This window comes from Castanea sativa, chromosome 8, assembly GCF_040712315.1.
Source record: "Castanea sativa cultivar Marrone di Chiusa Pesio chromosome 8, ASM4071231v1".
NCBI lineage: Eukaryota > Viridiplantae > Streptophyta > Magnoliopsida > Fagales > Fagaceae > Castanea > Castanea sativa.
The window spans coordinates 3,941,314-4,013,402 of NC_134020.1; the positions used below are offsets into that span (position 1 = coordinate 3,941,314).

Consider the following 72,089-nt stretch of genomic DNA (forward strand, 5'->3'; position numbering starts at 1 on the left):
GGAGAAAAAGTTTCATCATAATCAATACCTTCCTTTTGTGTATACCCTTTCGCCACTAGTCTTGCTTTAAAGGTTTCAACCTTTCCATCTATCCCTCTCTTTCTCTTGTAAACCCATTTGCAATCAACAGGTTTAATGTCGTTAGGCACCTTTACAAGATCCCATACATGATTGGAATCCATAGAATCCAATTCAGATTTCATAGCTTGGACCCAATGATGTGCATCTATATCATTCATTGCTTCATCATAAGTGTAAGGATCCGATTCAGCCTCTTCTGAGATAGCCTCATAAGTTTCTCCCAAACCTATGAATCTTATAGGAGGCCGAACAATTCTCCCACTACGACGAGGCACCTGTGTACTAGACATCTCATGAGTAGTATCTTGTGGTGTATCTAATACAACCACATCATCCCTAGTTTCATTCATTGGTTGTTTAACTACAGGTTCATTCATTTCAGCCAAGACAACTCTACTTCTCAGAGTAAAATTATTCATATAGTCATTTTCCAAGAATTTGGCATTTGTGCTAACAAATACTTTATTATCCTTATGACTATAGAATAAACCTCCAACTGTTCCTTTTGGATACCCTACAAAAAATACCACTTCTATTTTAGACTGTAACTTGTCAGACTTTCCTTTCAACACATGTGCTGGACAACCCCAAATGTGGAGATGTCTCATACTAGGCTTACGCCCATTCCACAACTCTACAGGTGTTTAAGGAATAGACTTCGAAGGTACTAAATGCAGAAGATACATTGCAGTATTTAAGGCATATCCCCAAAAAGAAATTGGTAGAGTCGAATAACTCAACATGGACCTAACCATATCTAAAAGAGTCTTATTCCTTCTTTCTGCTACACCATTTTGTTGTGGAGTTCCAGGTGCAGTCAACTGGGATATAATCCCATTTTCAGTCAAGTAATCCTAAAAATCACCAAGAAGGTATTCGCCACCTCGATCAGATCGAATGACCTTTATGTGTTTACCCAATTGATTTTCAACTTCACCCCTAAACTCTTTGAACTTTTCAAAGGCTTCGGACTTCCGCTTCATTAGGTACACATAACCAAATCTAGAGTAATCATCAGTGAAAGTAATGAAATACTCATAGCCACCTCTTACTTGGATTGACATAGGACCACATACATCTGAATGTACTAGTTTTAGCAAATCTTGGGCTCTTCTACCCTTTGCATTAAAAGGTCGTTTGGTCATCTTACCTTCCAAACAAGATTCGCAAAATGGAAAACCATCAAAGTCCATGGGCTGTAAAAGTCCATCTTTGATTAGTCTTTGAATCCTACTTGAATTGATATGACCTAAACGCAAGTGCCATAGATATGCATCACTAGTAGAAGGAAACTTTCTCTTTAATGATTTCCCATGAGAGTTACTATCTAATTCAGAATTGTATAATTCATGCTTATCAGGAGTTAAAATATAAAGACCATCTACAATATTGGCAGAATAGATAAACACTTTATCCTTCTTTATTACAACATTGTCTTTCAGGATAACACTATATCCATGTTTACCTAAGTAAGTTACAGCAATTAAATTCCTACGAACATTAGGTACATACAAACAGTCTTCCAATATTAAAACTCTAGAGTTAAAACACAAATTAAACACTCCAACAGCTTCAACCGGAATCTTGCTCCCATCAGCCAAAGTAAGAAATAGTTCTCTCATTCAACTTCCTGGTCTCCTGGAACCCCTGCAAAGAATTGCAGATATGATTAGTACAACCTGAATCCACACACCAGGAATCTGTTGGATTCTGTACCAAACATATTTCAAGAAGAAATGAACTTTTCATACCTTTATTCTTGGCAGCCTTGTATGTTGGACAATTCCTCTTCCAATGTCCTTTCTCACCACAATGGAAACACTTTCCTTTGGTTTTCTTTCCTTTGTTGGCAACCCCTAAGGCAATTTGTTTACCATCTTTCTTAGTGAAGTCCTTCTTCTTCTTCTTCTTACCCTTGCCTTTCGACTTAGGTTGAGAAGTAGAAGCTTCACCCACATTGGCTTCAACACTAGAAGTACCAAGGATGCCTTCCGCCGCCACTAACTCCTTCATCAATTCAGACAAAGAATAAATCTTTTTGTTCATATTATAATTGAGTCTGAATTCCTTGAATGATTCTGGTAGTGACTGGAGTATCATATCCACTTGGGATTCTCCATCAATGTCGGCACCTAAAACTTCTAATGTGTTCAGATTAGCAATCATCCTAAGACAATGCTCCCTCACCTGAACTTCCTCAGCCATTTTGGTATTATAAATTTGCCTCATGGTTTCTTGCCTTGCAGAACGGCCTTGCTCACCAAACATCTCCTTCAGACTATGCATTATGTCCGAAGCAAGTTCTACATCCTGCATTTGATGCTGTAGAACATTTGAGATAGATGCTAGGCTGTAGCCCTTGGCCATCTCATTAGATTTCTGCCAACGATCATATCGTTGTTTTTCCTTAAGAGGAGCATCTAATGAAGGAAATTTAGGACATGGTTGAGTAAGCACATACTTGTGCTCTTCAGCAGTAAGAACAATGTCCAAATTTCTTTTCCAGTCAACATAGTTGGATCCAGTCAGTTTATTTTTGTTAAGAATAGAAACAAGTGGGCTAAATGTTGCCATGACAAAATCTGAAAATAATAAACATGAATATAATAAGTAAATTGGACATTATCAATTTAGCATAAAAGCATATAATGTGGAACCTTAATAAAACCATAAAATAACATATGCAACGACAACCCAATCTCATATTCAATATCCCTCAGCATAGAGTGAACATAAAATACTATGATTGATTGAGAAGTATTCTCATTATTAGTGCTATCATGATAACTCTTATCAAACACTAATAATATGCCGTTTGATATTTAACCTCTAAGTAATAATAGTAAGAACTCAGCATAGAGGATACTAAAATACTTAGTCTAGTGTATACCATTGTCTAGAATCATGTGTAACCACATCTCATCCCTTTAACAGGCTTATTTTGTAGTACCATGATAAAACACCCTTCGCATGGAATGCAAAGCTCGAAGCTAAGACAAAGTGTTTATCAAACCACTATAAACCAAGAAATTCAATCTTGTAGGACCATGAAATAAATACTCTCCGCATGGAATGTTAAGCTCGAGGCAAAGACAAAGTATATATTTCACACTACTATGAACCAACAATTTAGGCCGTGAGATCCAACCCTTGAATCTCTCTCCCACTAGATATTTTAAAATAAAGGTTTTTAAGATTAAGTCCCATAATAATGCTAGACACGTTGAAAAAATAATCCTGATCTAATTAGGAATAAATTTCTTAACCCTAACATTAACGTATCTAAATATATATATATAAATATATATAACGTAATAAAAACCCTTATTATATATAAAAATTTATATTATATTATATATAATATAATATACAAATTAATATATATAATATATAAATATTATTTTATATGTATATGTGTATATATTATAATATATATATATATAATATATGATTATAATATTATATTATATATATATATATATATATACACAATTGTCAGAGAAGAAAAGAATCCTTACGGATTCACCTTTTTTCCAAAGCAATAGAATGGTCACGGATTCACCTTTTTTCAAAGCAATAGAATGGTCATGGATTCACCTTTTTTCCAAAGCAATAGAATGGTCACGGATTCACCTTTTTTCAAAGCAATAGAATGGTCAAACCATGCATTAGTCCAAAAGGTTTTGAAAAAAAAAATCCGTGTGAAAATTGTAACTAACTCAAGACAGTTTTCATGAAATGAAAGTCCAAGCGGTTTTCATAACTTGGTGCATCCAATCCGTGTTAACCATGAAATGAATTCAAAGTCAAACGGAGCAATAACGATTCAAAGTTTTTGACAACTGCATAACTGCCAATCAAAAACTGCCAATCATATATTCTACATGCAGTCCGTACATGACAATTACACAAATTCTACCGGCAATCCGTTAACTTCCATTAATAGTTATTGAATCAATGTTCAATCCGTGCACATGTAGAACAATATATCACATATATTTATCAATGCACACACGATTTATGCAACAATATCTTTATGCAGAAATTTAAAAAAAAAACACAAAGATAACGGTTTTCTTAAATTCCAAAATTCAATCACACGCTATACAATCATGATATGAAAATCTGGCTCTGATACCAATTGAAGGAAAAATTCTGGTTTTGTATCTCATGCAAAACCCACAGCGGAAGCAACGAACAAGGATCTATTTCATTCATGATTGATAACGTGCACAATGTAAATTTCAGAATTTAAGAACAAGATTGCGTACCTTGGTGTAGAGAAATTCAAAACAAAGATTAGAAGCACTTGGGAACACTTTTAATCTTCACTCCAATTCCACTTTACGCCCAAGATGTGTGGTCTCTCAATCAGTTCTTCAAAGGGAGAATGAAAGTATGTCTCACACTCTCTCATACACCGTTTCTTTTCTTTTCTAATCTCTTCTAAATAAAAATTCTGTATGTTTCTCCCTTTATAACTAACTGATTATCTAATTGGGCTGGCCTATTGGGCCTTTTCAATTGGGTTTTAATGTGTGGCTTGGAGTGGGACCAAAAGGGACTAATAAGACACTAGCTCCAATGGGCCTTGGGCTTTTCCGTCAACTCTTGACAAGTCTAAAGTTACCATTAATTATATTTAATACCACTATATAAATATAATTGCACTCTAGGCCTTATTAATAAATTATATCCCAAGACTTTATTATACACGTAACCCCTTCATAAAATATTCGTAGTAACACAAAGTCATAAATGTAGACTGCCACTTTGTAAATTACTACATCTTATCCTTGAGTACCCGGTTTAATTCTTTAAAGTTATTCATTATATATTTATATAATCCAATTTCATAAATATATACTTTAGTAATTTCTAACTAAAGTGGTTAGGCCTAACTCTCTGAATAACTGAACCCATTAAACTTATCTCAAGGGAATATTTTATATCTCTATCAAGAGACTATGAATTCCATCTTGAGAATATATGTTCCATCAACACTAAATGTGGCTGCCCAACATACTGAGGTTTTGACCGTTATTTCAGATCTCACTCCTGATATATCAAAACAACCTACACTTCATGATCAGGTCCATTATTCTCTCAGGATTAAGAGTTCATGCAAATAGAAGTCGTGAGATTTATTATTCATTTGACAGTCATTAGGAAAATAATAAATCTCACAGCGGTCCAGTTCAATATGTTTCAACTCTTAAAACATATCAACTAGAAGTTTCTACTTCCATGATCAAGACAAATCATCTTAGTTGACATGTTATAGTCTTCGCAGATGAAAAGCTCAATTTCATCACCGACTACGAACTATAAATTCTGAGTTTACAAAGAACTTGTGATTTACATCTTCTGTGACTTTTCACATAAATCACATACAATGCATCTCATGGACTATATGATAATGTCCCATATTCACGTTACCACTATTTTAGATAATAATAAAATAACTTTATCAATCATAATATTAAGTCATACATCATGTCATACATAATGTCATAAATAATATCATACATAGCATCATACAATAGGATTTAAGGGCACTAATCCTAACAGAAGGAAGATGGAACAGTCCTGACAGAACCCATAAATGGGAAGTGGCTGAAATAGTACTATGCATAGGAGAGCGAACTCTCAGTACATCGGGGTCCTTGTCTAAACTTAGGCATGGGCATTGTTCGAAGAAGGGACTCTCACTCCGCCAAGTATTTTTTCTTTTTGTTCTCATCTTTTTTTTTCTTTTTTTTTCTACTTTATCATGAATTTTGATTAAATAGCATTACCCATGAACCCTAAAAAAAAAAACACTCTGGGTTGCTTACTATGTTAACAACTATTTTGTGTTCTTTAAAATGGGCAAACCATGTCTTGAATTCAATGAAGCCTTTTGTCTATCTCCTTAAACTATGGCCAGACTAAATACTGTAAAAAATCCAAACATGGGCAAACTTAGGGGAGGATACCTGGACCGATGCAAAGACTCTGGCATATGATCCAGGACCCATGCCACAATTAATCCAAAAGTACATGGCCTAGGACCGTGGGTAAAAAAAAAAAACATATAATAAGCACCCCGAGGTACCTAGCCCAGTATTTGGTGAAAAACAACCTGCTTGGCCCATGATTTGGGACTTCCTGAAAGAATTTTGTTAGGAGGAACCCAATTCAGCACCAGAGCAATAAAGTAACCATCAAGGTACTTGGTCCAGCCCCTACGGTAAGACCCGCAGAGACCATGGTCCAGGACTCAATACATATGTATGTAAAAAAAAAAAAAAAAAAAAAAAAAGTAGCAAAACAATGTACAAAAAAGGAAAAGAAACAAGCCCATATGCTATCAAGAAACGGAAGCAGTCCAAAAGAAGCAATACAAGTGCAGAATCCATACAAAAGAAAGGAGGGGGGGAAGAAAAGCCAGAAACAGTGTCCAAGAAAAGCAAGCGCTATACAAAAAAACAGAGATGTATTTGAACTAGCTGAAAGGAGTAAAGAGCTAAGGGAGGAGGCCAGTCAGCAAGGAAACATCTGGGGAAATGGCGGGGACAGTTGAAGGAGGCAGAACCCTTTGCCTTTTAGCCTTCAAATCCTGTAGAACCTTGTGAGCACGGGCTAGAGCCTCCTCGGCAGCAACAATCTCAGCATCTATACTCCGGGAAACCCGCCTCTGATATAACATATGGGCCAGCGAATACAAGTGAACCAGCAGGAAAGAGAGGTTGAATTTGGCTTCTAGAAGATCCTACACCACCCCTCTCCACTTAAAGAGCTTCTCTTTAGATAAAGAGTTAAGGGAGGAATTCCTCAGGGAGATCAGCACAGCATACAGCAGCTCCATTAGGATGTTGCCCAAAAACATGCCTCCCCTAAAGCCACTGGTGAAGTCTCCATGGACCTTGAGCAGCCCTTCTAGCAATGGCAGACCCTCCACAAGCACGGAGAAGCGCAAGAAGTTGCCATAGGAAGCCTCGAAGCGATGAAAGTGGCTCGCAGGAAGATTGTTGAACTCTAGAAGATCAAAACGGGCCAGGAAAGTAGGAAGCCCCGAGGCAGAATCCGAAGCAACAGCCTCCGAAGCTTCCCCCATCGAAACATCTCCACTTACGGGTGCTGGAGAACTCCCAATCTTCTGGACAGTTTGAGAAGTCCTTGCCTGAGAGCCAGTGACTTGAGTAGATCCCGTAGCCGCCTCGGGAACTGTGAATTGAGGATCCCTAGCACCTATGTCAATACCTGCAAGAACAATCATAATTCAAAAAAAAAATGGAGCCAAGAAAGAAAGAGATATAAAAAAAGGGGGGGGGGGGAGGAGAAAGGAGAGCACCTATGTCGGCTTCCTGTGGAGGAACTTCCCCCTCTTGCTCTCTTGATTTTTTTGAGGACTCCGTAAAAGAGCACGCAGCACGTTCAAGAAAGGGTGAAGAAACCTTGGCAAAATGGCTAAAAGAAGGGAAGGATGTTGGGGGCTTTGCCATAAGAAAAAGGCAAAGGAAGAGCACAAAAGGAGAAACGAGAAGATAGCAAAGTAAAAGGATCAACACACACCTTTAGAACCTTCTGATTCTAAAGAAGGAACAGCCTCAGAGGCAGATCGAGCACTAATTTGACCTAACAAAGAAAAGAAAAGAAGGGAGGTTAGAAAAAAAAATCTAGATGTAACAGGGTCAAACTTTTTATAAGAGGAGAGTGGGGGCTTACCTATTGGAATAGATGGAGATGCACCCCCCAAGGGTTCTTTTCTCAGCGAAGTATTAGGCAACGCAGTTTTGTCAGGACTAGAAGTCTACCTAGGCTGGGGGTTTTGGGAAACAAGAGGCTGTGGGGCCTTAGGATCCCGGATAGCCGAGGGAACGATAGAAGGAGTGAAGGGGACATCCTGCATCGACTACCCAATTTCCTCAACTACACCACCCCCAGGTGCTTCCCTTTCCACACCTGAAAGACCAACAGCAGAAGCAGTAGCCATGACTTCATCCAAGGTCCTACCCGCCACAGGGGGAGGCACTTCCACCTACAAAAATGAGTATAAGTATACAACATGAAAAAGAGGGAGAAATAGAGAAAAGCATGAGGAGGGGCGCACCACATCATCGCCGGATGATTGACTCTTGCCCTTCTTAGGGTCTGATTTGTGCTTGGACTGCAAGAAGGAAAATGGTCAAGTATCAATTAAAAGAAAAAGATAGGTACTTAACAAACAATGACAACAAAAATGGGGAGAGAAGAAGGAAAGAGGCCTTGCCCTTCTCTTTCTCTCTACAGATCCTCTAATGGTCTTTTGTCTACTACGGGTATGCCCAGAGGGTCCTAGAGGAGATTGGGACACAAGATCAAAAGGACCCAAAGAACCTTGGACTAGAGAACTCACAGGAACCGGAGAGAGAGAGGACTCTACCTTAGTCTTCACACGAGACTTGGGGGCTACAGAATGTCCCACTTCTATTCTCGTTGCAAGGGAACTCGCTCTCTCGGGTTCCTCAAAAATTACCAATTTTTTTCTAGGACCTCGCGGTTTTTCTCTTCTTGGTTGCATGGCCCGCCTCGACACCTTCAACACCTTCTTCAAGTTCAGCCCGTCTAACATTCTCCTGCATAATCTTTTTGTCTTTGCCCTTACTTACGGGAGTAGCAGCTCCAATCGCCTATACTGCCCCTCTTTTAATTGGCACTCTAGAGGAAGCACCAACCACAAGGTCACGTCCAGGCCACTCGTCCGAAAAATCCTGAGCATAACACACTCAACCACCTCTGTGGACATGCCACTCTGCAAACCCCGTCTTGCTGCTCACGGCGGCAGACACAATACCAGCAGTAGGGAGGGACAGGCGCCTATTGGATGTCGGAGCAGAAAGAATAGTGGGGCTAGGCACTCTCCCAATCTTGCCAGAACCCATATAATCAGCAAAGGACTCATGCATTCTTCTCCAATATCTAGTAAAACCACCAGAGGCAAAGAATCCCTTCTGAGAGTTAGGCACCACGAACTGAGGACTTCTGCGCGACCAATGTAAGAAGGCCTGAAGTCTTAGGTACGGATCCAGAGAGGGGAGGGAAGGTACCACATCCTTGAACACAGGAGGGATATCTTGATCAAAGTCAAATTGTCGGAGCACCCGGTGTGCTGAATAATGGGTATACTTGGGGCCACTCGAGGAGGGCACCGGAAGCCATAAAGGACTAATATAGGCCAAGTAAGCTAGATTGCTCTCATCACCCGGATGCAAATCGAAAGTATTCCCTGAAGAATTAAGAAAAGAAGCTAACACAGAATCACAAGCAACCCGTGGTCATACTCCCGGGGAGATCGCCACTTCAAGTGCCCTGTCTGATCAAATAGTTCAACCAAGTTAAGACCACCACCTTTCAAACTAGCCCAGCGAAAGACAATGGGGTGACTATCAGTGGAACTGCCACATAAACCTTTCACTACATCAGGGGATCCTTCGAATTTATTCTTCACAAATTTCAAATTCCTACATTTAGCTAAAGTAACTGAAGAACAATCCCACATAAATACCTAGAGGATGGCATAGTGGAGGGACGAGGTGATCACGTAACAAGAGTCACCTTCAACCTCGTCTCCATGGAGCATATCCAGTTGAGTATAAACATGACCCAAAAACATGGGAGCTAGAGGATATCGAACACCCTGGGCCATCCTGATCGCCAAAGGGAAGAAAGCAGCTTTGACCCTGTATCCAGGGAACTCACTAAACAGGAACTTACTGAGCCAGAGCGTCAGGAACCCAGCTCGCCTAATTTCTTTGTCTTTCTCCCGCAAAAGATTCATCACCCATTTACCCATTCTGGTCGGTTTCCCGCTAGGAGAGGCACCACACCCACCAAAATGAGCATATTAACCATCTTCCACCTTGAGATCCTCGTTAGAAAGATTGATGGTAAAAGGATTCTCATCCCCAAACACTGGAAGAAGGAAGTTGTTGACCACATCCTCCAAAGTAATCGTAAGCTCACCAACAGAAAAAGAAGAAGGTATAAAGGGAAGGACACCAACGGTGTACCAGGTGCCTGAGACCCTTCGCATCTCTGAAACCCTCGAGGTTCTTGGAAATGGCCATGGCCTTCAGGATCCCAGCACGCTCTAGGCAATCCATGAACTCACCATCAGAAAGCTCTTTATCTACCTAGATGGGCCAACTAGAGATCCTCCCAGGGACAAAATTAAAGAAGATAGGGATTGCCTTGTGAGATCCCTGCCTGATCTGAAGATCTAAAATCTCTCTTGGGTCTGGTACCTGAGTGGAACTAGCAAAACTAGCCTCACCGGGGAACACCCAGGCACGAGAAGATGGAGGGTCCTCCTCATGAGACGTCCTAAGGAAGAACAGGCTAGGAGTGTACCATGGGTCCCGTAAAGGGAAGGCCGGACGCTCTGTAACTCCCTGTGATTCGCCCTACGCAGAGCTAGAGGAGCCCTCGCCTTCGAAGGGGCTGGGGTGCGCTCTCTCCTTTTTTGAGATGAAGAGGAAGCCATCGTAACAGGGGGCGTATAGGGAATAGAGAGGTCGAGGAAGGGCAAGCACGGAGATGTAAAAGAAAAAGGAGGAAGAGGAGGAAGGCAACAGTTAGCTAAGATGAAAGAGATAAGCTTGAGAATGAAAAAAAAAAAGTCAAAAAAATATATATGTGTGAAGCAATCGCAATAATGGCACAAAAGGCAGTTAGGGAAGACAATGTATGGAAAGAAGCGCCAGTTGCCAAATTTAATTTCAAGGAAGAAAGTTATTGGCAGTTATAATGGGAAGTTACAGGAAACAAGGAAAGTGGGGGGAAGTTTTTTTTTTTCCCACTCTTTTGAAAAAAAAAAAAGAGATAAAAAAATATATAAAATAAAAGAGAGAAGAAGGAGAGGTTAACTGCCACGACTCGTATGAAGAGGAAGAGAGTAACAACGTGCAAAGAAGACCAGGGTACTCCAAAGTCAAGGAAGTCAGGATCCTAGAAGAACAAAGAGGGAAACCTCATAGGAACTCAAACTCTACATTACTCATGTGTGTGCCGCAAGCAACCCACAAGCTCGGGGGGCTAAATGTTGAGGTCTAAATTATATATGTATAGGAAAAATGATAAAAGGCCCAAGGAAATGGTACATTGGGCCAAATCCGTGGGAAATAAAAGAATTGGAAAGGAAGAGAAAGATTGAAGCCACGAAGAAAGGGAGGACGATGGACTTGAGGCCCAAAAAGAGGGTAAGGAGTCCATAGAAAAAAAAAACGGAGAAGGGAAGGAAAAGAATTCAGCCCACCAAGACTTGAGGACACCAGGGATTGCCTAGGACCTCTGGATGTATAAAACGGCTAAAGGAGGATTAAGATAGCTCAGAAGGCCCCAAGAAACAAGAAACAGATGAGCCTTCTTCTCGAAGCGACCAGTAATACAGCGCAAGGCCTGAAGATTTGTACAGCAATGACTTAGAGGTAGGGAGTCGGTGTTTTGGGAACCTAGAAAAAAAGAAACCCATAAAAGGAAATGGTGGGAAAACCTTCGGTTTTCCCAGAAGAAGACTTCACTTACTGGGAAGAATGACAAAAGGAAGGGGCGTCTAAAAGGGGTTGAGCCTGAAAAGAGAAGACAGGCAAAAAAAGGGACTTGGAAGGCAAAAGGGTCTCAGAGTAGAAAGTTAGCGAGGCACTTTCAAAGAAAGAAACATCAAAAGAAGGAAGCTATGAAAAAATAAGGAAGGGAGTAGTCAGAAGAGCTGAGATAAACAGAGGGGCTCTGATACCTAGGGGGCCAAAGGGGAAGAATCAATGGTACCCCGAAACCCTAAAGTGACACTATAAAAGGGGGAGAGCAACCAACATTGAGGGACACTTTTTTTTAGGCAAACAAGAGAACAGATAGAATCAGTAACAAGCTCTGTAAAACTAAAAGAAAACAGGGGAATACTTCCCGGTATCCTAGGAACAGCCATTATAGCACATGCTTGGATTCAAAAGGATTCAAACTTTGCAAGTCTTGGAGACCTAAAAGAGTCATCTAAGTCTGTAATTTTTGAGCTTATTTGAACCTTGCATTAATTCTTGGTGAGCTCGTTGTAATCTATAACTAAGAAAATTAATGAAACATTTCCCACAGATTTAAGGATCCTGAGCAAATACTTCGTTATTTCCTTTATTATATTTTGTCTGCCCTGTTGTTTTTCTTGTTGATCAATACATATATTCTCGATTGCAAGTGTATGTGAATTGCAGGAGTCTTGCCCTGTGCATCACTCAGTCTTTAAACAGCCCACTTAGCTGCGGTAGACCAGGCCCAATCCTCTCAAACTATAATCAGGGAGTTCGGGATCCTCGTCTAAACTTGGGCCTGGGTACTGTTCGAAAAAGTGACTCCCACAGACCCCAAATTAATAAATTATGGCTCGGTTGATTTCACTCTAACTTATCTAAGTGCGGAAACAAGAGTAAATGAAGCGCAAATAACCGATACTACTCTAGTGCATAAACATGAACAACAAACAATAAAAGTAAAGCACAAGAGTAAGGGAAGAGAGATGCAAACACAAGATAACACCGCGATGTGTTATTGAAGAGGAAACCGAAGAACTCGGCGAAAAACCTCTCTGCCGCCCTTCAAGCGGTAAATCGATCCATTAGAGAATAAATTTGGAGTACACGAATAACAAAAGACCTTCCAAGCCTAGTCTACCCAATGTACTTGAGCCCTCCAAGCTCCTGCTACCAACGGACTTCACAGAGTTATGTCTTCTATAACTTTCCGGATGCCGCAATACGTCTGATTGCATCCCCCAAGCCTCACCGACTTCTTTTGGCAAAACCCTAAAGCTTCCCAATCTCCAAAACACTCTCTACACTCTAAAAAAGGTGTGGGTTGTGTTTGGGTGCAAATCTCTTCTTAAGGTATGACAATGGGAGAGGGAAGGAGAAGAGGCTACAATAATTTCTCACTAAGGATGGGTAGCTCTCTTTTTAAAAGATGGGTGTGGGTGTTGTAGAAAACATATCTAGAGTTTTTCTCTCTGAATGGTCTCCTTACACATTTGTGGGTAATGAGGGTATATATAGTGTGGGTGAAGGGTAAGAAAGTCACACTTAAAAATCCTCCAGGCAGAGAGTTTCGTTGGTGTCTCGCGAGAAGGCCTTACCCGCGAGATAGTCGCGAAAACCTCAGGCTGGCACGACGCTTCAGCTTCCAGCATGTGCTCCTCATGTGGCTCTTTCGCGGGTTAGCATCTAGCGAGACAGTCGCAAAATCCACTGATCTTCAATTAAGCTTGAGTCTTCACCAACTTAATACTAAACCTAATACAATAAAATCACACAAAGTACAAGGAACAAAATTAAAGCAAATACAACATTTTTTGTCATGGAATAAAACCAATATAAAAACATAGTTGCAAATTACAACCTTACACATAGATTTTAGATTCGTAAAGTAGTCTTTATTGTTGGTAGATTGAAACTAGGACAAAGAGTATTGTAATTTGGACCAAAGCCATGTAAAGTTTCTTTCTATCAATTGTAATTGTTCAAATAACTAAGAACTTGATGTTATTAATGTATTTTTCTAGTTTTTAAAATGTGATTGTAATGAGACCAACCCTTTTGTGTAATTTTTTTACTTTGTCAATAAACCCTTTTATTCAATAATTAATTAATTAATTTTTTTTATAAAAATAGTATGTATGAGAGACATGGATTGAATTAAATTACGGGTCTGTTTCTAGTCCACACGATGTCTTATCCCAGTTCTCTGGCGTCCACACATGCACTGCCTACCTACGCCTTTTCCTCTCTGTCTCTGGGTCAGTGTCATCCTCTATCTATCTAATCTATGTTCCAAACTAATTGCAAACGAAACTGTAACTGCAATGAAAAGCAAAGTCATCTCCTGTACCAATCCACTGGCCCCTTTGCCTTGTTTCAGCTCCGCCTCTTGGTATGTTTTCCTTACCACTCTTCAAATTTCTTAGTTACACCAATACTTCACTTCAGAAAATGAATGCATTGCAAACAACTTGTTTCTTATTATTACATACATTGTCTAGTCTTTGCAACTCATATTGAGTATTCGACTCCTTAAGCGGATAGATATAAGGAAATTTACTGTGTTTTGAGAATGTCTTTCTGGGTCTTCTACTTTATGTGCTGAACAAAAGTTAAAATAGATAAAAATAAAAATAAAAATTTACATTATGTGCTGATGATATTTATATATCTATAGACTGTACTCAGGCCAAATTTGGACTGAAAGAAGTATGGCATTGGTCGCTGCACAATCAATCTGTTTGTACCATGACGAAATTATTGGTAATGCATACTTCAGATCAGGACTTACTAGTCATGCAAGGTTTCACAGGCGAAGGGTCGTAAATTTACGCGGTGTAGCTCTAATGAAAATTAGGTTCACTAGCAGAAAGTCTAAATATTTCCAATTGATCAGACCTTATAGGAACTTTTGTTGTTTCGGATCAGAATTTTCAACATTGCTCTCCAGCATGACTGAAAAGATTTCTTCATCATCTGGTACTAGTACAACTAAACATGAGGTAGTTCCCAACACCAGTACTCATTTAGTCTCTTAATGTACGATTTCCTAAATTAATCATTGCATCCACTGCTTTTTCCTTAGCTAATTTGGTTCCGTTTCAAGAAAAAACAGACATCTGACTTTCTTGTTGACAAAGTAAGAATTGTTCTCAAAGAATGGAGGCATCTACACTTCATGAAAGTTGTTGGTTTTCTGGCGTGCGCTTTCATGGTCATTCCATCAGCCAACGCTGTTGACGCTCTCAAAACTTGTGCCTGCTTGCTTAAGGAATGCAGGTATGATCGCATCCTAATTGGTGCAAGCATTCTGAGGCTCCCAGATGGTATCTTATTCTGTTTTCTTAGCTTAATTAGGTTGATTATAGCGTGACAGCTACTGATACAAGAGTACTGAAATGTGTTGCCCTGCTTCGTTTTAGATATTAAGATGGCTTAGAAAGAAATTTAGCTATATAACCTTCAATTCGCGCTAGTTCAATTTTTAAGAAAATGTCCCCAGGTCAATAAAATTCATTTTTTTTATGGAAAATCGTAAGCAAAGTGCTGTAAATTGCCTCAAAATTTAGTGAATCACGTGTTGAAAAGTGTGAAAACAAAAAGGTACAGTATAGTTCATATTTCTCACGTAAAGATGGAAATCGTACATCACTAAGAGAGTAATGAATTGTAGTTGGATCCTTAAGTGCTTTGATGATGAAATCAACTTGTATCATAGCGTTAAGTGCCCGCAATATGACTGAAAAATAGCATTTAGTTGGAAAATTGCCATTGTAATTTGTACAGTTTGTTGGCATATACCTTGCATAAGGGAAAATTTTCATTGGTTTAATGGAAGATGTTCAAGAATTTCTTACTAGATATTATAGACACTATTTTGTTCCTACCTATAACCAAACCCCCCTAGTCCTAATGACGAGACAATCTTTCCCTACCAAAATGATCATAATCGTGTATTGAGTCCAATGAGGATACAAACCCTAAAAGTGACCCAATATAGTCCAAGCTCAAGCCCAACTATGAGCTAGAAACCAAACCCAAATCCCAAAAAATCATTTTTGACCTACTTAGCTGAGGCTTACAAAATGTGTGTATGTGTGTATAAAATGCGTACGCACCCAATCTATGGCATACGCACCTCCTAGACAAAAAGCCTAAAATCACTCTATTTTCATTTTGGTGAGATTCTAGGGCAACCAACTTGACCAACTGGCTTCCCAAACATCCCATCAAACCCTAGACCCTCATTTCCTCTATAAATACCCCTGCTTTCATCAACCAAAGGGTTAAATACTTTTTGCCTACTGAAACTCTCTCAAAATCTCCCCAGCATATCTAAACTAAGAGTTTTTGGTTAGGAGAGCAGAAAAGGGTGAGGGTTAGGTTAATATTCAGCCATCTTTAGTTAGAAAATAATCTCTTGCTCACTTGTGTTCAAACTTCTAGTTGGTCCAATCTTGCTAGCACACATTTTTTAGGGTTATTCAGCCACCCTAATCGAATCGTTCGACTCATCCTCTCACACAAACAGTTGCGGTAGTTGTTTTGAGCCTAAGGGCCGGTCAAAATAACATCGTTGTAAGTGTTACAAGAAGGTGTGGATATTTCCTATGATCCACACTCTTCTCCTTGATTCTTGTTTCATTTATGTTTTTTTTTTTTTTAGTCTTTCAATATGTTATCTTGTGCACAATAATCTGCACTGTGCCTTTTTTATTTATTTATTTTTCTGTTTTGCTAAAAACATGTTGGAACCCTAATTTGCTTTAGGGTGTGTATGCAATTGGTAAGATTCATTCACATCCATGTTCTTGCATACGCATCCTTTGAACAGCTAGGTTTCATGTTTTGTTCTATTTTCTAGGGATCTAGCTTAAAGCCCAAATGCATACATCGGTAGAAGGATGCGTACGCATTCTTCTTATGGTTACACCAATCTGGGCAGAAACCAGATTTCATTCCTATTTTGTTTTATTTTCCTTAAATGTCATATTTATTATCTTTCCTTATTTGTTTTATTTGCATTAACTATGTATACTTGCTATCTTATTTGCTTCCTCTTATGTCTCATGTAATAGATGCAAAATATTCAAAATAGTCCCTCCGTCCCAGTTTGTTTGTCCTCTATTCCATTCTGGGATGTCCCAAAATATTGTCCTGTTTCTAAAAATAAAAGTTATTGATTTACTAATGTTCATATTATACCCAACCTTTATTTTCAAAAATATTTGAAAAGAAAATTAACAAATATTTAAAAAATCAATCTGATTGAGACACCTTTTTAGTTGCCTCATTAAGAATAATTTTTTTTTTAAATTAAAAAAAATTGATAAATTTATTTAAGGATAGTTTTGTAAATTTATGACAAGATAATAAATGATGTTTCCTTAAAAAATTTAAACCACCGCACACCCTTGGAGTGATGGTCACTCCACAAGTATAAGTGCTTGTGGGGTGTGGAGGGCAAGGGCCGGGGTTCAAGTCTCCAGGAGGGAGTTTCACACACATATACACTTAGATTAAGCTAGAGTAGAATTCTATTTTGTATATAAAAAAAAAAAAGTTTGACTTTTCAAATAGGACAAACAAATTGGGATAGAAGGAGTATTTTTCTTCTTTCCTTTCTCATACCAAAACCTAATTCACTCTCTCTCTCTCTCTCTCTCTCTCATCCACTCTTAAATTCTGATTTGAATCTAATAAGTTAACTAAAAGTGTTAGGGATAAATAAGGAAACCTTTTAAAAGACACATACTTTCTAAAACATAAAATCAATAGTCAATTAATATCCAATCTCTTTTGGAAATTGGTTGACTATTTAAACATAAGAAAGGTATCTAAGTAAGCTTTATTGTAATTGAGATGTTTGAGTTGAACTTAAATGGGAACATGAAAGTTAATTAAATATCTCTTAATTAATCAAATCTCTTGTAATCCATGTATAATCACCAAGCCTAGAAAGATAAGTTTTTTTTGATAGGTAAAATACAAGTACAAAGGTTTGTAAGATAAGTGTAAAGGTTTGTCCGTGAAGATTACATCCTAGCCTTACAAGTGAGTGCCATTGGCCCATCGAGCTACGGAAGCAGCGAGTTTGGGTGAGGCGAGCTATGCCTTTAGCATTTCAGTAGCGTGAACTCCATAGCTGTAAGGATCTGAAAGGAAAGGGGACACGACCTGATACACTATACTGGTCACCAAGGACTAACATGAGAGAGGTACTAATCTTTGCCTAGATTGGTGCTGCACCAGCCTCCTCATGGGTAGAACATTGCTTGGATAGCATAGCAAGACAATTGTAGCTCCCTCTTAGGACAAAGCAAGGGACAAGGCTCACGATCTTCTCTCTCTCTCTCTCTCTCTTCATACCACCCAATGTTGTCCTCCCAGCACACTCTCCATGCAACAGATTTTTCTCACTCCAATAGCAAGAAGATAAGTACTGCAGGCTAGCTGCCATTAGGGTTTGAAAGTACTAATAGGAATTTGCTAGCTATCCTTGTATACCAGAAAACAATCCTCATACTATAAAAGGGAAAAGTATACTGAGCAGCCTAGGTATCACAAAAAATAGAACAATGAGGTAGAAAATGATAGAAAGAGAAAGATGAATACAAAAAACACTAGATGTGCAATAGAAAGAATGTAATTTCCATTTCTAAAATGGAATACAGCATCTTTGCAGGGATAAGGAGATAAAATCCTTAATCCTTACGCCCGATTGCATCCACCAAGCCTTACTGGCTTCTTTTGGCAAATCCCCAAAACTTCCCAAGCTCTAAAACACTCTCTACACTCTGAAAAGTTGTGGGTTGTGTTTGGGTACAAATCTTCTCTCAAGGTATGATAATGGGAGAGGGAATGAGAAGAGGTTAGAATGATTTCTCACTAAGGATGAGTAGCTCTCTCTCTAAAAGATGGGTGTGTATATGTGTTGTAGAAAACCTATCTAGGGTTTTTCTCTCTGAATGGTCTCTTTTCAATTTTTGTGGGTAATGAGAGAATATATAGTATGGGTGAAAGGTAAGAAAGTCACACTTAAAAATCCTCCAAGCATAATGTTTCGGGAGTATTTCGCGGGAAGGCTTACTCGCGAGACACTCGCGAAATCGATAGCCTGGCACGACTCTTCAGCTTTCAGCATGTGCTTCTCACGTGGCTCTTTTGCGGGTTAGCCTCTCGCAAGCTTCTCACGAAATCCACTTGATTTTCAATTAAGCTTGAGTCTTCACCAACTTAATACTAAATCTAATACAATAAAATCCCACAAAATACAAGGAATAAAATTAAAGCAATTACAATACTTTTTGTCATGAAATAAAACCAACATAAACGTAGTTGTAAATCACAATTTTACAGTGTTCGACGGTGGGGCGCAGGTATCAGTTGGAACTACTTGATCATCTTTATAGTTTTTCGGCATTGTCGTGCAAAGTAACGTCAAAAGAGGGGCAACGGTAAACACCCCATTTCATTTTAACTTATACTCGAATCGCCTAGTCCCAACGACGAGACAATCTTTTGCTATCAAAATGATCAGCATCTTGTGGAGTCTAATGAGGATACCAACCTTAAAAGTGGCCTAATAAAGCACAAGCCCAAGCCCAAATATGAAAAAAAACCAAACCCAAAGCCCAAAAGCCCATTTTTGACATAATTTGGTTGAGACTTTCAAAATGTGCATACATCGGGTATATGATGCATATGTGCTCAACCTATGGCGTACACATCTTCTAGATAGAAAGCCAAAAATCACTCTATTTTCATTTTGATGAGATTCTAGGGCAACCAACCTATTCATCTGGCTGCCTAAACGTCCCATCAAACCTTAGACCCTCATTTCCCTTAATACTGCCCTTACTTTTATCAACCAAAGGTTCAAACACTATGTCAAAATCATTTCAGAATAAAAAAGGATAAGAATTAGGTTGATTTTCAGCCATATTTGGTTAGAAGATAATCTCTTGCTCACTTGTGTTCAAACATTTTTAGGGTTATTCAACCACCCTAATAGAATTGTTTGACTCATCCTCCCACACAAAGCTGCAATAGTTGATTTTAGCCGAGGAGCCAGTCAAAATAACATCATTATTAAGTGATACGAGGAGGAGATGTGAATCTTTCCCATGATCCACACTCTTCTACTCGATTCTTGTTTTCTTTATATTCTTTGTTGTTTTTAGTCTTTCAATATGTTATCTTGTGCATAACAATCTGTTCTGTGCCTTTTGTTTTATTTATTTCTTCTGTTTTTTTACTAAAAACATGTTGGAACCCTAATTTGCCTTAGGATGAGTATGCATTTGGTAAGATGTGTATGCATCCTTTAAATGGTTAAGGTCCATCTTTTGGTCTATCTTCTAGTTATTTGGCTTGAAGTCCAGATGGGTACGCCGGTAGAAGGATGCGTACGCACTCTTCTTATTGCTAACGCCAATCTGGGCAGAAATTAGATTTCGTTCCTTATTTTTTTTTTTTTGGCTTTAAATTCCATATTTATTATCTTTCCTTATCATTTCTTATCTTCTTTGACTATGTATATTTGCTATCTTGTTTGTTTCCTTTTGTGTCTCATGTAATAAATGCAAAATATTAAAAGTACTTTCTTTTTTTTCCCTTTCTCATACCAAACCTTAACTCTCTCTCTCTTCTCTCTCATCTACTTTTTAATTTTGATTCGAGTCTATTAATGTAACTAAAAGTTTTAGAGATAAATAATGAAGCCTTTTAATTCTTAAAAGACATATACTTTCTAAAACTTAGATTCAATAGTCAATTGATATCGAATCCCTTTTGGAAATTGGTTGACTATTCAAACATAAGGTAGGTATCTTAATAAGCTTTAACGTAATTAGATGATTGATTTGAACTTAAATGGTAACATGAAAGTCAGTTAAATCTCTCTTAATTAATTAAATCTCTTTTAAGCCTAAAAAATTCAAGATTTGTAATGGTGAATTTAGACAATCTAAGTTTAATAAAGGGAAGACATCTACAAATCAATGAATACTTCACTTCAATTAAGGATCCCCAATTAGGCATACAAATACTAGGGCTGTCCAACCCACCTGGCCACCCGCCCAACCCACCTAACCCGCTCGAGCCCGACCCGCTGCCACCTGATCCGACGTCTCCGGCGGTCGGACGCGAGTCCAAACTCTCTAACATGACCCCACGCGGGTCGGTTGCCGGTTTTACCTTTCAAAACCAGTGACACCCGACCCGAATTGAAACAATCTCCTCTCCGGCGAAATATTACGAATTTTGGACCAACTCCGGCAAGATCCTTCGAGATCCGGTGACATTTTGGTGTTCCTCAGCTCCAATCTAGCCATCCTTGGTCTTCTTTTGCTCAGATCCGGTGTTCCTCAGCTCCTCCTTCGCTCAGATTTGCTCAAATCTGGCGGTATTGGGTTAGATCTGACTTAGATCTACACAAATCCGGCTATTCTTGGTTAGATTGGGCTATGATCTACTCAAATCCGGCGATAATCCGTTAGATCCGATCGGCCTTCAACTCAGATCGACGAAGATAGATCTTCTCCTCCGCTCGCCGTCGCTCATCAACGGACTCAACCGACCCGACCGTTCGCTTCCCTGAGCCCGGCCGACTCGACCCGTGGTGTTCGGTGGTCGGTTGCAGGTCTGTTTTTGCTCCACCTGACCTGAGCGGGTCGGGTCGGGTCCGGGTTGAGGCCAAATCTGACCCGGCCCGACCCGTGGACAGCCCTAACAAATACATACACTTGGATGTTGTTGCTTTGATCTTTATCATGCACATGTTGATGTTGTTGTCTTGATCTTTGCCATGTCTTTATGATGATGCTAGATGCCATGAGTGGTTTGACTCTTTCTGCATGTTTATGCTTCCATGACCACATGTCATACCCGCTTATCCTTCTTTATCTCACATGAGACGTAGACTTACACCTAGGTCATGGATACAAGTGTACACCTTTTGAGCCTTTAAAATAAGCTTACTTTCCATTCAGTTGAGAAACAATGTATGAAGGCCAGTTATGACTGGACAAGTTTGGAGTAACTAACATCGTCCCATCATGTAACCTAACTTCGGACCTAGTCTAGTAGAAAGACCTTTATGGAGTCATATTTTGGTTCCTAGACTTATAACCAGGTGGCGACTTCATCATCTCCTTTTAAGAAGCTTTGCGTAGCCCCAAGCTTCCACTGACTTTGAGTCTAAAACCACTTTTCAAGGAAATTGAGTACCGCACACCCCACCTTCGCAAGAAGAAACCGACATGCCGATGTGTCACAAAAGAGGGTACAAACTACGGAACTTACATGCATAATTCTCACTATGTGATTTTGTATATCGCTTTGTTATAGAGTTTGCTAATGATAGTAAATTCTCTCCCTCTCTCTCTCTTTCTCTCTCTCATCTTAAGGGTAATATTCCTTAAATATTGCATTTTGTTTTCTTTGACTAGTTTATTATCCATCGATGAATATATAAAAATTTATGGACCACTGATTGTTAAGAATTAAGAAGACAATCCCTCTTCTTGACCCAAAATCACCACGTTCTACAATCAATTGACATGAGGATTGTTCATTAAAATATCTGTTGATAGTTTACTCTCCCACAAATCAGATTTAACTGGATACATTTTTTGTTTTATATTTTTTTCCTTTTAAAGAAAAAATTGATCACCACACCTGGCATTCTGTCTCCAAAATTAAGTATCTCCTTTATTTTTAATTTGATTGCTGGTGCTTTTGTTGACATCAGGGTAGAACTTGCCAAGTGCATTGGAAACCCATTATGTGCTGCCAATGTTGCTTGTCTCCAAACTTGCAACAATCGACCAGATGAGATTGAATGTCAGGTTAGTTCTATTTCTTTCTCTCGTACCCGCATGGGCTTAACCAATTTATACCAATCAAGGTAAACTCCTGTTTTATTAATTCTTTCTATTCTTGTCTTGCAGATAAAATGTGGTGACTTATTTGAAAACAGTGTTGTTGATGAATTTAATGAATGTGCAGTATCACGAAAGAAGTGCGTACCTAAAAAATCTGATGTTGGGGAATTCCTTGTCCCTGATCCTGCTGTTCTAGTTAAGACTTTTGACATTACAGATTTTAATGGGAAGTGGTTCATTACTAGTGGTTTAAATCCTACCTTTGATGTTTTTGACTGCCAATTGCATGAATTCCACACAGAGTCCGGAAAACTTGTTGGCCATTTGTCATGGAGAATAGGAACCCCAGATGGCGGTTTTTTCACTCGCTCAGCAGTACAGAGATTTGTGCAAGATCCCACCCAGCCTGGGATACTGTATAATCATGACAATGAATATCTTCACTATCAAGACGACTGGTAATTTCTCTATTTCTTTCTGCAGCCATTTTCATGCTACTCTTCATGTATCGATTTAGGCGTGATTGCATGTATATGTTCTACTTGTTTGGTACCAAATTTTTTTTTGGTAGAACAATTTCACTTGTACTAAATACATCTGGTAATAACTGTTTTGAAAGAATTAATGAGTATACTTAGGTACTTGGTTACACGGGAGAATCATCAATTGGAGGATTTCTATAAAAATTACATTTCAATTGTGCATACATAGTGAGACAACATAAATAGGTCAAATAAAAGGTTTTCCTCTGCTGAAACTTGTTATAACAACAATATATGCTAATTTCATGCGTAAGATACAAATATATAAAATGCCATTCACTTCCACAATAAAAAATAAAATAAAAAACATGTAATTTGTATTTTTTAAATAGTACAAAAATTTGTGTGTTACGTTTAGTACGTATAGTTCTTTATCGTTACCTTAGTGGCTTATATGAGGAAATTTAAATAGAGAACAAAGGATAATTTCTGAATTAATTCGAGGTAATATAGCCTTCTTAAAAGATAAGTTTGATATTCTGGTATCTTTTATTCCAATAGCCACTGAGTTTATACAAGCAGAAAGCAACGTTCCAAAACATAAAATCTGGACCACTAAACTCAACGTGATCCTCTTTTAACTACAACTCCTAAAAATTAGAACAAAATATCAACAGGACTCCCAGAACAATATAACAACAATTCAAACATTAAAATACCACTACTGACGTAACATTTAAATACCATATTAACTTAGCACAAATTAAGGAAAACGCCACAGCTTCCAATCCTCTGTGATCCCATCTGCCATGCAACAAGCCTGTGCACGTAACAACTCCTCCCCTCTTGAAGAGGTCCCTTGTCCCCAAGGGCTTATTCTGGAAACCGATTCTTCATTAATTGCAAATTCTCCCCTGTGGCTTCTGTTGGGGCAAGTCCCTGCCAATGCACGAGTATTTCATCCTTGTTTTGCCTTGTTCGCTTATCCAACATAGCTTGTGGTTGCACCAGCAGCTATTCTCTACCTTCTACACTCAAGGGTAATTGAACTTGAGCTGAGACATGCGCCCCTAATTTTTCTTTTAACAAAGAGACATGAAAAATGGGATGAATACGAGATTCATGTGGTAAGTCAAGCTTCTGAGCTACTGCTCCTATTCGTTGCAAGATTTGAAATGGACCATGGTAACGTGGAGCTAACTTAGCTTTTCATCGCAGCACAATTGAAACTTGTTTATATGGTTGTAGGCGAACATAAACCCATGATCCCACTTCATACGCCTTCTCTCTATGCAGCAAATCATAGTTTTTCTTCAATGCAGCAAATCATAGTTTTTCTTCATCCGCTCTTGAGCTGCCTTGAGGTTCTGTTTTAATTCTTTAAGGACTTTATCCCTTCAAATTAATTTCTCCCCTACCGCAGCCACCTTTGCTGTACCTGGGACATAGACTAATAGAGATAATGGTTCCCTTCCATAAACAATTTCGAAGGGAGTGCATTGTATGTTTGAGTGCCAGCTAGTGTTGTAACGGAATTCCGCCCAAGACAACCACTAAACCCACTGCTTGGGCTTGGTACTAGTGATGCATCACAAGTACATTTCCAAGGTTGATTCATAACCTCACTTTGCCCATCAGCTTGAGGATGATAGGCTGAACTGAGGTTAAAATTAGTGTCGTTTAAGCAAAATAATTCATTCCAAAAAACACGAGTAAATGTAGGGTCTCAATCACAAACAATGGTTTGAAGCATGCCATGAAGTTTGAAGATATTATAAAAAAATTACCTGAGCAATACTTACAGTAGTGTAAGGGTGAGCAACAAGAATGAAATGAGAGTATTTGGAAAACCGATCAACAACCACCACAATAGTTGACTTCCCTTGAGACACTAGTGGCCCATCTATAAAATCTATGGAAACATCTTCCCAAACCTGGTTTGGAATGGGCAAAGGTTGAAGAAGACCTGCTGGTGAGAATTGCTCAACTTTGTGCTATTGAAAAACTTCACACACCCAAATATGAGCCTTGATATTATCTTTCATTTTACTCTAGTAGAAATTTGTTCTTATTCTTCTTAAAGTTTTTTCAAAATCTTTATGGAACTTCTTGTGAAATTGTTGGATGATATCTTGCCTTAGAGTCGAATTTGGCTGGGAGGTAAAGTCATTCCTTAAAGAGAAGCATCCCATCTCTTAATTCCCAAGGACTCATCACATCATCATCATGGATGCGTTGCACTATAGACTAAATTAAGGTGTTTTTCTTTTGATCTTCTCATACTGCGTCCAACCAATGTGGAATGGGTGCTGAAATGGCAACCAAGTGTTCTTTTGGTTTGGCTTCATCATGCCTAGATAGTTCATTCACCACCTAGTTCTCACAACCCCTTTGTGGACGTAAGCATCCGTGACGAGAGGTTTCCTTGTGGGAGGTACACCTCAGCCTAGGGTGGACTAGGTAGAGGGTGAGAATAGAGTTGCCGCCTAAATTAAGTCTAGGTACCATATACATAGCCCTTATGGAAGGACTGGTCTTTACTAGAGCATGTGTCTAGAGTTTAGGTATGGGGATGGGAATGTGTTAGACACCCAACCCCACCTGACCCATAGGTCAGTCTCTACTCATTATGTTCCAAATCCTAATCTTATAAAAGAGTCTTTTAATAGATTACTCTATACACACACTCATACACGCACGCGCGTGCACACACACACTGAGTCTACCTTAACATGCATCTAACACGCAACATGACATATTGTTGTGATTTAAATAATGCTCCCAAGTGCATGATTGTCGCGAAGTAATAATTTTGGTAAGTCTGAGGTCGAATCCACAGGGAAAAGAGAATTAATTAGCAAACCACAAGAGAATAAAAATAAAATAATAAAGTTTAATTAAAGAGATTTTGATGGTTTAGTAAAAGTAATTTATATTGAAAGAAAATAACAATATATTAAGGTGCTAAGGTTTAGGGATCCACACGCAACACATTTATTGGTAGTCTTAACAATATTTATTTTATAACTCAACTAAAATTCATACGAAAGATGATCTTAGTCGGATGATTTAACAATAAGAACTCAAGAATTAATTTTTTAAGGTAGTTTCACGAAATTGATTAATTTTAGACAAAACAAAATTAGTGAATTAGTTCGTAAGGAATACTAAGCATTTAACGTGCCTAGAGTCTACAATAAATAAAAAATTATATAGAACTAAACAGTTTTCTAGATGAGTAAATCAATCAAATACATAAAACCATAAGCATTAAAACTAATAAATAATTGCTAAGAACATACCAATAAATGGTTGGGTTTCATTCCTTACCTTAACAAGGCTTCTAGCAAGCCATAACACAAATAAAACTCTAAAAACTACAAAGAAACTTTAAGAAAACCTAAATTATGTTCTACGCTGGCTCTCCTCTGAATTTTTCCCTAAAGAGCATTTAAATAGGTCAAGAAATCCTTTTACAATTTTCAGAGCCCTCTTGATGCTGCCGCTACTCCATCATCATGTCTTTAATCTGAGACGATAATGTAGTAATTTGGCCTTTAACATAGGTAAATTGATCTAAGGTGTGCTGCACATGGGATTATAGCATACCATACATCTGTTCAACCCATGCAACGAGACAATCGAGACGATTGGGTCCCTGTGCTTGTGCTTGTGCTTGGGAGGATGGTTGTGCAAAGCCCTTTGGGGCTGATGTGAACCTGTCAATCTCTTCTTCCGTGTCCCCACCCTCTTCGTCAACATTATCCCTTGGGATTTGACAAATGCCAATTTTTGATCTAGTGATATGGGCTTTGCTTCGGGTCATTGTTGGAGCACCAATTGGAGAATCCCTTTGCATGATTGTAAGACCACTTAGAAAATTCAGCCTTGTTCTTGCTATAAGAGCCATGATGAGACATGGAAATGGCAAGATGGTTCTCGAATTCCTCTTGGTGATGGCTTTGGTCAAGAGGTAGTATATGTGACTGCATATGTCGATCTTCTTATGTGTGAAGAGATCATACAGAAACATAGTTCTTGATGCGGACAACATGGTCAGACTTCCAATACCTCTTGAATGGAGTCTCTTGTGATGAAAAATTCTCTTTGCCTCACCCAACAATTTATGCGCTCTCCTTCCACAAGGACATTTGCAAAGAATTCTCTTATGATTTTGGCAAAGACATTCTCACTTGGGTTTAGCAACTTTGTCCATGTCCTCTCCTTGAACACTTCAGGAATGAAAGTGTTTTCAAGGGTCTCCATTCTTACATCCATGTCTACCTTAATGCTTCGGAAATTCTCTGAGTCCAAGCATTGACACTTTGATGATTTCTTTGTGGCACAATGCTTAGTAGGAGACATTTGCAAAAACATTTACAAAGCACAAAGAGACAAGCGCAAAAACACAAAACAAGAACGTAAACTTGATTAGTACCAAGTTAGTTCTTAAAACAAACATAAAGTCCTAAAAAGAACATAAACAATGTCACAAAATCATGTAATGAGTGCTAAACATGTAAAAACATATATCTAGCATGAAGGATATGCAAAACATGACAACTGAACAAGTGTGTGCATCAAGTGTGCATGTGGTGTGCATATTTGATGCATGATCAAGGCATGACTAAGCACATTTAGGTCAAAGTGTATAAAACACACAAACAATGATTAAAACCAGGGATGGACCCAGGATTTCAAGCTGGGGGGGCGGAGATAAGCAAAAAAAAAATTTCAAATACACATCCATATAGTATTCATAAACTATCAACAAGACAAATACCCAAAAATCATTATTTCTTAATATATTAAGATACAATCATCGACCAACAAAAACAAAAGACACGAAACACTATTGTTTCTTAATACAATCATCTATGAAAATGGAACTCGACGCTTTTTCAAATCTTCAAAATCATCTACGATTGAGTCCAAACTAAATGTCAAAGTTATATCCTTTTCAATGTATAACATCTACACTAAATGTTGTTACTAACTAAAGACAAATACTAGAATCAAGGTAATATGCATGATGCATTTAATTATAAATTTAGTATTTCTCACTTCTTTTCAATTTATAAATTTATCTAATTTAGCATTATGAGTTAACAATAGGCACAAGTGAATCACTGTTATTTTCTTAAATTTCTGTGACAATTTTCTATATTATATGATTTGTTTTTTCCTTTTGTTTTTGCCTTTATTTATCTCTTTGTCTTTGTCTTGTCTTCATATTTCAGACATTGACCCAATCCCACTACGGACACTATAAATTTATTTTGAACTACTAACAAAATTTGTTCTTAACTTTACTTTTTTTTTTTTTTTTTTTTTTTTTTTTTTTTTTCTGTCACTTGTCCTTATTGTTGCCCAACTACCAGTCTACTAGTCAACAAAGAACAAACAGAAAAACATTACACTAATAATATACTCTCTAATATTTACAAACTCTACTCTCTCTCTATCTCTCTTATCTATATAATAAGAGAGAGTCACAAACACAGAGTCACAAAGCCAAAATGCCAACAAAAAAAAAAAAAAAACCACAAGCAGTCAGGGCTATCAGGCACAGATTCAATTCACATCACAATCATGGAATCACCAACATCAGTTCATCACATCACTCATCAGTAAAAATACAAACACCACTCCACAAGCATAGATTTTTAGATTATGAGATTCACAAACATTATATTAGGTTTTGAAGAAAATGATAGGTTAAATACCTGTGAACTGTGAAGGCCGGAGCAGTGGAGAATTGAAGCTCAAATCGAGCAACCGGCGGCGGTGCCGTGGGTCTTACAAGATCGAGCAACGAAGTTGGGTTTGGGTATGCGACGGCTGATAGCGGCGTCACGGAGTGGGTCTCTCTCGCATGGGCGTGGGCAACGGCGTCACGGCGTGGCGACGGCGTCATGGTCTCGCCTCTCACTTTCTCTGTCTTGCCTCTCCCTTTCTTTTCTTTTCTTTTTTCTTTTTTCCTTCATTTTAGGCTTTTCCATTTGGTTTTGGTTTGGAGTCTTCGGCTCTGGGTTTTATTTCTTCTGTTTATTTTTATTTTTTTCTTTTTTACATCTTTTTTTTAAGGTTTCATGGGCCCTTTGCCTCTTGGGCTGCCGGCTAGATCATAGGGATGGGTGAGCCATTGTCCATTGAGGTGAGGGGGGCCCAAGTTAAAAACCAAGGGGGGGCCCAAGCTAAAAACCAAGGGGGGCTAAGTCTTTTTTTTTGTTGAAAATTTACATGCTAAAATATTTTTTTTTTGGGCCCAGGGGGAGCCCAGGCCCCTTTAGGCCCCCACTTGGGTCCGTCCCTGATTAAAACACGATAAACATGTATAATTAGGATAATCTCCAAAGTTTGATACTCATTGGAGTCTAAAACACACCAAAATGCCATTTCGGCATTTTATCAAACACTTGATATGCACAAACACAACTTACATGTAAGCAATGCAAGAACATATAGAAATCTTGCCTAGATACATGTTAAAATGCCACAAGGGCCCAACACAAACACAACCAAAGCAAATGGGACAGAGCCTAATGAAGAATTTGAAAAAAATTCACAAGCATGAAGTTTTTCCCAAGCCTTTTAAAAAAAATACCCAACTCATGCAAAACCTATAATCTAATGCATAATCTTAAGAAATAAAGAAAAAATATTGATCAAACATATCTTAGAGATGATTTTGTGAGGAGTTCTCTTGAGTTTTGGTTAGGTGTTTGAGAGAAAATAGGTTTAGGGTTGAGAGAGGCTCGAGGGAGGCAAAGGGAGTGATTTTGAAAAAATGTCATCCTCAGCCCTTAAAAACTGAAAACACGCGTTAATCGCGAGTTAGCTTCTCACAAAGTTACTCACGAAAAATGCCACTGAAGCACAAGAATTTTCGCGGGTAAGATTTATTCGTGAGACAGTCGCGAAAGTTTGTCTAAAATTATGGTGTTTTCATTTTTACCTATCTCATTTTTGCGGGAAGAGCTTACTCGCAAGCTTCTCACAAAAATTCTTTTGAAAGAATTTTTGATAAAAAACATTAAAAATGCAATATGACCAAAAACTCAAAATATGAAAGCATAAAAACACTTTAAGAAACATATAAAACACTCAAAAAAATTTTTGGGTTTGATCGACAAGCAATTGAGTATACACATCACATTTGAACATGTACAATCACATAAATGAAATAAGCATTCATTGAACAATAAACTTGTACATTGTGTGTGTGTATCAAATGTGGAATAGTCCTTAGTCTAGAGTGAAGCTTCAATGATCAATTCAATCAAGTCATACACAGCTAGCACTAAGTCAAGTGGTCTATCTTAATAATAGAAATGAACATATATGACCTCCCACAAGAAAATGACTACATATTTTTGAAGCTTTTCTTTCGGCTTCTTTCAAATCATAACATTTGATCATTTTCAAACAATACATCTCATTTTGAGATCAATTTTTGATATATGTTAATTTTATTAGTAAGCCTTTGGTCTTTTGAGGCATCATACATTTCAATATAAGTCGCTTTTCCTTTTTCCTAATCAAATACTAGTATGTAACGACTTTTGCAGCTCATTATCTCTTTTCGAGATATGACATTAGTTGAGCTATAAAGCAAAAACATAAAAGGTGGGAAGATATATAGGCACAAGTCTATGCATATATCAAAACCAATAATATTATTGACTAATCATTCATAATAAGTTTGAAGATCGATTTACAACAGTCACACATAGATGTCAAGATTTTTTCCACAAAGATAGATGTGCATACATAACAAGCAAAGCTCGTAAATGCACTACGCCATTAGTACAAAGGTACTAGGCCAAACTCCCATGTGATAAACACAACACAAGCGATCAAACTTTTTGAAGATTTTTCAATTTTTATTATGGTTTTTGAATTTTTCAACACACTCAAAAACAGAACATGTAGAGTAAGATCAACAAAAACAACAAGTACAAAACACTTGAAAAGAAACATGCTAAAAACCGGAAGCAATGACACAAGAAGATTACATATGTCATGATGCATGAACCTGTGACCCTAAAACAATGGAAGTATTAGTGCATGAGCATAGAGAATGATAATGCATGAGTACCCTTTTTCACCTACACTTTACTAGTGTTTTGGGTGAGATCCTTAGATGGAGGGGTACGACCGACATAATTGTCAAACCTCGGGGGTGAAGCTAGCAAGGCATAGTGAGATGTTCTTCAACATTTTCATAGCATCTTCAATGAGTTGTTCCTCACTTTCTCGCTTAGCTTGTGCTACCTTTGGTATTCTTCTTGAACTTTCTTTGCCATGCATAGAATCAGCCTTCTTGAGTATATGAAGTTTGAAGCAATTTGGCCTTATGTGCCCTTGCACGCCACAGCGATGACAAAAATGCTTCACTTGAGGTCCCCTTTGATTTTTGGGTAATGACTTTCCTTTATCCTTTGGTTTTGCACCAATAGTTTTCTTTGCAACAGCAGGAGTCTCAATCTCAGACTTCACCTCTTTGAGTTTTTCTACATTCTTGGTTGATACAAACCTCACTTCCTTTTTGGGTTCGCTGCTAGAGTTTCCTTCACCGGTGTAGCCTAACCTAGTCTTGTCATGTGACGATTTTTGTGAAGACAGCACGTTGTCAAGTGTCTTGGTGGAGATACACTCAACCTTGACATTAGCTTGGATAATTTCAAGTTCAAGAAATTTGATCTTAGAATAAGCTTTCACCAATTCTCCCTTGAGTCCATCTACTTCACACTTTTCGCTTCCTTAAGTTGCACAAATGTACACCTATGCTCTTCTTCAATCTTCTTCGTCTTTTTTGATAGGTCAAAAATGTATTGACCTCTTGTGATGAATTAACCAATTAATTAGCCAAGTGAATTAATTAGGTTCAATTACATCCATGAAGTTTGAGCTAGCTGTCGAGCCATGGGCTTCAGTAGCTTTTAAATCTCGATAGATACTAACTGTCAAGTTTTAAAATTCAGCACTGCATTACTTGATTCTTGGATAGACTTGCATGGCTTCAATACTTTAACTTGAACTCTTATTCCTTGAAGTATTAAACACATCTTAGATCTACCCAATTACAAGTAAAGTGCGTTTTGTCAAAGGATTAGCTAATACATAAAATGTTGACATATGTTCCTAACACCTAATCACATATGTCCTAACATTTTTCATAGCATGGTTTGCAACCTTGGCTATTTACCACAATCTTCTAACAAAGCATCATAGACTTCTTGAAGGTTTTTCTCACCTTCATTTTGGCATATATTGTCATCTTCCGAGTCTTCAACTTCCTCACCCTCGGAATACTCACCAAGTTCATCAACCAAATTGCTCAAATCATCCTTAGAATCAACGGAGGTAATTGCCATGAAGGCTCTATAATTTCCGTCACTATCACACTCTCCTTCCGTGTCTGAATTTAAGCTTTTGAAGTCGCTAAGGGTAGTGGCAAACACTTTACCTTTCCCTCTCAAATAGTTGGGACATTCCTTCTTGAGATGTCCATGACCGTTGCATTCGTAGCACATGATTCCTTGAGGGGATTGAGAATCCTTTCCATCTTTCTTCTTGAACTCCTTCTTATCACCTTTGGAGGATGAGAACTTTCCTTTGCTGAAAGATTTCCCACTGTTTTTCATCTTTAGAAATTTCTGGAAGTTCTTTGCAAGGAGCGCTACCTCTTTCTCCACATCTTCTTAGGAGGAGTCATCCATTCTCTCATTGATGGTTTTGAGAGCAAGTGATTTGCTTGGCTTGTGGGAAGGCAGTTCGAGCTCATATGTTTAGAGAGATCCAATGAGTTCTTGAATCTTGATCTCATCCAAATCTTTGCTCTCTTTTATAGCTGTGACCTTTGCACGGAAGCTCTCCGGTAAGGACCTCAAAATCTTTCTCACCACCTTAGCATCCTCAATCTTTTCTTCGAGATTAAGCTTAGCAATCACGATCTCATTAAGCTTCTCATAGAATGAATCAAATGACTCATCATTACTCATCTTGAGCTCTTCAAATCGGGTAGAAAGCATTTGGAGGTTTATGTCTTTAACTTTCTTGATACCTTCATAGGTAGTCTCAAGAATTGTCCAAACTTCGTTGGCGGTCTTCACATGAGATATCCAATAAAATTCATCAGTAGACACACCACAAAAAATAGCGTTAATTGCTTTGCTATTGGCATTTGCCAAAGCCAGAGCTGCCTTATCTTATTCGAATTTGGCGATAGTGGGTCTATCATACCCATTCTCGACAGAATCCCATACCATCTCATCTATAACACAAAGGAATGCCCTCAATCGGACTTTCCAAAACGCATAATTTCTCCTATCAGAGAATGGTGGAGCATTAAGCGATTGGGATCGATCCATCACAAAAGGGGTCTAGGATCGCACTTAGGTAATGAAACCACAAGTGCACCTGCTCTGATACCAATTAAAAGCTCGGACTTTTGCTAAAACACGAGCTATTTAGACCCCCAAATTAGAAATTACGGCTTGGTTGATTTTACTTTAACTTAACTAAGTGCGGAATAGAGTAAATGCGAGCGAACAAATAATAGAACTATTCTAAGCCATATTCATCATATAACAACAATAAAATGAAAGCTAAAAGAGTAGGGAAGAAGGATGCAAATGTTATTGAAGAGGAAACCGAAGAACTCAGCGAAAAACCTCTCCGCCGCTCTTCAAGCGGTAAATCAATCTACTAGACAATAAGTTGGGATGCATGAATAGTAAGAGACCTTTCAAGCCTAATCTATCCAATGCACCTAAGCCCTCGAAGCTCCTACTCCAACAAGGCTTCTCGGAACCGTGTCTTGTCTAGCTTTCCGAATCCTGCAATACGCCCGATTGCATCCGCCAAAACTTGGCTTTTTCTAATACTTCTCAGCTGCACCAAAACCCCACTTTACACTCAAAATGGGTGTGGTAAGTATTTGGGATATCAACCTCTCAAGAATATAGATATGGAGAGGTAGGAGTATGAGAAAAACCACAAAGGATTGTGTAGATGATTGTGGAGATGATTGTAGGTACAACAATCTCTAACTTTCAAATGTGTATATTGGGGTTTTCTCTTTGAAAAGCACCCTTCACAATATGTGGCTAATGAGTGTATATATAGTTTGGGTGAAGCTGTAGTGGAGCATATATGCCAAAATAGCAAAACAAAACGTTTTGCAGGTATTTCGCGGGAAGTCCTTACCCGCGAATTACTCGTGAAAACCAGCTGTCATGACTCTTCGCATTCCAGTCACATGTGCTCTGCACATGGCTCACTTCATGGGAAGGCTTCTTGCGAAACTTCTCGCGAAACCCACTTGGTCTTCAATAATGTCTTGAGTCTTCACACTCTCTCTCACACACAACCCATACAATGAAATCTACATAAAATACAAGGTAAACATGATTGAACATAATTACAATCAAATTTGGCATGGAATTAAAGCCAACACAAAGTAGTTGTAAATAACAACTTTACACCACCAAAGAAAATATCTTGCAAAGAATGTCCATCCAATATTCTTGCTATGAACTTTGCAAACAAGAAGTTGAATCCACTGTTAATCTCTTCATATCTTGTCCTATAGCCAAAGCCCTTTGGTAAACTTCTTGTTGGGGCTTCAAGCCTGAAGAACACTAACTAGCTGCCCCTGAAAGTATCATCAAGCTAGTTCTTGAGCCTCACAAAGCCTACTGCCCCGACGAAGGTGTATGACTCATATCCCTTCCAATGGCTTTTGTTCTTGATGAAATCTAGTATGTTATTGAACTGAAATCAGGAAGCTATTGAACAGATCCTTCGCAAGTTTGCTGAATTTAGAAATCTAACGAGCTTAGAACATCCGCAAACAACCCATCCAAATGACTACCCTCCCTCATGCTGGACTAAGATCAATACTGACGCTGCTGTTGCCCATAATGATAAAGGGGAAGTCCTCAAAAGTATGGGCAAAGCTGCTCCCACTAACCGGTTTACTAGGCACTGAGCTAGTCAGTACCATTCATTAAGTTGATTGCTCTGGCTAGTATAAATTGCAAGAATGTACTCTTTTATCGCAACACTATCCGAATGACTCTCATTTGTAAAATTAATTTCTCATAATGTGGAACATGTGCTTGGTTTTAAATGTCACTATGTATATATTTTTTTTTATAGAGCTGAGCTGATGAACAGGACCAACTTTGTATCTTTTCGTATTCAATAGCATTTTATGTTGACAATTACCTAGTTATGTAAATATATTAATATGACGAATATATTATTCAGATTCATTTACCAGCATCAGTAAATGACTTGAACAGGTATATTCTATCATCCAAAATAGAGAACAAACAAGATGACTACATATTCGTATACTATCGAGGCAGGAATGATGCATGGGATGGCTATGGTGGTGCTGTAGTGTACACCAGAAGTGCGGTTTTACCAGAAAGCATTGTTCCTGAACTTGAAAGAGCAGCTAAGAGCATTGGCAGAGACTTTAACGAGTTCATCAAAACGGATAATACTTGTGGTCCTGAGCCTACCATTGTAGAGAGGCTTGAGAAGACAGTAGAGGAAGGGGAGAAAACCATTATAAAGGAAGTGGAACAAATAGAAGGGGAAGTTGAGAAGGTGGGAAAGACTGAAATGACCTTGTTTGAGAGGTTGGCGGAAGGATTCAAAATCCTTCAAGAAGATGAGGAAAATTTCATAAAGGAGCTAAGTAAAGAAGAGATGGATGTATTGAGCGAGCTCAAGATGGAAGCAACTGAGGTCGAAAAGCTCTTTGGAAAAGCATTGCCAATTAGGAAGCTTAGATAAATTTCACTTTGAAATAGATGGGCTAATCGGTTACAGCATACCATACAAATTTACTTTCATTTTTTATTCTTTAAACATTGTAATCTGATTTGGCATCCATCCATACTTTTTCGCTTAAAAATGAAATACATAATTCAATTTTGTATCATGCTTCAAAGAACATTTTAGAGGCAATTCCAAGGAAATTCCTGTTGGAAATAAAACAAAATACTGATGGGTCTTTTCTCACTTACTCTCACACACACACACACTGCTTAGTGTATAGAAGAGACTCATACTCACAAATTAAATAAAGGGAGAGAGAGTGGAGAGGGAAGAGTTAGAACTCTTTAAAGTTTTGTATTTCTTTTCAACTTTTGCATAGAACTTGACGGATGAATGAGTTTATATAGTACACCATCCAAACTTTAACTCCCACTACATTTATTTTTCTGACTCTTACATTAGTAAATCCCAGACATAACTTCAATAAATCTCCCACTACATTAGCTTATGAAACTCACTTATTTATGAAAGATTAATTAAAAACAAGTTTAACTTCTAACAATTCCAGCTTGGTAATCTATTTGAAATCCGTTTGTGTTGCACTGCTCAGTGCAAAAGGGTCACTCCCCACATTCTTGTACTCTGAATTAGCAGTAAAATCATACTGCTAAATTATTGAATTGCACTTAATCATGATCAAAATGAGAGTACAGGGAAAAAAAAAAAAAAACTAAACTTACCAAAATTAAAAAGTTCTTAACTAAACTTAACTTAGATAAATAAAAACTTACAACTAAAAAAATAATACCACTACTCACCCCAACTCATTTATTCAAAGGGATCATGGCTTTTAAGTAGAGTTGTAGTGTGTTTTTGAATTAGAATCTCTTTCCCCCTCCTTCACATGAGATAACTTCAAATACTTAATAGACATTTGTTAGTTTTTATTATGTCACCTTTTAAAGTTTGGAGGCAATTCTTGAGATTTTTTTATTTTTTATTTTTGAAAGATTTTAGTTAGTTGCCATTTTTGCAAAATTATTTAGCAAACTAGTATCTCGAGTCTTGGAGACTCGAGTTCCATCTTAGAACTCGAGTCTCTCAAACTCGAGTTGCATGTGGTGGCAATTTAATAAGAAAATCCATGTGGAACTCAAGTTTTAAATACTCGAGTTTCAGCATTCACTAACTGTTCTTTCTCCTCCTTCGTTCGTCTTCTTCCTCCATGGGGGCCTGGTTGAGTTCTTTCTTCTTCCTCTATTCTTCTCTTCTCGTGGGTTTTTCTTCAGATCTTTCTTTTTCTTCTTCAGATTCTTCTTTTGTTCTTCTTCTTCCTTCATAGGTTCTTCTTCATATTCTTTAGATCTTCTTCTTTCTTCAGATTCTCTATCTTCTTCTATGGAACTCAAGTGTTAGAGACTAGAATTCCTGGTGACAAAAATCTCCATGCCAGCAATGAGAACTCGAGCCTATGAGGCTTGAGTTTTATCAATACTTTCTTATATTGTTTCAAATCCTTGCTTAATAATGATCTATATATGATGTTAGAGGGCAGATATCTCCCAATTCTTGAAGTTTTGAGGCATATCATGGTCATTTTTGTCCATTCAATAGTTATCATTTCGATGGTTTTTGGGATCAAATTGAAAACATATTCAATGACATGGTGCCCTTTGTTCACTAGATGCATTATCTCAAGTAGCATAATACATAAGGAAAATCCCTCCACATCTGTTTTCTTTTTCCATAGTTTCGCTACACATTGCATTAATTCTGAAACATTCCCAAAAATCATTCTTGAATTTTCGGTCAAGTGTTCGACTCCTGTTGCAACCATTATGCTATTTGACACTGTCATGCCCTGAACCAAAGTAAGAGCTACGCACATGACAACAACACATGCTTATAAAATTTACACCCTACAAGTGTGAAAGGCCTTCTAAAATCCAAAAATATCTTCAATAATGAAATTTTCAAAGGATCTCCAAATAATAATCTTCCAACATCACAAAGAAAAATAAACTAAATCTTTTAAGACTAAAAATCTTAATAAAAGACAATTTTAAACATAAAAGTCCAAATCTTATTCCAATTATTCCTAAACTTCACTCATATGCACATCCTAGAGGATGCCTAGACACATGCTACTCTTCCGGATCAGAATCTGAAAGGGAAAGACTCGCCTGGGGGGGGGGGGGGGTGGGTGTTAACTCAATAAGTAACCAAATACTAAACTAGTTAAAACAAGTATATAGATTGACAAAATAATATAGATTTATGAGATCAAAATTTTCACATATGTCAAAAGTTATAATATACTATGGATTTAAAAAAATATACTAAAGATTTTTCATAGACTTAAAATAATTAATAAATCCAAACATTTTCACATTCTTAACAATGTTATACAATTATGACTATGGTTGTGCTATCCCCCTGACTAGGCATCAAATTCAAAAGAAACTTGTTTCGTGCTAATATGTATCTCCCATTAGCTGAGTCTAGAAACATGATAGACTTGTGATGCCCTAGATAGAAGTAGTTTTGGTACCAATAAATAACCCCATTGGCTGAGAATCAGAGTTCAAACATAGTCATATTGTCCAAAATCATATATATCAAATCAAATTTCAAACAACAATATATCTCATTCAAATAAATATAAAATCATATATTTAGTAATCAAATATATTTGTGATAATTCTTTATTCTTTACTTTTAATCATTAATACAATTGACATAAAATTGTAATAATTATAAACAATTTCCAGTAGTTAAAATACAATAGTATAAGCAAAATATAACCAATTAGTATAATGTTACTTACCTCAGCTAGCTCATCACAAAAGAATTTCTCCCTAACACTTCCTCTAAAATCCTTAGATATCATCTAAACATTTTTTTTTTCAGGTACCATTAACTCAGTAATCAAATAATTTAAGAAAAACTTATAACGATATCCAGCCATAAGAAAGCCTACTAAAAAATATCCAATAATTTTCCACTATTATCTCACATCAAAATTCCACATATTCATAATATATATCTTTACTTTCCGCTACTAATAATTCCCTAGGATAAGACCTATAGAATACATAAAGGGTAAAAGTCACTTTGTAAAAGAAGAGCAACATCTGGATTCATCTTCAAGGATACGTGTGTTCCTTTCTCTCTCCCTCTCTCTCTCTCTTTTTATATGATAATTTATGACTTGTCAGACTTCATTGACTTCCTATTCACCTCTACCAAAACCAATAAACAAATACTAATGATAATAATAGTAATAAAAAAAAAGTTGAAGGCTGCTTTTGTTTTCTGGTTTTAGCCTTCATCTCTACTGACACACTCACCATCAGGCAAGAATAGCCATTTATCACCTTTTTGTAAACTATGTTACAATCTACCACTATTTCAAAAATATTTAGCAATCTACCACTTTTCTAGTACTCGAGCTTCCTAACATCGAGTTTTGAACAGTACTCGAGTTTTTGAACTCGAGTTTTTACTGAGTTTGCCAGTGTGGCAGTGGTTGAGCTAGAATTTTGCAAATTAAAAATGCCACCTTGAACTCGATGTCACTAAGCTCGAGTTCCTTATTGACTAAACTCAAGTTCCGAAGAATTGAGTACTGTGTTATTTTACATACACAGTACTCGAGCACCGTAAACTCGAGGCTAGCTCAAGTACTTTACTCCACCATACTCGAGTTCATAGAATTCGAGTACGGATTGAGTATCTTGTTATTTTAGTACACAATTTCGATTTCTGTGAACTCGAGTACCTTCTTAATGTAAACTTTTGCAACTCATTCTCTTCCTTGATCTCACCTGAAACACAAGTGACTTAATCTGTCCCGGCAACAAATTTAGTTGATGCCAAAATGTAGTTGATGCAAAGATCAATTTTTCGCGAAACATGTGGGGATCTATGAAACAATCCAACATGATCTAACAAAAAAAGGTACGATTTTGAAGTGGCCATTGGGTTTAATTTAAATTTTGTTGATAACGTTGATGCAAATATTTAGTATTGGTGAGAAACAAATTTTCTAGTTATTTGAGGTATTTGTATTCAGTTCAAGTTTGGATGTTTACATGTGAGAGCTAATATTTCATATTACTGAATAAACATCATCTTTGAGAAACAGACCCAGCTTTTAATACAAAATCAGCATTGAGAAACAATAAAACGACCAAGTCTAGGTGGGGGCTGAACCTCATGCAAAGAACCTCTCTTCTAAGACCTAGTCCAACTGACTAAACCAAAAAATTGTTTTTACAAAATACAAGCATATAAAAAGAAAGGAAAGATGATATACAAAAATAAAAACAAAATAAATTTTTTTTGGCATAAATGCACTTTTAGTCCCTATATTTTGACTTTTTTCCATTTTAGTCCCTACATTTTATTTTTACCACTTTTAGTCTCTAAACCAATTTACGCGGGACATTTAAGTCCTTGAAACACTATTCCGTCAGCCAACTAACAGTAAAAGCTGATGTGGCTAACGTGGGCATTAAAAAATTATTTTATATTTTTTAAATGCCAAAATTAAAAAATAAAATTAATTACTCAATTTTAATTTAAAAAAAAATATTTTCTATCAAACAAAAATTTTACATAAGAACATATTTTCTTTTCATTATTTTTTTCAGAAGAACACATTCATGTTCTTTGTGTTCTTCCCTAGTGTTCCTCCCTATAATCAATCTCTAGCAAAAAAAAAATCCTAAACTCAGATCCAAACCAAACCCCAAACCCATATCCCCAGTAAAGCAAACCTTAGCCTTCAAACCCATAAATTTTCTTGGCAAAAAAAAAAAAAAAAAAAACCCACTGGAAAAAAAAAAACCCCAAATCACCACCACTGAATCAAAGAACATGAAGATCAAACCCAAGCAAAATAATAGAAACCCAGCAAGCAGCAAAGCACCACCTCGAATCAAATCATCCACTGCCACACATCAACGAAACCACTCCCAAACCAAAACATTGAAAGAATAGAAACCTAGCAAAGCACCCAACTCATCCACTCCCAAACCAAACCTTAATCAAAGAGGCTGAGATCGGGTGCGATGGGTTTGAGATAGAAAGAGGCTGAGATCGGCTTGATCTGGGTTAGAGAGATGCTGTGATCAGTTGGTACCTGGTGATCTTATCGGACGGCTGAGAATGCAAACACAGAGACCCACACACAATGAGTAAATGTAAACAAACCCAACAGTACATTTTTCACCTGAGAGAGAGAAAAAGTTGGTACCTGGTGAGAGCGAGTGCCGGAAACGGTGGCCGAAGATTCCGAGGGCCTTTTGACCAGGTAAGCAGATCAGCGGTGGATGTGTGAGGCTTTCTCACTGGTGTGTTTCTCTCTATCTCTCACTCACACTCGCTCACAGATTTCTCAGTCTCTCTCTCTCTCTGAGTTTGGAAATTTTCAAATCTATAAAAAAAATCTTGGATGGTGTAAAAATGTCATCCACTAGACTTATTATTATTATTTTTTGCCATTTGGGTTTGCTTGGGTCTGTAAATTTGAATTAAGGCGTGTAAGGACTTTGGGTTTGTTGAAGGTATTTTGAATCAGGTCTTTGTGTTTATAATTGGAATGTGAAAGAATGAAAGAGTAATTGTTGAATGTCTTTGTGTTTTGTAAATCTGTGGGCATGTGTTTATGTTTGTAAATCTGACTGATTTTATGGTTTCGTTTGCCAAGGAAATACAAGAAAAGAGAGAAGAAAAAATTGATTTTTTAAATTTATGGGCAAGGTTTGCTGGGAAGAAAATGAAGAACATGATTAACGGGAAGAACACATGTTCTAGATTCTTCATGTTCTTCCCAAAAAGGAGAAACAAAATTAATTTAATTTGTTTCTTTTCTTTTTTAAAAAATAAGAAGGTTAGAAATTTTATTATTATTTTATTGATCCGTTAGTTTTTCCGTTAGTTGGCTGATGGAATGGTGCTTCAAGGACTTAAATGTCCCGCGTAAATTGGTTTAGGGACTAAAAGTGGTAAAAAGTAAAATGTAGGGACTAAAATGAAAAGAAGTCAAAATGTAGGGACTAAAAGTGCATTTACACCTTTTTTTTTTTTTTTTTTTATACTCGGTGGCCTATAGCCTAGCAACTCGGCTCATAAGTTGCCCCAGTCGTCCATATGGGTAAATCCCACCATCAGCAAGCCATCTACAAGTACCCCCATTATAACCTCTAGGTCTTGTAGTGTGATGGTCATCTCACCTTGGGGCAAGTGAAATGAGTGCATCTCTGGCTGCCATCTCTCCACCAACGCTGTGATCAGTGTATGGTCGAGCTCTATCTTTAGGACCCAAAGTAGCCCACCTAACCCCACATCTGTGATATAAGCGGTAAATGGTGGATCTAACCTACCTTTGGGCATACCACTAAATCAGTGACGACAAGTTAGTACACCTGGCACTTCCTGTAAACGGAGCAGTGTTGTATTAATGTAGCATTCAATAAGCACATAATAATTACGCTTCAAATTTAAATGCCAATGCTAGGGACAAGTGCATAGTAAGAAAAATCTTTGTAGTACATATATTGAGTACGATTTTGAACAAGTGCATACCTCGCCTGCCAAAGGGACATCCCAAATCAAACTTGAATGATGCTTAGGCTACCCCGTCAAGATAGTACTCACAGAGGGTCCCACTGGATGTGGGTCCATATCTAGCATAAATTAAAGGTGATTAATGGCCCATTAAGTGACTAATAGTTGAGTACATACAACAATTACGCCAATTGATGAGAATCAACAAGCATTCAAGGATCCATTGCATGTTCCAGTTGGGCCTATTACAAGAGCAAGATCCAAGAAGATCCAAGAAGCACTTAATGGGCTGATTCAAGAGATTTGGGCTGATTCTAATGCAGGATGTTCCAAGCTTGGCCCAAAGGAAGATGAAAGTGTAGTAAATTTAATTCAAGCTATTTAGGGCTGATCTGACTTAATTGGGAGTGATTTATGGCATGAATTAATGACTGATTGACTTTCCAGCTCTGTATTAGTTAAGGCAGATTTTTTCCTATTTTGGATCTGCTAATTTCAGACCAAATCAGTTTTTATTTAGGGTTTTATTATTTAGTACGTTTTTTAGGTATTTTCCTTGTTTTTAGGTGCATTTAATGCTTTTTAGGTCAAACTTGATTCCTGATATGGTAAGGTATCAATTAGGAGTTATTTTAGAATATATTTTCTTGTCTGTCAAGTTTTCTGGAGCCCTTAAATAGGCTCTGAAGTCTGTAAACGTTTTTGAGATAATGTTATTGAATAAAATTCAGAAAAGGTGAGGCTTTGCTCTCTTTTGGTTCTTCAAGAATTGTGAACTTATCAAGGATTCTTCCTTGTGGCGTTCAAACTTTATACCTTTGGTTCGTGATTCTTTATAATCATTGGGTCAAGGTCAACTTATACCTTTGGTTCGCGTTTCGATTATAAACGTTGGGTCAGGGTTTCTATCAAATATCTGATTTTTAGCTTTCCTGGGTTAAATATTCCAATATTTTTGTTGGGTCTCAAAGCAAGTCGATTGAGGTTCGCATCACCAATTGTACTTAAAAGAAATAAAATACAATAATATGCATCCTAGTATAAGATATTCAAATAGGATCCTAAACACCATAAAACATCAAGATAAAATACTATCAACAGGTTCAAATCTTGATGAGGATAATTTTTGACTAATTAGTATGGGGATGCCGAAAAGGGATGGCCAACCCCAAAAGGGATGATCGACCCATGGGCTAACAGATCAGGCAATCCCCAATCTTGATGACCCATCTGATGGAATATTATGTGTTTGTATCGCAAACAAAACATACGCAGTGGAATAATAACGGATCTACTTCATTCGCAATTGTTAACATGTACTATGCAAATTTTAGAATTCAGGAACAAGAGAGCATACCTTGGTGTGGTGAAAATTAAAACCAAAGTCAGTAGTACTCGGGAACACTTTTAATCTTTACTCTAATTCCACTTTACGCCCAAGAAGTGTGGTATCTCAATTAGTTTCAAAGGGAGAATGATAGAGTGTCTTACTCTCACATACACACCATTTCACAATGATGTCTCTCTTTTTCACACACACAAATTCCGTATATTTCTCTCCTTATAACTGATTATTTAATTGGGCTAGCCTTTTAGGCCTTTCCAATTAAGCTTAAGTGTGTGACTTGGAGTGGGACCAAAAGGGACCAATAAGACACTAGTTCCAAAGTTACCATTAACTATTTTTAATATCACTATATAAATATAGTTGCACTCTAGGATTTATTTATAAATTATATCCCAAGACTTTATTATACATGCAACCCCTTCATAAAATATTCGTAGTAATACAAAGTCATGAATGTAGACTGCCACTTTGTAAATTACTATATTTTATCCTTAAGTACCCGGTTTAATCCTTTAAAATTATTCATTATATATTTATGAAATTCAATTTCATAAATATATACTTTAGTAACTTTTTACCAAAGTGGTTAGGCCTAACTCTCTAAATAACTAAGCCCATAGAACTTATCTCAAGGGAATATTTTAGATCTCTGTTAAGAGACTATGAATTCCATCTTGAGAATATATGTTCCGTCAACACTAAATGTGGCTGCCAACATACTGAGGTTTTGACCGTAACTTTAGATCTCACTCTTGATATATCAAAGCAACCTACACTTCATGATTAGATCCATTATCCTCTCAGGATTAAGAGTTCATGTAAATAGAAGTCATGAGATTTATTATTCATTTGACAGTCATTAGGAAAATAATAAATCTCACAACGATCCAATTCAATATTTCTTAACTCTTAAAACATATCAACATATCAACTAGAAGTCTCCACTTCCATGATCAAGACAAATCCTCTTAATTGATATGTTATAGTCTTCGCAGATGAAATGCCCAATTTCATCACCGACTATGAATTATAATTTTGAGTTTACAAAGAACTTGTGATTTATATCTTCTATGACTTTTCACATAAATCACATACTATGCATTTCATGGACTATATGATAATGTCCATTATTCATGTTACCATTATTTTAGATTATAATAAAACAACTTTATTAATCACAATATTAAGTCATACATCATGTCATACATAATGTCATACATATTATCATACATAGCATTATACAATAGAATTTAAGGGCACTAATCCTAACAATCTCCCACTTGCCCTAAAAACTATTGTACACTAATCTAACTCTCATCTCCTCTAAATGTGACTCGAAGGTCCTTTGGAGCAAGGTTTTGGTAAAGGGATCTGCTAGATTCTTTGCACTTTCAATCTTTACTAGTACTACATCTCCACGAGCAACAATGTCTCGAATGATGTAGTACTTTCTCTCAATGTGCTTTCCTTTCTTATGATTCCTTGGATCTTTGGATTGTGAAACCGCTCCACTATTGTCATAAAACAATGTGATAGGAACTTGCTTCATTCTCACAACACCAAGATCAGAAAGGAATTTCTTGAGCCAAACAGCTTCCATTGCCGCCTTACAAGCAGCAACATATTTAGCTTCCATGGTGGAGTCTGCAATACAAGATTGCTTAACACTCCTCCAACTTATGGCTCCACCTCCCACAGTGAGCACACAACCTAAAGTGGACTTTTTGAAATCAAGATCTGATTGAAAATCTGAATCTGTATAGCCAATTGGAATCAAATCCTCACATCGGTAAACAAGCATATAATCTCTCGTTCTCTAAGATACTTGAGAATGTGCTTTATAGCTTGCCAATGTTTTGGTCTTGGATTTGATTGATATTAGCTGACCATACCAATTGGATAACAGATATTTGGTCTAGTACAAAGCATGGAATACATGAGACTTCCCACTGCAGAAGCATAAGGAACTTGTCTCATCATATTTTCTTCCTTTTGAGTCTTAGGCCTTTGGTCATCAGACAAAGGAACTCCATGTCTAAAAGGAAGCAATCATTTCTTGGAGTTTTGCATGCTAAACCGTTCTAAAACCTGATCTCTATATCCAGCTTGTGATAAGCCTAACATCTTATTCTTGTGATCTCGCCAAATCTTGATCCCTAGAATAAAGTTAGCCTCACCCAAGTCCTTCATATCAAATTGGCTTGACAACCAAACCTTCACTGGTCCAATGAGTAGAATATCATCAACATAAAGCATTAGGAACATTACTACTTTATCTCGATGTCTTTTGTATACACATGGTTCATCTAGATTTTGTTAAAATCCTAATGACTTGATTGCTTGATCAAATCTGATGTTCCATAACCTAGATACTTGCTTAAGTCCATAAACAGACCTTTTCAACCTGCATACCACATGCTCTTGGTTCTTTGCTATAAAACTTTCCGATTGCATCATATAAATTTCTTCTTCAAGATTGCCATTAAGAAATGCAGTCTTAACATCTATTTGCCAAATCTCATAATCATAATGAGTAGCAATGGATAAGAGAATTCTGATAGATTTAAGCATTTTTACTAGTGAAAAGGTTTCTTCATAATCAATACCTTCTTTTTGTGTATACCCTTTTGCCACTAGCCTTGCTTTAAAGGCTTCAACCTTTCCATCTATCCCTCTCTTTCTCTTGTAAACCCGTTTGCAACCAATAGGTTTAATGCCGTTAGGCGGCTCTACAAGATCCCAAACATGATTGGAATACATAGAATCCAATTCTAATTTCATAGCTTAGACCCAATAATGTGCATCTATATCATTCATTGCTTTATCATAAGTGTAGGGATCCGATTCAGCCTCTACTGAGATAGCTTCATAAGTTTCTCCCAAACCTATAAATCTTATAGGAGGCCGAACAATTCTCCCACTATGATGAGGCACCTGAGTATTAGACATCTTATGAGTAGTATCTTGTGGTGTATCTAATACAGCCACATCATCCCTAGTTTCATCCATTGGTTGTTCAACTACAAGTTCATTCATTTCAGCCAATACAACTCTACTTCTAGGAGTATAATCATTCATATAGTCATTTTTCAAGAATTTGGCATTTGTGCTAACAAACACTTTATTATTCTTATGACTATAGAATAAACCTCCAACAGTTCCTTTTGGATACCCTACAAAAAATACCACTTCTGTTTTAGACTGTAACTTGTCAGACTTTCCTTTTAACACATGTGCTGGACAACCCCAAATATGGAGATGTCTCATACTAGGCTTACGCCCATTCCATAACTCTACAAGTGTTTTAGAATAGACTTTGAAGGTACTAATTTCAGAAAATACATTGCAGTACTTAAGGCATATCCCCAACATGGATCTAACCATATCTTAAAGAGTCCTATTCCTTCTTTCTGCTACACCATTTTGTTGTGGAGTTCCAGGTGCAGTCAATTAGGATCTAATCCCATTTTCAGTCAAGTAATCCTTAAAATCCTCAAGAAGGTATTCGCCACCTCGATCAGATCGAATGGCCTTTATGCATTTACCTATTTGATTCTCAACTTCAGCCCTAAACTCTTTGAACTTTTCAAAAGTTTCGGACTTTCGTTTCATTAGGTACACATAACCAAATCTAGAGTAATTTTCAGTGAGAGTAATGAAATACTCATAGCCACCTCTTGCTTGGATTGACATAGGACCACACACATCTGAATGTACTAGTTTTAGCAAATCTTGAGCTCTTCTACCTTTTGCATTAAAAGGTTGTTTGGTCATTTTACCTCCCAAACAAGATTTGCAAACTAGAAAACCATCAAAGTCCATGGGCCCTAAGAGTCCATCTTTGATAAGTCTTTGAATTCTGTTTGAATTAATATGACCCAAACGCAAGTGCCAAAGATATGCTTCACTAGTAGAAGGAAACTTTCTCTTTAATGATTTCACATTTGAATGATTATCTAATTTAGAATTATATAATTCATGCTTATCAGGAGTTAAAATATAAAGACCATCCACAATATTGCCAGAACAGATAAACACTTTACCCTTCTTTGCAAATGCCCTTGTGGAAGGAGAGCGCATAAATTGTTGGATGAGGCAAAGAGAATTCTTCATCACAAGAGAATCCATTCAAGAGGTAATGGAAGTTTGACCACCATCTCAACAAATTTATATCCAATATGATGATAGATTGGATTCTCTTGAACCAATGGCGGATCTCCTCGGTGGCTTTCTCAAAAAGAGGTCATTGAACACAATTCCATTCACCACAGAGATGAGGACATTGGCCTATATAATGATCCACAACCTCTACCTGGTGACGAACTTGACCACATTGTTCGCACCAAGAACTATGTTTCTGTATGATCTCTTCACACATAAGGAGATCGACATATGCGGTCATATATACTACCTTTTGACCAAAGCCATCCCCAAGAGGGATTCAAGAACCGTCTTGCAATTTCCAAGTCTCATCATGGCTCTTATAGCAAGAACAAGGCTGAAGTTTTCGAGTGGTGATGGAGTAGCGGCAACATCAAGGCTCTTAAAGACATGATGATGGAGTAGCAGCAGCATCAAGAGGGCTTTGAAACTTGTAAAATGATTCCTTGACCTATTTAAATGCTCTTTAGGGAAAAATTCAGAGGAGAGCCACTGTAGAACATAATTTAGGTTTTCTTAAAGTTCCATCGTAGTTTTTATAGTTTTATTTGTGTTATGGCTTGCTAGAAGCCTTGTTAAGGTAAGGAGTGAAACCCAACCATTTATTGGTATGTTCTTAGCAATTATTTATTGGTTTTAATGCTTGTGGTTTTATGTTTTTGATTGATTTACTCTTCTAGAAAACTATATAGTTCTGTATAATTGTTTATTTATCATAGACTCCGGGCATGTTAAATGCTTAGTATTCCCTACAAACTAATTCACTAGTTTTTTTTGTTTAAAATCAATCAATTTCGTGAAACTACCTTAAAAAGTTAATTCTTGAGTTCTTATTGTTAAATCATCCGACTAAGATCATCTTTCGTACGAATTTTAGTTAAGTTATGAAATAAATATTGTTAAGACTACCAATAAATGTGTTGCGTGTGGATCCCTAAACCTTAGCGCCTTAATATATTGTTATTTTCTCTCAATATAAATTACTTTTACTAAACCATCAAAATCTCTTTAATTAAACTTTATTATTTTATTTTTATTCTCTTGTGGTTTGCTAATTAATTCTCTTTTCCTTGTGGATTCGACCTCAGACTTACCGAGATTATTACTTCTCGAAAACCTGCACTTGGGAGCATTATTTAAGTCACAGCAATATGTCATGTTGTGTGTTAGATGCATGTTAGGGTAGACTCAGTGTGTGTGTGTGTGCGTGTGTGCGCGCGCGCGTGTGTATGTGTGTGTGTATAGAGTAATCTATTAAAAGACCCTTTTATAAGATTAGGATTTGGAACATAATGAGTGGAGACTGACCTATGGGTCAGGTGGGGTTGAGTGCCTAATACATTCCCATCCCCATACCTAAACTCTAGACACGTGCTTTAGTAAAGACTAGTCCTTCCATAAGGGCTATGTATATGGTACCTAGACGTAATTTAGGTGGCAACTCTTTTCTCACCCTCTGCCCAGTCCACCCTAGGCTGAGGTGTACTTCCCACAAGGAAACCTCTCGTCACGGGTTCTTACGTCCACAAAGGGGTTGTGAGAACTGGGTGGTGAATGAACTATCTAGGCGTGATGAAGCCAAACCAGAAGAACACTTGGTTGCCATTTCAGTACCCATTCCACATTGGTTGGACGCTGTATGAGATGATCAAGAGAAAAACACCTTAGTTTAGTCTATAGTGCAACGCGTCCATGATGATGATGTGATGAGTCCTTGGGAATTAAGAGATGGGTTGCTTCTCTTTAAGGACCGAATTTACCTTCCAGCCAAATTCCACTTTAAAGCATGACATCATCCAACAATTTCACAACAAGTCCCATGAAGGTTTTTACAAAACTTTGAGAAGAATAAGAGAAAATTTCTATTGGAGTAAAATGAGAGATGATATTAAGGCTCATATTCTGATGTGTGAAGTTTGTCAACAACAAAAAGTTGAGCAATTGTCTCCAGCAGGTCTTCTTCAACCATTGACCATTCCAAACCAGGTTTGGGAAGACATTTCCATGGACTTTATTGATGGGCCACCAGTGTCTCAAGGGAAGTCAACTATTGTGGTGGTTGTTGATCGGTTTTCCAAATACTCTCATTTCATTATTGTTGCTCACCCTTACACCACTGTAAGTATTGCTCAGGTAATTTTTTTTTTATAATATCTTCAAACTTCATGGCATGCTTCGAACCACGATTGAGACCCTACATTTACTCGTGTTTTTTGGAACGAATTATTTTGCTTAAACGACACTAGTTTTAACTTTAGTTCAGCCTATCATCCTCAAACTGATGGGCAAAGTGAGGTTGTGAATCAACCTTGGAAATGTACTTGCGATGCTTCACTAGTACCAAGCCCAAGCAATGGGTTAAGTGGTTGTCATGGGCAAAATTCCGTTACAACACTAGCTGGCACTCAACCATATGACGCACTCCTTTTGAAGTCGTCTATGGAAAGGACCACTATCTCTATTAGTCTATGTCCCAGGTACAGCAAAGGTGGCTGCTGTGGGGGAGGAATTAATTCGAAGGGATGAAGTCCTAAAAGAATTAAAACAGAACCTCAAGGCAGCTCAAGAGCAGATGAAGAAAAACTATGATTTGAGGCATAGAGACAAGGCATATGAAGTGGGATCATGGGTTTATGTTCGCCTACAACCATATAAACAGGTTTCAGTTGCACTGCGACGAAATGCTAAGTTAGCTCCACGTTACCATGGTCCATTTCAAATCTTGCAACGAATAGGAGCAGTAGCTCAGAAGCTTGATTTACCACATGAATCTCGTATTCATCCCATTTTTCATGTCTCTTTGTTAAAAGAAAAATTAGGGGCGCATGTCTCAGCTCAAGTTCAATTACCCTTGAGTGTAGAAGGCAGAGAATGGCTGTTGGTGCAACCACAAGCTATGTTGGATAAGCGAACAAGGCAAAACAAGGATGAAATACAAGTGCATTGGCAGGGACTTGCCCCAAAAGAAGCCACAGGGGAGAATTTGCAATTAATGAAGAATCGGTTTCAGAATAAGCCCTTGGGGACAAGGGACCTCTTCAAGAGGGGAGGAGTTGTTACGTGCACAGGCTTGTTGCATGGCAGATGGGATCACAGAGGATTGGAAGCTGTGGCGTTTTCCTTAATTTGTGCTAAGTTAATATGGTATTTAAATGTTACGTCAGTAGTGGTATTTTAATGTTTGAATTGTTGTTATATTGTTCTGGGAGTCCTGTTGATATTTTGTTCTAATTTTTAGGAGTTGTAGTTAAAAGAGGATCACGTTGAGTTTAGTGGTACAGATTTTATGTTTTGGAACGTTGCTTTCTGCTTGTATAAACTCAGTGGCTATTGGAATAAAAGATACCAGAATATCAAACTTATCTTTTAAGAAGGCTAGATTACCTCGAATTAATTCAGAAATTATCCTTTGTTCTCTATTTAAATTTCCTCATATAAGCCACTAAGGTAACGATAAAGAACTATACGTACTAAAGGTAACACACAAATTTTTGTATTATTTGAAAAATACAAATTACATGTTTTTTATTTTATTTTTTTAATTGTGGAAGTGAATGGCATTTTATATATTTGTATCTTACGCATGAAATTAGCATATATTGTTGTTATAACAAGTTTCAGCAGAGGAAAACCTTTTATTTGACCTATTTATGTTGTCTCACTATGTATGCACAATTGAAATGTAATTTTTATAGAAATCCTCCCATTGATGATTCTCCCGTGTAACCAAGTACCTAAGTATACTCATTAATTCTTTCAAAACAGTTATTACCAGATGTATTTAGTACAAGTGAAATTGTTCTACCAAAAAAAAATATTGGTAACAAACAAGTAGAACATATACATGCAATCACGCCTAAATTGATACATGAAGAGTAGCATGAAAATGGCTGCAGAAAGAAATAGAGAAATTACCAGTCGTGTTGATAGTACAAATACAAAGTTTCTTGACGATGACTATGTGAATAATCTCAAAGAAAAACCTAGAAATGTTCTAGAAGAGAAATTGTCAGAATTTGTTGTAGGACAACTATGAAATACATTTAGAAATGAGATGGTTGTATTAGATACACCACAAAGAATTATTCTAAATATATAGCTAGTACACAAGTACAATGTCGTAGTGGGAGGATTGTTAATTACCAAATAAATTCATACTTTTGGAATAAACTTTTGAAGTCATTCCACAAGGATATGAATTTAATCCTCGGTCCTACGTAGAGGCAATAGATAATATGAATATGGATTATTGGATCGAGGTTATATAAATAGAATTAGATTTTATTTAAAGTCTAGAACTTGTAGAGGCGCCTAATGGTATTAATCCTATTGTTCTCAAATAGGTCTACAAGAAAAATGAGATTGATAGAATTGAAGTTGCAAACCTTCAAAGTCAAGACTAATGGTGAAAAGATTTATTCAAAAAGAAATGGTTCGACTATGAAAAGATTTTTTCACCAATAGTCAAGTTTGACACTATCTAGATTCTCTTATCCATTATAATTCATTTGGATGAAATATGGCAATGGATGTCAAGAAAGCTTCTTTTAGTAGCAATCTTGAGAAAGACATCTATATGATGTCACTAGACTTGTACATAACAAAGAACCAGTAATGTTTACTATGCAAAAATCAAATTGTTTGATTTTGATCAAGTATTAAAAGGCCTTATGAGTGTAAAAGCTATATATAGAATAATAAATTTTCTTAATGTATGTTGATGACATTCTAATCATTTAGAATGATGTAGAGATATTGTCATTAATGGAGTTTTTAGTTGTCTAGTCCAGTTTGATATAAAGTACTTGGGAAAGACTGGTCACATTCTAAGAATTAAACTTTGTTAAAATTCAGAATTTAGGATGTTTGGTCTATCTCAAATTGCTTAAATAGATTAGATTCTAGCCAAGTATAGCATGTAATACTTCAAGAAGGTATTTTTTTTTTCTTTTTAAGTCTGAAGTTCCTTTATGTAGGATTGTGGTCCTAAGAGATATAAAAGGAAGAGCATATTAAGACGGTTCTTTATATCAAATAGATAGGAAGTCTTTATGTTATGCTATATACTAGGCTAAGTATCTATTTTGTGGTGGGCATAGTAAGCAAATATCAATTGAATCAAAGATCAATTAATTAAGTGGGAGTAAAGCATATACTCAAATATCTTGGGAGAATGAGGGATTATATGCTTGTCCACAGAAGTGAAGTTTTGATAGTTACTAGATGTACAAATACTGACTGTAGTTTGATTGTGATTCATGAAGTTGGACTTCAAGATATGTGTTTACCCTAGGTGGTAAAGATACACATTAAGTGTAAGTAGTATCATCTCATTAGAGAGATATGAATACATGAGAAATAGTAGTAGAAAAGATAATTTATGCAATAAATCTGACTGAAACTTGTTTTTAAGCCTTGCCTTAGAATGACTATGAATTACTTCAAAGGGAGATAAGTGTCAGATATATGGTAAATTGTCTTTGAGGGCAAGTGGGAGATTGTTTGGGTTTATGCCCTAAAATCCAATTTATTGGCTTGTTATAAATAATTAAATTGTTTAATTATATGAGACTATTTATAAATGAACTAATGAGACATTATCTTAGTCCATGAGATGCATTGTATGTGATTTATGTGATTTAGTCACAGAAGATGTAAATCACAAGTTCCTTGTAAACTCAAAATGTAGTTCGTAGTCGGTGATGAAATTGGGCATTTCATCTGCGAAGACTATAACATATTAACTAAGATGATTTGTCTTGATCATGGAAATGGAGATTTCTAGTTGGTACGTTGATATGTTTTAAGAGTTAAGGCATATTGAAATGAACCACTGTGAGATTTATTATTTTCCTAACGACTATCAAATGAAAAATAAACTCACGATTTCTATTTACATGAATTCTTAATCCTGAAAGAATCATGGACCTGATCATGAGATGTAGGTTGCTTTGATATATCAGGAGTGGTATCTATTAGTCACGGTCAAAACCTCAGTATGTTAGGCAGTCACATTTAGTGTTGATGGAACATATATTCTCAAGATGAAATTCATAGTCTCTTACCAGAGATACAAAATATTCCCTTGAGATAAGTTTAACGAGTTTGGTTATTCAGAGAGTTGGGCCCAAACACTTTAGTAAGGAGTTACTAAAGTATATATTTATGGAATTGGATTTCATAAATATATAATGAATAACTTAAAGGATTAAACCGGGTACTCAAGGATTAAGATGTAGTAATCTTCAAAGTGGCAGTCAACTTTCATGACTTTGTATTACTACGAATATTTTATGAAGGGATTGCATGTATAATAAAATCTTGGGATATAATTTAGATAAGGCCTAGAGTGCAACTATATTTATATAGTGGTATTAAATATAGTTAATGGTAACTTTGGACTTGTCAAGAGTTGACAGAAAAGCCCAAGGCCCATTGCAGCTAGTGTCTTATTGGTCCCTTTAGGTCCCACTCCAAGCCACACACAAGAGCCCAATTGGAATGGCCCAAAAGGCTAGCCCAATTAGATAATCAGTTATATATATATATATATATAAGGAGAGAAACATACAGAATTTCATTAAGGTTTTCACAAGTCTTTTCATGAGTGTTTTTCATTAAGAACACGCAAGGAATGAAATGATTTGTATGTGAATGTTAGACACTCTTCTATTCTCTCCTTGGAAACTGATTAAGAGACCAAGCATCTTGGGCATCAGGTGGAGTTGGAGTGAAGATTGAGAGTCTTCCCAAGTACTTTTATTCAGATTGTTTTGAATTTCACCATTCCAAGGTACGCTTTCTTGTTCTCAGATTCTGAAACTTACATAGCACATGTTATCAATCGCGAATGAAGTAGATCCGTTAATTTTCCGCTGCGTATATTTTGTATGCAATACAAACATGTATTTTTCCAACAGAACTATCATATACTAGGTTTTCACCCAATCCACAATTTTACAAATGTCCTAAGAACAAACTTTTGAAATTAGGTTTAGAAAATGTATAGTAATAATTGGAGTATATCTCCAAAAGAAATAAGCAAATGGAAATACTAATCATGTACTTTACTATTTCTAAAAAAGTCTTATTCCTCCATGTATGCACTGACTTAAAGAAGTCATTGAAACTACATTCTTTTACAAAAGGAGCCCTAGATCGTATTATCCTCTAAATAGAATTTGTAGATTGGGAATATAACAAAATAATGGTTCTAAAAGCCCATCTTTCACCAATCTCGAATATAATTTAGATTAATAAGATCTAGATATAAGTGCCAAAACATACATTGCTAAAGGATGAAAACTTTCTCTTTAAAAGTAAAACATGTAAATTTCCATCTAGAAAATAATCATGGACAATGCTTAGCTTTACCAAAACCGGAAACACTTTCCTTTTGGTCATGCTTTTGAGTCTAATTTCCTTTTGGCAACTTCTAGGGCAACTAGTTTGTCCAACTATTTGGTATTTTGATTCCTTTTCTTACCACCCTTACCTTTCGGTCTAGGCTAAGAATTTGAATTAAATCATATTGATCATAGCCTTAGCTTTTAGGATGTCTTCCTTTTCGTAGAACTCACTCATCAATTCAGATAATATAAAAGAAAAACATTTTCAAAACAATTTGAATTGATCAAATGATTCTAACAAGGACTTGTGGATCATATCCATATGAGATTAACATTTAATTTCTACAACCAAGAATTCCAATTCATTTTTTAAAAATAAAATATTTTCATAAAATGATATAGAATTGGAACTCCTTAAGCTTTTCTTGGCACTCAATATGACTTATATTGAATATCATCTAGTAGCACGATATTTCTTACCAAAACATCTCATTTAGACTTAATATTAAGTCTAAGTCTAGTACTAACTCTTGCATCTCATGCAGTAACACAATTGAGATAGAAGCCAATGTAACATATTAGCATTTCAATGAAGACTATGATCATATCATAAGCTATCTTCCATTAATGCATCATGTTTAGGAAATCATGACTATGTTGAATTAAAACATATTTATGTACTTCAGCTCCTTTAAGCACCATGTCCAAAATTATTTCTTAGTTAATGTAATTCAATTAAAATTGTAGCTAAAGAACAAAATTATGACAACTTTATTTTGGGACTATGAACATAATTACAGGGACATTATATTTTGCATCCATAACCATATAGTATAAAACCCGAAAAACATACTATACTAGGTGCAACGACAACCTAATCCCGCAATTAATATTCCTCGGAAGCAAGGTCATACCAATCACTATGATCAGGCGAGAATTATTCTCATTATTAATGCTATCATGGTAACTCTTACCAAACAAAAATAATTTTGCCGCTTTTCCTTTAGCCTTTAAGTAATAATGACATAGCTCCGAAGGAAGGTTAACATTGCACTTAGTCTAATGTACACCATTGCCTAGAATCATGTGTAGCCACATTTCATCCCCTTAACAAGCTTAGTGTGTAGTGCCATGATACAAAACACCCTCCCCATGGTATGCAAAGCTTGAGGCTACGATAAAGTGTTTGATCAAAGTACTATAAACCAAGAAATTCAAACCTGTAGTACCATGAAATAAATACTCTCTGCATGGAATGCTAAGCTCGAAGCAAAGAAAAAGTATATATTTCACACTACTATGAACCAGCAATGGAGGCCGTGAGATCCAACCCTTGTATCTCTCTCCCACTAGAAATTTTAAAACAAGTGGATTGTTTTAAAATCATTGTGATCTAATCACAATTTTAACCCTACACATCAAATGTGTTTAATTGTTAAAATTCAATGTGATGTTACTAAGTCACGTCACAATAGTGTAATGAACATTTGCGCAATCACAAAGAAGTTTAACCTTGTAATCCGTGAAGTAAATACCCTCCGCATGGAATGCAAGACTCGAAGTCAAGACAAGGTATCTATTCACATTACAATAAACTTAACAAAAGGGTCGTTTCATCACTCCCACTCGTTATTTGGGTTTTTCTTAAATAATTGTGATCTCATCACAACTAATAACCTTGCACTTATTGAAGACTCTAATCTTATTAGAATCACGAACTAAAATGGAAGTCCTAAACAATTTAGGATTCCTTAAACACTAATGAATCAAAAATTTGTTATATAGAACTCTATCCTAAATTTACTAGATAAAGTATTCTAATCTCATTAGAAACTATATAACTTTTAATTAAGCTTTAATCTCATTAAAACTTCTAATTAAAATAAATTAAGGACTTTCAATCATACAACTATTCTAATCATTAGAATGTTTCTTAAAAGACAAGTCCTAAACAATTTAGGACTAAGAGTTCCATTTAACAAATACCATTGATCTCATTAGGTCTTTTAGTTAGAAACATGTGGAATCTAATCACACATAGCCTTGCTCTTTATACGTTTGAAAACACTTGGAAAAATTTCAAAATTCCCTTCAGTGGCATTTTCGTGAGTATCTTGCGACTAAGCTCTTCCCGCGAAAATGAGTTAAAGGAAATGGTGAAAACACAAAATTCAGACAGAAGCTTTCGCAACTGTCTCACGACTATTTCGCGAGTAAAGCTTATCAGCGAAAAATATTGTGAAAAACAAAAAATTCAGACAGAAGCTTTCGTGACTGTCTCGTGACTATTTTGCGAGTAAAGCTTACCTGCGAAAAATTTTGTGCTTTAGAGACGTTTTTCGCGAGTAACCTTGCGGGAAGGTAACCCGCAAAAAACCCATGTTTTCAGTTTTTAAAGAGCAGATACAGACAGTTTTCAATGGTTTTTCATGAACAAACAACCACCATATGAACATGACAGTCAAAGATTGATATCAAAACTGAATTCCATTGATGCTATAGCGTTAAATATCAATTTAACATACTTAAATTCAAATTTAAACAACATCATAACATCAATATTAGTTTTTATCAAACCATAGTTTCAACAACCATGCAGAAAATTAAAAGCATATATAATCTTCTAACATTATGAAACTATTATCTCTAATTCCAAAACTCACAAAACATGTTATATAGATTCGAATTGAAAACCTAGCTATGATACCATTTGTTGGATAAAATAGATGTTTGTATTGCATACTAAACTTACCCAGTGGAAAATTAACGGATCTACTTCATTCGTAATTGATAACATGTGCTATGTAAGTTTTAGAATTTGAGAACAAGAAAGCGTATTTTGGTATGGTGAAATTCAAAACAATTTGAATATAAGTACTTGGGAACACTTTTAATCTTCACTCCAATTCCACTTGATGCCCAAGAAGTGTGGTCCCTCAATTAGTTTCCAAGGAGAGAATAAGAGAGTGTCCAACACTCACATACAAACTATTTTATTTCTTGTATGATCATCATGAAAACCCTCATGAAAAGTCTAATGAAAACCTTAATCAAATTATGTATGTTTCTATCCTTATATATATATATATATATATAATTATCTAATTGGGCTAGCCTTTTGGGCCATTCCAATTGGGCTCTTGTGTGTGGCTTGGAGTGGAACCAAAAGGGACCAATAAGACACTAGCTCCAATGGGCCTTGGGCTTTTCTGTCAACTCTTGACAAGTTTAAAGTTACCATTAACTATATTTAATACCACTATATAAGTATAGTTGCACTCTAGGCCTAATCTATAAATTATATCCCAAGCCTTTATTATACATGCAACCCCTTCATAAAAATATTCGTAGTAATACAAAGTCATGAATATAGACTGCCACTTTGAAGATTACTACATCTTAATCCTTGAGTACCCGGTTTAATCCTTTATGTTATTCATCATATATTTATGAAGTCCAATTCCATAAATATATACTTTAGTAACTCATTACTAAAGTGGTTGGGCCCAACACTCTAAATAACTAAACCCATTAAACTTATCTCAAGGGAATATTTTATATCTCCGTTAAGAGATTATGAATTCCATCTTGAGAATATATGTTCCATCAACACTAAATGCGGCTTCCCAACATACTGAGGTTTTGACCGTGACTAATAGATCTCACTCCTGATATATCAAAGCATCCTACATCTCATGATCAGGTCCATTATTCTCTCAAGATTTAGAGTTGATGTAAATAGAAGTCGTGAGATTTATTATTCATTTCACAGTCGTTAGGAGAATAATAAATCTCATAAAGGTCTAGTTCAATATGCCTTAACTCTTAAAACATATCAACATACCAACTAGAAATCTCCATTTCCATGATCAAGACAAATCATCTTAGTTGATATGTTATAGTCTTCGTAGATGAAACGCCCAATTTCATCACCGACTACGAACTACATTTTGAGTTTACAAGGAAGTTGTGATTTACATCTTCTGTGACTAAATCACATAAATCACATACAATGCATCTCATGGACTATAATAATGTCTCATTAGTTCATTTATAAACAGTCTCATATAATTAAACAATTTAATCATTTATGACATGCCAATAAATTGGATTTTAGGACATAGACCCCAACAAGGATCTAGGATGGGATGATATGCATGATTAGATGTATGTTAGGCTTCGTTTGACAAGAAAGATAGATGTATGGTTAGGGATGTTTGATACCATGTTGTGTGTTTAGATGCATGTTAGTATGTGTGTGAGTTAGATAACAATATTGAGTGTGTCTTTAATAGGGTTAAGACATAAGACACAATGAGAGGAAGCCAACCTTAGGGTTAGGAAGTTTTGGGTGCCTAACATCTTCCCAAGACCGTACCTTAACTCTGAATCCATATCTCTGGTAGTAAGATCAATGGTCCTTCCTCAAACGAACGATATATATGGTTTCAAGACCATTGAAAAAACTAGGTGGTGATTCCAATATTTCCATTGTGTCCATAATGAGGAAGAGCATCTGATGGAGTCCAAGTTTGAAGAGATGGATGAAAAAGATGATATCCATACTGCCTATTCAAAGCTTTACAAGACTTCTGAGAAGCATGAAAAGCATTATAGGCTAGCCATCAAAGTTGAGTGAAGTGGTGTTCGAATGAGAGGAACTCTCTGTGGACATAATAGAAAATGGAGTTGCCACCTAGTTTTTGCAATGGCCTAGGAACCACATATATAGCGTCCTTTCAACGAAGGACCTTTTGATCTTACTACTAGGGATATGGGTTCGGAGTTAAGGTACGATCTTGAGAAGGTGTTAGGCACCTAAAACCGCCCAACACTAGGATTGGCTTTCCATCATTGTGTCTTATGTTTTAACCCTATCAAAGGCATATTCAACATTGTATCTAACTCACACACACAATAAGCATACATCTAACAATCAACACGGCATCAAACATCCCTAACCATATATCTATCATGCTTCGTCATATTACATCATAGTATACTTGGCATCATATCATCCTCAAGGCCGCAATATGTAACATCAAATCAAAGCAAGAATATAGCAAGCATATCATGTTATCATCCAAAGGCAACAAGATTACAAACGTAACCACAAACCTAAACAAGATCATGTCACAAATGCATGTACATTATAGATGCATGACTTACCTTTACTTACTTTGCAGGAATTCAGCACCTATGGCATCATGCATGAACATGTGAATGAATGTTCATATCATTGAAATAAGGAAAACACAAAGTAAACCCTAATTCTTACATGTGATAGAAAACAAGTAAACAAACATGTGAAATAGAGACTTTGGAAGCATAAAAGCATGGAAAAGGAAGCTAAACAAAATAGGCATGTGAAAGCAAAAGCAAAACAAATGAAACAAAAATTAGGGTTTCTGGCAATGACTTGCTTGCCCAAGAATAAGCCTGCATGCATATAAGCAGGTCTGCATACGTATAATCAAGCCTATGTGCACAGGCAATATTATACATACGTAAGCTCTTGCCCAGAAAGCCCTAAAAACACAACGAAGCCTAAAATACTAAAATTAACACCCTAACATGCATTTTAAACATACAAAAGCATAAACCTAGACTAGATAAACATATTAAAGCATGTTATAACAAACAAACAAAGAAAACAGAAAGAATTAAAGGATAAAAAAAGAAAGTGACTAGTCATATTAAGCTAAAAGATCAATAAGAAAGTGATCATAAACCTAGACTTGATTTTTGACCGTTCCCTTCAGTCCAATCTATTTTCAAACCAATAAGAGAGTGACTAGTAGTATTAAACTCAAAGATTAAGGCCAAAAAAGGCACTAATCAAAGGAAAATTGACTTGAGGGTTTTTTTTTTAAATAAAAAAAAAAACTCCCTTTTTGATTGACTATTTCTAGTGAATCTTAGTGTTTTCCTATGGAATTTCTATGTGTTTTGAAAATATACCATGTAAGGCTATTTATAGTGTGAAAAAAGGGGTTTGAAATGATCTCTAGACGATGTGAGATTTGCTTCAAACCTCAATATAAAATGCACAAATCTTGCCTTATATAGTTTTCTAGAAATTGCTATGTGTGCACAAGATCAGGCCTACGTACACACGAAAAAAGCTGCGTGCGCAGGCTGATTCATTCATGGGCATAGTGAGGGTTTCCTTTGGTCTCATTTTTCAAAAATTGATTTATTTGCTCATTTAAAGTTATATATTTTTTTTATTTTAACACTTCTCAAGTCAATTTAACTTCTGATTGGCCAACCTTGGGTCTTAAAATTTAGCATCATTGGGGAACGGGGGCCCAAGTCATAAAGGTTACAAAATGCGGTGTCTATAGATGCCCCTCTTTTGATTCGTGAGCTTCGCTAATGGAATCAAAAGAATAAGAGACAAAAATTTTTGTTTTGACATATGGATCGGACCCAACCCATGAAGATGACACACATCAAGCATACATAGGGCAGGGCGTAACACTGAAGAGTTGCGTGGGATTTCGTATGTCCGAATTCTCGCCTTTGTTGCTCGGGAAATGAGCAACGATAGATTTGCTATCCCAAAACCTATTTTTCCAATTGCAAGGAAAAAGCAAGTGACTCACTATCCTAGAGTCACTAACAAGAAAAACAAAGGTGCTTTTACAAGCTAAAATAATCAAACAAGAGTGGTCTCACGAGCTTAAAAGGATATATATTTATGGTGTCCGTCTGGGGCTTTTGCTTCAAAACTTCTCTGGGTTGTACTTGTCTACCATCTCCATCTCTACCAGTTCTAGTAAGGCTCTTGCCTTGTGTTGACCTTGGTCTCTATCTCTATCTCTACCTTTTCCACCACACCTGCATGTTCAATTCCCGTAGGATATTTGCGCAAAAGTTTTATAGTGTGCCTACATGTTCAACTCCCGAAGGATATGTGCACAACTTCTGACTTGTCTAGGATCTGTACCTGCATATTCAATTCTCGTAGGATATGTGCACAAGATTTGTATTCTAAATTTCTGACTTTTATGGGGTTCGGTGCTTGCATGTTCCATCCCCTAAGGATATGTGCACAAATTCTATGTTACATGGGATTGGTGCCTTCATATTCAATTCCCGAAGGATATGTGCACCACTTTGACTTGGATAAGATTTGTGCCTGCATATTCAATTCCTAAAGGATATGTGCACAAGGTTTGTATTTTGAATTGTTGACAATTTTCCAGATGAAAGATCCATTGAGGATGCTGGAGGACTCATTGGGGAGTATGATTCTGTTGAAAAGTGTTTTGGGTGATGATTCTGACTTACCACGAAGTCTTAATGGTGTATGGCTCACTAAGGAGGAGGTAGCTTACTGGGGACTTTCTGATGGTGTGTTGTTCACTAGGGAACCTCCTTCCACCGGGGAAATGATTATCTTCTTCTTGCTCATAAATCACTGAGGATTGATATTGACTCCACCCTCGAGGGGGTTTTACCAAACTTTATTAGGGAATTTTTTTTTGTAACTCTCAAGGGAGCTACTTCTCTGCCTTAGACCCACGGGGGATTCCCTCTATGATACCGAATTCAATTGGGATTTAGTTGTTGGTCTTGATTCACGGAGGTGTGTCCATGATGATTTCTGGTCCACTGAGGGATACTCAATGCTTTCGATCCACTAGGGAATGATCTTGATGCTTTTGATCCATTAGGAATGCAGCCTTCTGGGAACTCCGTGGGGATTTTTGAAAGAACGTTTTTTTTGCTAAACTACACGTAGTTTAGTGGGGAGACCAAAACTACGCGTAGTTTAGCTATCTGGTGTGTTACCGCCTCTTCATTTTTCTCCAATGATTACTAACCATTTTTTTTCTTTTCATTCTTTTCATCTCCCTCATCTCTTCATATTCTCTAGCTCTCCAACTTCTCTTCTTTTGTTTTCCCTACAAAAGCTTCTATCCTTTCTCTCATCTCCTTCAATGGCACCCAAGTCTAGGAAAAGTTCCTACATCCTCTCCACCGATGTTCTCCATCTCACCTGTTGGAATGGAGAAGTAAGGCTAATGACGGCCCCTCATTTGACCTACAGATCACAACACATTTTTAGAGGGTGTAAGGATCGAATTAGTAAGTTTTTCAAACTTTCCTTAGTTTTCAAGTTTTCCTTTGATCTTCTATTTAATCCGACTTTAGGCCTGTGGTTTTGCTTTTGGATGGGTTTAGATAAAAACCTGACACTTTAGGAGGGTTTGGAACACATTTAGGTTGAGTTCTGGTTGAGAAAACTTAGGAAATATCAAAGAAACAACCTTCTGTGTTCATTCTTGTGCGCACAGATCGGGCCTACATATGCAGGCTTGTTCCTGTGTGCGTAGCCTGAATTCAAGCATACACAGGTTTGTTCTTGTGTGTGGACCTGTTCTTCAGTTTATTTGTGCACAGGACCCTTCCTTTGTACACGTGCCAAATTCTACGTATGTAGGGTCTTTCTTGCATGCGCACGGCATAAGGCAGAAACCCTAATTTGAACGTTTTAGCTCCTTTTTCAGCCTTTTTTATCTGTTTGCAATTTTAACATCACCCCTCACCATTTTTGAACTCAAATGTATGTCTCATGTCATATTTCATCCTATTATGCATCCAATATCATTTTCTCACCAATCTTTTCTCTTGATCATGAATTTAATCTCATTGTCTTTTGCAGGTCTTAGCCCCATATTCAGGTAGGGGAAGTACTAGCTAGGTCTTGGTATGGTACTCTGTACTAAACGAGGAGACTTGGGGCTATGTCCATGATGTGGGTTTTGAGCCCGTTATTCGTTTGATGCCCGAGAGGTCTACCAATGCTGTCTTGGTGTAGACCTTGGCTAAGAGGTAGTGGGACACTACCTACACCTTCCACATTGCTGGCCAGGAGATGACCGTCACTCTTCATGACTTCCATCGCATGACTGGCTTGCGATTTAATGGAGTCTCGATTAGTCTAGGGATGAGTTAGGTGTTCGGTTGGGTGTGGACTTGCTAGGGAGGAGGTATGCTACTAAGATGATTTGCTACACTGATCTTAAGGTGGACATTATGCACCGTCCACCTAGGAGGACTGAGGAGTACCTTCGGATGGCTAGGGCCTATCTGTTATTCCTGGTGGGAGCATACCTATTCATCAACAGTCGATAAACAGTGTCTTTGAGGTGGTTGGCCCTTTTTTGAGACTTTAAGAGGGTTTGGGTAGCCAACTGGGGGTCAATATGCTTGGCTTACCTTTATTCCTCTTTAGACACTCTTAGTTGAGGGACATTGCGCCAACTGGTGGGGACTTGTAGGCTCTTTGAGGTTAGTTTCTCTCTCTTTTTTCTTGTAGTTCATGCATTCTCATTCTTATAGTCATACACCCATATGCCATATAGGTTAAGGCCATGTACTATATTCTTGCTACTTGCATTCCTACCCATATCTTGCAAACTGCCAATCCATCTCTTACAAACTGCACTATATCTAATCCTTGCAAATTATACCATAGCCTCTTGCAAAATGTCATCTTGTAAACTGCCATTTCTAAATCTTGTACATTGTCATCTTGCAAACTGTCATCTTGCAAACTGTTCTTTTCTGAACCTTGTACACTATTTTTTTTTTTAGTGTTGCATGATGGAGTATGGTCTCATTGCTAGAGGAGCTGAGTTGGACTTGAGAAGGATCACTCCGCTTTGGGCTCACTTGGATAGGCTCTCTCTTGAGGATGTAAGCTAGAAGCGTATTGCTTTCAATATTTGCATGCTTTTTGAAGGTCTCTTAAAGATCCTCACCTTTGTGATGCTCTTAAAGTCCAAGTTCAGATTACAGGAGCTTCGCAAATGCACGATACTTTTGCAGCCACACTCTATTATCAGCTTGCTTATAGACTTCAAAACCATGCTTTTGACATAGCTGTACCAAAAATAGCTCAGTCTGATGATGCTTTATTAATCCAAGTTGACCTAGGCATGATGCCTATGTGCACATTTGTTCCAAGACAGTTAAACAGAGAGCAGATGACTACTCTCTTTCCAAAATCATGGATTACGAAATATGAGATGCTTAATCAGGCGGCTAAGCCAATACTGTTGGAAAATCTGGTTTTGTATCTCATACAAAACACACAGCGGAAGCAGCAAACATGGATCTATTTCATTCATGATTGATAACATGCACAATGTAAATTTCAAAATTTAAGAACAAAATAGCATACCTTGGTGCGGTGAAATTCAAAATGAAAGATTAGAAGTACTTGGGAACACTTTTAATCTTCACTCCAATTCCACTTTACGCCCAAAAAGTGTGGTCTTCCAATCAGTTTCTAAGGGAGAATAATTGAGTGACTTCACTCACTCATACACACAATTTCTCAATGATGTCTCTCTTTTTTTTAATAAAAAATTCTTTATGTTTCTCACTTTATAACTAACTAATTATCTAATTGGGCTGGCCTATTAGGTCTTTCCAATTGGGCTTTAGTGTGTGGCTTGGAGTGGGACCAAAAGGGACCAATAAGACACTAGTTCCAATGGGCCTTGGGTTTTTCTGTCAACTCTTGACAAGTTCAAAGTTACCATTAATTATATTTAATACCACTATATAAATATAATTGCACTCTAGGCCTTATTATTAAATTATATCCCTAGACTCTAATAATATCATTTGACCCCTCCATGAAATATCCATAGTGAACAAAGTCATAATAAACTGTCCGTTGTAAACAACTATTTTATCCTTGAATACTTGGTTTAATCTTTTAGTTATTCACATTTATTAAAATTCAATTTCAATAAATATAATCTTTAGTAACTCCTTACTAAAGTGGGCGCCCTGAATAACCAGTTCCCATTAAACTTATCTTAAGGGGATATTTTGTGTCTCTACTAAAAGAGATTATGGATTCCATCTTGAGAATATGTGTTCCCTCAACACTACGTGTGGTTACCCAATATACTGAGATTTTGACCGTGAATATTAGATCTCTCTGCTGAGATATCAAAGTAACCTACATTTCATGATTAGGTCCACTACCCTTTCAGGATTAAGAATCTACGAAATTAGAAGTCGTGAGATTAATTATTCTAGTGACAGTTGTTGATTGAATAATTAATCTCACAACGGTCCAGTTCAATATGTCTTAACTCTTAAGAAACATCAACACATCAACTAGAGTCTCCACTTCCATGATCAAGACAAATCATCTTAGTTAATGTGTTATAGTCTTCACAGATGAAACGCCCAATTTTATCACCGACTACGAACTACATTTTGAGTTTATAAGGAACTTGTGATTTACATCTTCTGTGACTAAATCACATAAATCACATACAATGCATCTCATGGACTATGATAATATCCCATTAGTTCATTTATAAATAGTCTCATATAATTAAACAATTTAATTATTTATGACATGACAATAAATTGGATTTTAGGGCATAAACCCCAACAAATACAGTCCAACAATCCTTTCTTTATCAAAAAACCAAATGGTGAAGTTGAGGTTAGGTTTTTGGCAGCTACACCAGAAAAGAAAGAGGTAACAGTCTTTACTACTCAAATCACTATGATCCAACCGATGTCATACAAGGGTCTCGATGGCCTTCAAATTAAAGCATTTCGAGGAGATGGAAAGCCTTATTATGAAGGAAAATCATCTTCTAGTCATATATGGTGGGATGTTTATGACTGTGTTGATTGTCAAGAAGAAGAAGATTTTGAAAAAAATCATTCACGAAAAAAGAAAAAGTCCTTCTAACAGATTCTCAAGGAAAGATATGAGACAAGAGATCCAGAAGTTGACCTCCTTGGAGAGCCCTCTGGAAAATATGATTATTACGTCATCTATCCCGGAACCAGGGAACAAAATTTTCCTTCTCCTTCTCCATGCAAAGAAAATCATGGTCAAAACCAGAAACCTCCATTAATCCCATATTACCAGAAAGTCCTTCCCCAAATACCAAAATGTCAACCCAAACCTAATAGTCAAACCCATACACAAAAAATCTTACCTTATTACATGTTTGACCATGCTTCACCTTCCTATTCACAAAATTTTCCTCCTCTGGAGAGTTTTGACCATCCCAAGCCAACATCAAACATGTTTGGAAAATAAAAAATCCTGTTGGAAACAATCTAGATGGAACCAAGAAATAGGTTTCTTCAGCTGAAGCAGCTTTAAATTGGTAGGCAGAAAATGCTGTGGCACAAAACCAGGTCCTTTCAAAGATTCCTGATAATCAACAAAAGATGGTTGAAGCAGTTACTCATACCTCTTGTCCTTAAATTCTCTTGAAGAAGAAAATACAGACAGTTGAACAAGAATTGGCAATCATTGCTTCCACAGTAAAAGACTTGTTTGTCTCATTCCCTCTTGTTGGGCAAAAAGAAAAAGAAAGAAAATAGTTGTTGATACAACTTCAGTCTATGGAGAGTTCAAAGAAAGTGGCTACTCAAGCACTTCCACTGCAAGTCTACATGCCTTATCAACCTCGCCAATTATTGTATAAAGATCTGTCCATGCCTTTAACCTCACAATTCTCCCCAGTTTCTCCTTACCAAAACCTCCAACCACTAACCATGATACATCTTGATCACAATCCTTTTAAACCAAGTGAAATCTTTCCTAGTATAACATGTTCAGCGCCACTCCAACTAGAATCTCAAACCAGACTACAAACTGAACCTTCTCCTATAAAAAAGGACAAAGAACCATCATACCGACCCCCAGATCCAACTGTTGGTGCTTCTTCAAGACCTGTAGATATGAACATGTTGGCTACAGACCCTGATCCTCCAAATCCTTACCCTACAAGAATCAAAAAAGCCTTTTGTGCTCCCGGTCATTAATGACACGGATCTAGACTTGTTTGATCTTGAACTAGAAGGAGTATTTATGATAGACCCAAAGGTGGAAGAAGATGATGATGTCCTTCACCCTGAATAACCTCCCCCACCACCATTTTTTCCTCCACCACATTTAATCCCTGATTACCAAACAAGATTAACCTATTCATCAACCTCAGATTCAAAGTACTTGTTCACCATAGATAATACCCCCTTTAAAATGGCATGATGAGATTTTAACATGTATTCATGGTGCATTGTTGAACTTCAAGCCCCAAATAACACTGTTGCACATATCATTGCCAAATTCATTGCAAGACTTACAGGAAGAATGAGACAATGGTGGATCAATTTTGGAGAATACAGGCAAAGACAGGCAGCTCAGTGTAACACTAGAAGATTTTTTCAGAATCATTCATAGTGAATTCATTGGTTCAGTGGCCCATTATACAAAAGTGGCAAGAGAAGAATTCTTACTGATGAAATGTTGCTCCTTTGAAAGGAAAGATTTGGAAAAACATTTTGACAGAATGTCAAGCCGATACTACTCCTTTAATGGCATGAATGATGTCAATTCTAAGCACACCTTTCTTAACTCTTTCCTAGAGTCATTAGGAGACGAAACTCTCCGTATGATGAACCTTCAAGAAATAACTCTACAGCAAGCTTCCTTGGGAGAAATCTACCAGCATGTGCTTATTGCTCTTGAAAAATCTACAACCAAAGAAAGTTTCTTTCAAAAATTGACAAGGTCGATAGCAAGCTTAAAAACAACTGTAAAAGAAAAGATTTGCAGATAAAGTGTTATGACAAAAATTGTGCTTGTCCGCCAAAAAGGAGAGATCATTTCAAAAAGTACTCCTGGAAGAAGAGACACTATGCAAGTCAAAAGAAGAAATCCTTCAGAAAAATGAAATGGAAATTCCTCAGAAGAAAGCAGTTCAAAAGAAAAACTTCAAAAGTCAGTTTTGTATGTAGAAGACCAGGTCACTTTGCAAAAAATTTTCCAAAAAAGGAAAAGGCAGCAAAGCTTTTGGAACAAGCCCAGATTCATGCAGATGATACCCCTTTCTTAAATGTAGAATCACTCTTTTCACTGGATGATGATTACTCTCCCCAAGCTTTCGTAGTCATAGCCTATTCTACTTTAGAAGATGATTCAGATCCAGATAATAACGATGATTCAGACCCAGAAATCCAAACCATTTACACATCACAGCCTATTATAATCCCCTTAACTAGCCCCACACCTATAGCCCAAGTGCATATCCTACTTGATACTTATTCCAGACCCATTCTAGTAATAGCCCTGTTTGACACAAGAGCAGCAACAACAATTCTCCATCCCAAGATATTACCTGAAAAGTTTTAGCTACCCCATCATCAGATGTTTTGAGCGGCAAATGGAGAAACATTTTTTATCACCCAGATAAGTAAACCAATTCTCATTAGAATCTTTCCAACCCTTACCATTAACACCAAGTCCTTGGATACCCTCTCACAGGCAGAGACCTTCTTATAGGATTTGATCTCCTTCATCAAATACCTTGCCTTAGATGGTCATCAAAAGGACTTCTGCATAGACAACATCTTCACACCTAGACCCAAGTACCTCATCTATTCACAGTAGACCCCTTTGACTCTTTAAGACTTTAGATTATCAATGAATGTTGTTCAACCACCCACTCTGAATTCCTCCTTAAAAATCCAAACCCTTTGTGGAAAATCCATCTTTTTTCATAAATCTACCCTTTAAAAAGAATGAAGATGTTAACCCCACAAAAGCTAGTCACAGAGGGATGAAACCAGAACATTTGTCCTTAGCTAAGCAAGAGTTATCTACTCTTCTTTCAGAAGGCCTCATTGAACTCACAACTTCTCCATGGTCGTGTGAAGCTTTCTATGTCAACAAGCATGCTGAGCAAGTTCAAGAAAAGCTTAGATTGGTAATTAATTACCATGATCTTAATCATTTTCTTGCAGACGACAAGTTCCCTTTGCCAAACAAAAGTGCTCTTTTCTAGCATCTTTCACATGCTAAGGTATTTTCAAAGTTTGATATCAAAGCAAGATTTTGGCAATTAGGAATTCATCTAGAAGAATGGTACAAGATAGCGTTTTGCATCCCGGACCACCATTACCAATGGACTGTTATGCCTTTTGGTCTTAAAATTGCTCAATCTCAATTCCAAAAAGCAATGGTAATGTTGTTCCAGCCACTCTTGACAAATGCATTAATCTATGTAGATGATGTCCTCCTATTTTCAAAGGATGCAGAATCTCATGAAAAATTGCTTACTGAATTCTATAATTTAGTAAAAGTTCAAGGGATATTGCTTTCTAGTAGAAATGGACATCTCTTCCTTTCCCAAAATGCTCTAGTTCAAAAGAAAAATGCTTCCACTGTTGGAAAAATACATTAAAATACTTGTTTGTATCTCATACAAAACATGCGCAGTGGAAAAATTAACAAATCTACTTCATTCGCAATTAATAACATGTACTATGTAAGTTTCAGAATTAAAGAACAAGAAAGCGTACCTTAAAGCGGTGAAATTCAAAACCGAAGATCTGAAGCACTTGGGAACACTTTTAATCTTCACTCCAATTCCACTTAATGCCCAAGATGTGTGGTCTCTCAATCAGTTTTCATCAAAGAGAGAATAGGGGAGTGTCCAACATTCACATACAAACCATTTCATTCCTTGTATGAAAACACTTATGAAAAGGTCACATGAAGACCTTCTTAAAAAACTTAATGAAATTCTGTATGTTTCTCTCCTTATATATAACTGATTATCTAATTGGGCTAGCTTTTTGGGCCATTCCAATTGGGCTCTTGTGTGTGGCTTGGAGTGAGACCAAAAGGGACCAATAAGACACTAGCTCCAATGGGTCTTGGGCTTTTCTGTCAACTCTTGACAAGTCCAAAGTTACCATTAATTATATTTAATAGCACTATATAAATATAGTTGCACTCTAGGCCTTATCTATAAATTATATCCAAAGACTTTATTATACATGCAACCCCTTCATAAAATATTCGTAGTAATACAAAGTTATGAATGTAGACTACCACTTTGTAAATTACTACATTTTATCCTTGAGTACCCGGTTTAATCCTTTATGTTATTCATTATATATTTATGAAATCCAATTCCATAAATATATACTTTAGTAACTTCTTACTAAAGTGGTTGGGCCCAACTCTCTGAATAACCAAACCCATTAAACTTATCTCAAGGGAGTATTTTTTATCTCCGTTAAGAGATTATGAATTTCATCTTGAGAATACATGTTCCATCAACACTAAATGTGGTTGCCCAACATATTGAGATTTTGACCTTGACTAATAGATCTCACTCCTGATATATCAAAGTAACCTACATCTCATGATCAGGTCCATTATTCTCTCAGGATTAAGAGTTCATATAAATAGAAGTCGTGAGATTTATTATTCATTTGACAATCGTTAGGAGAATAATAAATCTCACAGCAGTCCAGTTCAATATGTTTTAACTCTTAAAACATATCAACATACCAACTAGAAATCTCCATTTCCATGATCAAGACAAATCATCTTAGTTGATATGTTATAGTCTTTGCAAATGAAACGCCCAATTTCATCACCGACTACAAACTAAACTTCTGAGTTTACAAAGAACTTATGATTTATATCTTCTGTAACTTTTCACATAAATCACATACTATGCATCTCATGGACTAAGATAATGTTCCATTAGTTCATTTATAGATAGTCTCATATAATTAAACAATTTAATTATTAATGACATGCCAATAAATTGAATTTTAGGGTATAAACCCTAACATCCACATCCTCAGTTACTCAGATGGTCAAATTGGTTTTCACAATGATCTTTTCAAGTCAAACACATCAAAGGAAAAGATAATCTTCTCACTGACTATCTTTCTAGAAAACCTCCAGTCCTTAATTCCATAATTGTCTGTCCACCTTTGTGTGTATATCTAATAACATATCCATCCTCATCCTCAGGTTCTTCCCCTACAACCCC

General features: G+C 36.8%; 1 protein-coding gene across 3 annotated transcripts; it reads left to right on the forward strand.

Moving 5' to 3' along the window:
• The first annotated feature begins 13,814 nt into the window (after positions 1 to 13,814).
• Positions 13,815 to 36,036, forward strand: LOC142605710 (violaxanthin de-epoxidase, chloroplastic). Of its 3 annotated transcripts, none has more exons than XM_075777147.1 (6): positions 13,815 to 14,016; positions 14,302 to 14,626; positions 14,740 to 14,903; positions 22,378 to 22,474; positions 22,577 to 22,968; positions 35,307 to 36,036. In XM_075777147.1, exons 2-6 carry the CDS (start codon positions 14,336 to 14,338, stop codon positions 35,806 to 35,808), a joined length of 1,446 nt encoding a protein of 481 aa, XP_075633262.1. In that variant the 5' UTR covers positions 13,815 to 14,016; positions 14,302 to 14,335; the 3' UTR covers positions 35,809 to 36,036. The 3 variants fall into 3 exon arrangements, with proteins under 3 accessions (XP_075633262.1, XP_075633260.1, XP_075633261.1); XM_075777145.1 differs by having other exon boundaries at positions 13,817 to 14,016; positions 14,710 to 14,903; XM_075777146.1 differs by having other exon boundaries at positions 13,821 to 14,016; positions 14,731 to 14,903.
• The last annotated feature ends 36,053 nt before the right edge of the window (positions 36,037 to 72,089 follow it).

Bases quoted from the DNA above. Each gene is read 5' to 3' on its own strand.
- LOC142605710 (XM_075777145.1), top strand. From the start codon at position 14,336: ATGGCATTGGTCGCTGCACAATCAATCTGTTTGTACCATGACGAAATT. The intron at 14,904-22,377 runs GTATGATCGCAT...TGTTGACATCAG, and splicing joins TGCTTGCTTAAGGAATGCAG to GGTAGAACTTGCCAAGTGCA. The intron at 22,969-35,306 runs GTAATTTCTCTA...TGACTTGAACAG, and splicing joins CTTCACTATCAAGACGACTG to GTATATTCTATCATCCAAAA.